General features: G+C 34.7%; 1 long non-coding RNA gene across 1 annotated transcript; it reads left to right on the top strand.

Moving 5' to 3' along the window:
- The first annotated feature begins 52,566 nt into the window (after nt 1–52,566).
- On the top strand, nt 52,567–68,297 carry LOC116550593. The gene is made up of 2 exons (XR_004268499.1): nt 52,567–59,509; nt 67,460–68,297. It is a non-coding gene; the product is annotated as an uncharacterized LOC116550593 (long non-coding RNA).
- The last annotated feature ends 3,792 nt before the right edge of the window (nt 68,298–72,089 follow it).

Here is a 72,089-nt window from a genome sequence, read left to right as displayed (position 1 = left end):
TGAATATTTATATTCAGACATACAGGTTTATGGGATAATAATGAAATTAACCTATTTTTAGAAAATTAATGTGATAGTATCCAAACAGAATTGAGATCTCAGACTCAAACATCTGTGTTTAGGCCTATTTGCCATTGACCTATTACTAAAGTGCTTCTGAAAGATATCTTCACAGAAGGCTGTTTGTCTGGCCTTTCATCCTGCTCCAAAATGGGGGTGCATAGCTCAACTGATGTCTACAAACTGTCATATTGTATGAGCAGAGATTGTTTTTCTTTCTAATAGTATAAGTTGCCATTGTTTAATCTTTTGGTGTGGCTCTGGAAGGGAATATAGTCATTGGTACTCACTCTGGGGAAGAATAAGAACAGTTGGGGGTGGAGGAAGGAGGATGCAGATTGAGGGTCATAAAATAGTGGCAAAAGACAGTGTTCCCTCTCCAGAGGCGAGAGATCTGAGTCCCAGCTGGGAGACATGTATCAGTTTCTGTGCCTGGGAACATCGCGTTTTGGGCACCTATCTTGTGCTCAGTGTAAGTCTAGCATTAAGATAGATGGATTTTTCATACTTAATAGCATCAAAATGGAAACCAATCACATCATTCTGCATAACAAAGAAGCTAAGTTTAAAAATAAAAGTAAAAATCCTGCCTTTGTTAGACTATTTGAGAAGCCCAGGTTTTCACTATGCATGGTTGCTTTAAACCTAACTCCTCAGCAAGATGTGGCTCCATTCTGCTAGGAAGCAGTGTAGCACTATGCAAAGTGGGGTCCATGGGCCAGGCCCTTCTGAGAATGGTTTGATACATGGAAGTACAAAAATAGAAAGTAAGCATTTAGATAATTTCATAGAAAATCAACCTAACATTTGTGTCTTTTGATTCAAATAATAAAATATGAATGTTTTAATGTTTTCACATTTAATTTCTCTAGTTGAACTTTTATTGTAAATTGTAAAACATTAGTCCATGATGTAGAAAAAAAGAATCTGGCTTAGATCACAGAGAAGCACTGGGGCAGCACTTTCAGAGTTTCAGCATAGATCAGTATATGACAAATGTGATCAACGGCAAATTTATTTTCAATCCTTTGAAACATCAAGGCTAGAATGAGTCCCTAAAGAAGTCCAAAAAGTCCCAAAGAAACTTAGATTTTTATTAATAAGCTTTGTTCTCTTCCAATCCTTATTTATGTAAAAATATTCTGAATGTAAAAAGTCATATTCAAACTCTAAGTAGAATGTCAATAGAACTGCATTTATATATGCTAAAATCTTATTTTACTATAAACCTCTCCTTGCTGTTATTGCTTAACTTCTCTAGGGTATTTGTATGTGGTCCTCTTAAAACGTTTACTGGAAAGAAACTTAATAAAAATAAATTTATCAATCCAAGATGTGATTTCTCATAAGAATCTTGAATGTCTGCATTTAGAAATTATATGTTCTTTTATAGAAAAAAAATGAAAGATCTCCTTTTTGAATATATACATTTAGAAATTATATGGTCTTTTATAGGAAAGAAAAGGAAAGATCTCCTTAAAAACTGGGATAAGAAAATGATTTATCTAGTTGTACTGAAAAATAACTTATTTTAGCAACCACTTGTTTATTTTCAAACTCTTACGAGTAAAAATTCATAAAATAGTTGCTCTATATAGCTAGGGGTAAGAGATACGCAAACAAGACTGCTTTTAATCTCGAAAAGCATGCAAAACGAAATTTAAACATAGACATCAAAAGAGAAAAACTGTTCTCCAATTTGTCACCAAGTCATTGCTCCCTATATTAAAACCAGCAATTCACGAAACCCTCACCCAAAGTCATTGTTTGCAGTGCCCTGTAGCAAGCTGGAAATGTCTTTATATGTATTATTAAATTGCCGTTACTGCCATCTAGTGGGAAGAAATACTCCATGTCCTGATGTCAGAGATTGTATATAAAACCCTAAAGGGCTAAGTGTAAAGAGAAAGCCACAGCTTGTGTGAATTACAGAGAGTAAAATGGCAAACTGAAGTCACCATCTCATGAAAAAAGACATAATAGACATCTATTCACCGAATAAATTAAAGAGGTATGTGGGATGAAAAGAAAAGGCGTGGGGAATGCATGCATTCATAAGAATTCATTTTGTGTCTGCCCAAAATTATATATAAAATATTGTTTCTTATTGAACACAGGTTACCTGAACCAGAAAATTTTTATTACATATAGACTTATTTTGTTTTACTTTCTGAATGTAGATTTACTGTTTTGCATGTGCTTACTAAGTCTCAAAAATTAACACAGGTTAGATCAGTTCTTCTTAAAAGGTAAGGTGCATATGAAACACTGTAACATGGGAATCTTGTTAAAATGCAAATTTGGAATCAACAGGCCTAGAGTTAAGGCCTGGGGTCTGCCTTTCTAACAGCTGTTAGGTGATACCATTCTCCTATTAATACTCAGACTATACTTTAGGTAGTTACAGGCTTTGAGTAAGTTATCAAGGGAAGGAGTCCAGAAATGAAGCAGACTCCCCCACTGAGTATATTTCACTGCATGTTATCTTGTTATAATGTAATAGACTATTTCATTCAATGGCCTATAGAGTCAAATTGCCAAATTCATTTCTTGAGTTTGTTGCTTAACTATGTAGGCAACCTTGGACAAAATATTTAACATCTCTATGACATAGATTCATTATCTATAAAATAATGTTATATAACTAAATATACATATATAAATAACTATCTCATGGTTCTTATGGGAAATGAATGCTAAAATCTCAGGATGTACAATATGAAATTGCCTTCTTTATAGATTAAAAATAAACATCCACAATTTTATATTATTAAAACTAAATATGTAGCACCTAGAAAGCAATAAATGTTAGCATCACCAACAATTGTCACTGGGTAAATTTATAGACATATGAATGTACTCACACCCTAATAAATTTCATTCAATGAAGATAATTTTGACATCAAATACACATTATATACTACCAAATATAAACCATGAGGGCATAGAAAAAGACTGGATAAAATTAATATGATAAGCCTGTTCTGGGGAAGATAGGCCATGAAAATATCTATTATGTTCTAAATTATTAGAGCAAACATACTTCATGTATTTAAATTCTTTGTCATTCTTATACTCTAAATATTTTTACATGATTTAAAGCCATATTACATTTCTTAGTTGTATGGTGAATTATAAAATGTGTGATAAATTATATTTATAAAGTTTTGCTTCAAAGTAATGACATTTAGCACTGTGCTTTGATGAAGGGACATTCATTTGGACGAAAAGCAGTTCTGCTTCTTTCGAGTAAATTTCGTCACTTTGTTGCTTAAATGAGTAGATATTTCCTCATTTTGACCCTCAGGTTTTAAACTTTGCTTGAAATGTACTAATTTTTGCTCTTATAAAGTATTGTTGGTGAACTACAGAGAAGCATGTAAAATGCTACAAAGCTATAAAATTTTAAGTAATGGGTTAGAATCAGGTTGTTATTAACTTAAATTGATGCTAATGGTTATGTATACATGCTATCAACTGAGATATAATGTAATTCTTTCTAAAAAGTCCTTTTTCTAAAATTTGAAATCTTTTCAACCTTTTGATGTATATGAAATATTTGTTATAAGCCTGTTTTATGATGAAAGTAATTTTTATTACCATGTAGTTCAGAGACTAAACTTATAAGTTTCAAGACTAGGGGAAGAAAGAATTTAAGCCAGCATAATCAATTCCACATGGACAGCACAGCACACTTAAGGAATAAAATTACTAGACTGTATGTATTGAATGATGAAACTTAAGCTGGTGTTATATAAAGAGATGAAGGAATTGCTGAATTCCTTTTTTTCCTTTTTTTTTTTTTTTTTTTTTTGGGGGGAAGGGTTTTGCTTTGTTGCGCAGGTTGGAGTGCAGTGACACCATCTCAGCTCACTGCAACCTCTGCCTCCTGGGTTCAAGTGATTCTCCTGCCTCAGCCTCCTGTGTAGCTGGGATTACAGGTGCCCACCAGCATGCCTGACTACTTTTTGTTGAATTATCCCTTTTCCAAACATGCAATATTAGCATTCTGTTACAGCAACAAAAACTGGGTATATACACAAAATAATGGAAAGCATGACATTTATACATCTAAGCTCATGTCAACATCATTCGTAATAGGCAAAATATGGATGTTCATTGGAAAAATAAAATATGGTATATACAGATGCTGGAATATTATTCAGCCATAAAAATGAATGATACTCTGATGCATGTTATGGCATAAATAATCCTTGATAACATTATGTAAGTAATATAAGTCAGATGCAGAAAAACATGTATTTTGTGATTTTAATTACATAAGGAATCTAGGATGGTTAAACACATGAAAGCACAAAGTACATCAGTGGCTACCAGGGACTGAGAAGAGGAGGAAATGAAGAGTTAATATTTAATAGGTACAGAGTCTCAGTGTGAGATGATGAAAACGTTCCATAGATGGATGGTGGTGATGGTTGCACAGCAGTGTGAATGCACTTAATGCTACTAAACTTTACACTTAAAATCACTAAAATGATACATTCTACACTGTTGTGCATATTTGTTTTAGTACATAGAGAATAATTTGTTAGACACAAACACTAACAGGCTACTTGTCATCATATGACATAAAGGTGTCTTTTAGGAACCATGCAATTAACAACAACAAAAAATCTCATACCTACACACCTATTTTCAGTCTATTATGATAAGGAATAAGAGTTAACATAATTACCAAAAATAACTTGGAAAGCAAGACAGGAAAGCAACTATTTTCATCACTTTAGGCCAAGTTAATTAGCCCTCAATGCCTGTCTTAGTCTTTTCAGGCTGCTAAAACACCATGAATTGTCTGGTGAGGGCCTACATTCTGGTTCATAGATGGCGTCTTTTCACTGTTCTCACATTGGAGGAAAGGCAGAACCCTGGTTTCCTCAGTTCCTTATAATGGCACCAGCCTTATTCGTGAAGGATTCACCCTTGAAATAATCACCTTAAAAACCCTACCTTCTAATATTCTAATACCATCCCATTGGAAGTTAGGTTTCCACATATGAATTTGGGGGGTGATGGGGTTGGGGGGAGAGGGAAACAGACATTCAGACCATATTGCCTGCCTATCTTCCTATTACAGGTTGTTTAAATTTTAGTAGAGTCTCTTTTGTTTCTGTCCACCAAGGTTTTGCTTGACCAAGGTACGGGCAGATTTTTACCATTAATAGCTCCTTCTAAAATTCACATTTGGCCAGTGCTCTGGACTGAAACTCCTACCATCAGTACTACTTCACATTAAAAACCAAGCGGGTTTGATTTTATTTGGGAACATGTAACTGTATTGCTGTAATAAATGCTACTGAGCAATGGTTTAAGGACCCTGTTTATTGTAGGAAAGTTTATTATATTTTTTTCATACTACTTTATAGGGTTGGAATTTTTTGCAGTATTGGTATATAGACGACATGTCATTTGTTTTAGTTGCTACATGACACATTAAAATTTATTTTTCCCCCAAAGGAAATGGCACCTGTATTCTTTGAAAAACACCTATGTAAATATAAATGAACTAAACTTGCTTTTAGAGTATTCTGTATTCTAGATGGATAATGCCAAAACAAAAACAAAAACATGCATGTATACAGCAAAATTTGTTTTAGGAAACAACTCCAGGCACCAGGAAAAATTAGAAGACTAAGCAAGATGTTTGGTTAACTGAAAATTGAATACATATTGTCTTTAAATTTAGATGACACTGAAAGTATCCATTTAAGTTACTATTGGTTTCAGTATCTGTATAGCTGATGCCAGAAAGAAAGAATAAAAGATCAGCTAGAGATGGACTTTAGGTAAGATTTTTTTTAAGATCTTAAGATATAAAACATATGAGTAAAATTTAGTTTTCCAGATTATTTGTATAAAATACTGCCAGATAATTTGCTGATTATATGGCACTGGGGACAGTAACAAGAGTTAATGAAAATGTTCTAACGCAACAGATTTTTAAACAATATTTTTCTTATACAAATAATAGTTTATTGTAAAAATAGAAAATACAGGTAAGACAGAGGGAAATTATTCATAACTTCTGCTTTTTAATATAAACTATGCACATTTCAGTATATAAACCATACATTTTTCTATGCATATATACATTATTGCATACATGAATTAGTCCATATTGTACAGCCTCTTAAAATTCACACCTTTAACATAAATATTGAAAATAGCTTTTTTGTGTCATAACAGTTTTTGAGAATTTTGAATATTATTTTTACATAGTAGAAATGTCCTTATTGTGGAAAAACAGCTCCTTCCTCTTGATTTTCACAAAAATACATGTTTGGAAATTATAGAAATCAACACTCCAACATAGTGTTGCTCTCCTAGCAACTCCACATAAGCTCCTAGTGTACAGTCTAGGTACTTGTTGGTGTAACGTTTGAGCATGGCTTCTTGTGTTTAAGTCTTAGGGCCTTGAGCACACCCTAGAACAAGTAGGAATAGATGACATTGGGTAAGCTAGAAAGCTGAGACCACCATGGTAAGGTATAGAATGTAGAAGGACTCAGGAGTAGGTCAGACTCGGAAGCCAGTGAATGGGGTCTAGAAAACAGCTCAATGTAGAAAGGATGAACTCGAGCAAAGAGGTTAAAAATTGGAGAAACATGAGTTCTCTGAATGAGCACACATCCATAAACTTTAGGATAACAAAAGACCAGGCTGCAAGAGACTGAAATGGACATGGGTCACAATAATCATGAAATGGATATGGGTCACAATAATCATGAAATGGATATGGGTCACAATAATCAATTAAAAAGTCTTTGACATACATTAATTCCACTAATGTTTATTAAGCATGAGATAGTTTTATACACCATTCCTAGCTTAAAACAGCTTATAACACACACAATGTAGTAACATGATTGTCAAGCAATAAAAGGCAGTATGTAAGTCATGTGGTTCAAGAAGAAGTGCTGTAGGAATTTGTATACTGGATGGTTTGCTTCTGACTTTTGTGAAGTAGAAATTTATAATGATAGTAGCAGCTAATATTGACAAGTATTGTATAGACTATTTTTATGCTCACAACAACACTGAGAGAAATTATTTTCAGGAAGACGGTGCCGATGGTGGTTACAGTCTTGGAGCCAGACTGGGTTTGAATCTTAGCCACTTACTTTTTTTAAAAATCACTTTTTGGCATTTTATTTATCTATTTTTCAGTTTTCTCATCTATAGAAAAGAAATAATGGTAGTATCTTCATTTAGTTATTGTGAATACTAAATCTGTTTATCTATAAAGTACTTATAAATAGCTCTACCAATGTTATTGTTATTAATTTTACTTTTGTGGTAAAGAAATTAAGGTTTGGGTAATTTGGGTGACATACCTAAGTTATGCCGGTAGTAAACGATGGAGCTAGGGGTGAATATACCTCTCTTCTACCTGAACTTGAGTTCTTAATTCAGACACTTTATGTTTCAAACTTTAAGCTTGCCATGAGCGAATTAAAGATAGTTTGGATTTGGATTGTGGGTGACTGGAATCATTAGTGAAATAGGGAAGTGGCTAGGAAAGGTTGTTTTTATTGCTGTTGTTGGATGAAGATGTCTTGAATTGGAACTGGTGAAGAGGCATTCAGGGTGAAATGTGTAGCTGTGAAGTAGAAATCCTGGACCAGAACTCTGTAGAGAGTTGGAATGGAAGTTGAGATTAGGGCAGTATCTATGTAAAGTTAACAGTAAGATTGGCAGGGAGATAATACTTTAAAAAGCAACATGTATAAAAAGGAGGCCTAGGTCCAGAAGTCATAGCATTATTAGCCACGGGGAAGAGAACCTATTAAAGAACTCAGAAGTAAAATTGATAGGGTCGAACCAGAGTCAGTGATAGCCTATTAGCATGGAAAATGATGTCCAAGAACTTCACTAAGAATAGGGTGGAACTCTCAACTATGTGAGTAGACAGGAAATATTTTTCTATTTTTTTTTTAATAATGAAATTGCTTGTAAGGTACAGGCCTCAGGTGTTATGAAGAATATGACTTAGTTTATTCGGGGCACTGAAGGTTCCTGGGGGAGGTACCACTTTTAGAGCACTCAAATATGTCATGGTTTCATTTCATTTTGCTTTCTCTGGGCCTGTGATATATTAAGGCAGCTTTTACTTAGGCATAGATATCATTTTGAATTTGCATCATTTCAAAAGAAAGAGAAGGACTTCTCTCTCTCTCTCTCTGTGTGTGTGTGTGTGTGTGTGTGTGTGTGTGTGTGTGTGTGTGTGTTGTATGTTTCTGACTTTTCTTAGTCAAGTATTTCCAAGGATATTCTACCATTCTTTATTTCCTGTTTTTGTTTATCAAATACACCAGACAATTTGTCTTTCCCAGAAATTTTAATTTTCATTCTCATGTGGAAAGAACTGGGAAATAGAGTTTTCTTTTTGTATTTAAATTGATATTAAAGGTATGGCAGATTCTGTTTGGGGAGCAATTTTATAAAAAATGAAACTGAATTGTGCTCCTAGAAGTTCATAGTGCTGATCAAATGACATTTATATGTTGATCTTTCTTTAAAAATTTGTTACAGAAAATAATAAAGAATATTCTAATAAAATTCTACTTTTAATTAAAGTCTAGAAATAAATCCACTATGATTATTTTGTCAGCTTTAGCTGAGGAATAACATAAAATGAAATAGGATAATTAGCTGGAGCATGGATTTTCTGAAATAGAGGAGAGTAAACTACAGTTTTGGAGAGAAATATCTAAATCTGAAGCATGAAAAGAAGCAGCAAAGTTGTTGGAAGTTCTGTTTGAAGAAACTATTATTTTGTAGCTCTGTGCTGATTTCCCATTTATTTCTCTATAGCTAATACTTAGAAAGATACTTCCTTATTGACATGCATTTTTCTAAAGGCATTAAAAGTTGCTTCCTATTTGTCTGATGGGTTCAGGTTGGTATGTTGGGTCCAGCAGTGCTTGAATTCAGGGGCCCAAAGTTCAAGGCAGACTTTAGGTCTCTAAAATTATCTGTTTGGGTAGTTTGAAATTTTACATTTCAAGTTGTATTTTAAAATGAATTCCTCTTTTGTGTTATTATGACATTTGGTTCTTGGATCATTCAAAATTCTGTCACCATCTTGGTCCTTTATGTCAATTTGTTTTGTTGTAGGTTTTCACAAAACATGGAGCAGCTATGCTGCACAATTGAGATTTTTTCACCTATTCTACATATTTCCTCAGCTTTCATATGATTACATCATTTGTTCAATAGTAGGTCCTTACCAAGATTCTTTACATTTTATGTTGCCTTCACTAGTGTCATATCAATGTGGCTTTAGTATCAGCCAAATTCAGCTCCAGGAATTTGTTGTTGAACACTTAAATTTAGAATCACGTGGTGTATATTTAAAGGAACTCTTACATTCACCTTTTGAGGAAAGATGTCTCTGAAAATTTTAAACAGAGGTGTTTGTCATTGTACTTATATGTTTTGCAATTTATACTATGGCTGAAAATATTAAATGTTGGATGGTTAGGGTACCAGTATTGTCACATCTTTAGATAATTTTTTGGTAAGGTATATACATATATCTTAATACAGTTATGCATCTAAAAATACAGGTTTCACTATATATGTACTTGTATATGTGTGTGTCAGCCTACACACACACACACAGTGAAAACTGTATTTTAGGGGAAATCTTGAGTTCTAAGACAGGCTGCTTTGGTGAAAGGAGCCCCAATTCTGGTCTCAGGCTGAGTGTGAATGTAGGCTACATTCAATTATATCCCTGCTATTTTCCAACTGTAATCACTTTATTAACTCATTTTCCCTGAACCTCAGTTTTCTCAACTAAAAATGGGTGTGCTACATTGTCAGGCTGCTAAAAGTCTCCAATGAGGAAATGCTAGAAAAGCCATTATAGTATTTGGTAGGGTAGAATTGTAACAAATGCCAGCTGCCTCTCTTCTCTCTGCCTTATTCCAAATTATGTAGCACCAGGATGATTTTTAATGCAAATGAATACCAAATGTTAGCTATCATCCAATTCATCCATGATCTTTCAGTTCCTGTTTAGTTCATAGAATCGTAATAGCTTTGACTTGAAAGTGCCTTAAATAGCATTTAGTCTAATCTTTTACCTAAAAGGCATGGAGTCTTCCAGATTACAGTTGAATATTTCCCATACTGAGAACTCTACTTCACAAAGCAACCCCCTTAATTTTTAAACTTGGTCTTAAATGATAGCTTAAAATCATTTCCTATAACTAATCAAAATCTTTTGCATATCTAAAACCATGCCTTAAATATTCACCTATGAAGACTTCCAACAATCTTCTGTTGTGCCTCATGTGATAAATTTTTTAGATCCCTCAATATTCTCCTAATTTTCACTTTTAAAGTAGTATGTTATTTCAGTGAAGTTTTAAGCTAAGTTGTTTTTCCCTGTAAGATACTAGTATTTCTTACTTTCCTAATTCTAACAATGGCATTAACCTTCTCTTGGCCCCACAAGGAAGTAAAGTAGAATGTATCCATGCCAATGTTTCTTATATACATCTATTGAAATAAAAGTACATGACTTGGATATAATATAGTTTGATTAATAAACTGAAAAGAACTTGGAAAGCATCCCCATTCATGCTTTTATAAGTGTATATTATGTACTAGTATGTTAGAAGGCACATTAAACTATTCAATTTATTTCAGCATTTAGCAGTTTGTGAATTTAGCAGCTCCAGACCAAAGCTGTTCAGGGCTCTGACAAGGGGGTTAGGTGGAAGGCTTTTATAGGGTGAATGTGGAAGCAAGGCAAATAAAATATTTGATTGCTTAAAGTGGAGCAGTAGCCTTATTTGGATAATTACAGTGGAAATCCCTAGTTAGAGGTATGACTGACCTGAAATATGACCATTTACACTGAGTGGGGTTTTTATTTGCTTACACAGGAATCAAGGGTGCTGGAGCCACCTCACTCTGCTGGCCTCCCAATTAATTTTTTAACAAGAGAAAATAAAATGAAAGATATTACCTTTGCTAAAGAACAAAATGTCTAGGAAACCAAGAAAAATAACACAATATTATATCCTCTCATATAGTGCTTCTCAAACTACTTGTGGTGAAGAAAATTTTAAAAAGAAATTTAAAAATCTGTACAGACTAATACTTTTGGAAAATACAAAAAAAAATGAATTACTAGAAAAAATATGGGGGGCGTGTGTGTGTGTGTGTGTTTTGAGATGAAGTTTCACTCTTGTTGCCCAGGCTGAAGTGCAATGGTGCAATCTCTGCTCACTGCAACCTCCACCTCCCAGTTATAAGTGATTCTCCACTCTCAGCCTCCCAAGTAGCTCAGATTACAGGCATGTGCCACCATGCCCAGCTAATTTTTTTGTATTTAGTGGAGACAGGGTTTCACCATGTTAGTTAGGCTGATCATGAACTGCTGACCTCAGGTGATCCACCTGCCTTGGCCTCCCAAAGTGCTGGGATTACAGATGTGTGCAATATGCTGTTTAAGATACAAATCTCCGTTTGTTGTTTTAATCCACAAATTTTTTTATTAAGTTTAGAATCTTGAAAAAGCTAAATTCTTAATTTATATACCACTTTGTCCTAGGTAGGTAATGAAGAGTTTGCTGAGAGGCACCATTCTCAGTTCACATTCAGGACAACACTGTATTAGTGCACATAAAAATCAGGCACGACTGAGTCAGAAAGAGGGAACTTCCAGATTCTATAGATATAACAATGAACAGACCAAAGGTCTCAGAGTAGAGAATGACAGATATTAAATGAAGTAAAATATGTAGTGCATTGCATGGTTATAAATTCCATAGAGGAAAAAATAAAGCAGACAAAAAGGATAGAAATAACAAATTGAGGGGTTGCAAGAAAAATTTAAGGCCAATTCTTTTGATCTGTGGTATAACATTTTTTCCTACAAATGAATGTCTAATCACTTCTCTATAATGGTGATTACATTAGGTTAACTCTTGTAGTCTATTTTGTGAATAATAAAATTAGATTTTCTGAAGAGAAAATAGCCTTTTATTCACAATGGTAATTTTTATTTTTAATATGCTAATTTTAATATTTTAAAATCAATATATTTCTGATTTTGACAATTTAATATAGTTCACCTATGGTCATAAAGCAAATTGGGCTATGAATTTTTATTCTTATTGGTTTTACTATAAAAGTCATATTACCCTTGTAAAGAAAATTGGATGGCGTTCCATCTTTTTTTTTTTTTTTTAAATCTTTGAGGTATTTTGTGAAAAATAGAGGTTGTGTGTATTCTTTGAAGAGAATGATGAAATTTGCCTGTAAAGTTGGGTAAATTGATGAGTGTTACTCAATTCACTGTTTCTCTCTTTAATTAATATCAAATCTATAATACCATCTATCTACTGAGGCTTCTATTTTGATGTCTATATTAATTTCTAATATTTCTAATTAAAAAATCAAACTACTCATATTTGCTATCAGCTCTTTTAAAATTGACATTATTATTAAGCATACTTTTTGTCTTTGTTAGGTGGTTACATCAAATAAATTTAACCTAAAGTAAATTAAAGTGACAATTTTGGGGCTGTTGGTTGTCTTTTCTATCTTATACTAGGTCATTTGTTCAGGTTAGGTGTACAAGCTTATTCTGAGTGAAAGGACAAGTTATGGGACTTTTTCTTCTGACTGTCAGAATTTTTGTAGTTGCCTAGCCCAAACTCTCCCCACATCTGATTTGAACCCCCTTCATCCCAGTTGCAGAAGCTGTTGGGTGGCCTGGTTCAGCTTCTGATTAAAAGTTATCTGGATTTAAGCCACGGTCCTTTTATAAAACTAACTCTCCAAATAGCTTCAGCTGTGAATATTCTGTTTTGTTTTGCTTATTTCTCTTGTTCAACCTCTCACTCAACGAGGGGGCTCTACCCTAATCTCTGGTTTCAAGCAAACAGCATGAATTTCTCTAGTCCCCCAACTCATGTGGAAGATATTTTGTTTCCTTCTTTTACCACAGGAGGCTGAAGTTCTGGCCACCTCTGTTCACTGTGGACTTAGCCCTGTAGTTCCACTTGCCAGTTTGCATTTCTCTTCTCATTTTCAGTCAAACAGAATGAAATTTCATCCTGTTCTTAAGCCTGGGTTTGTCATCTGGGTTTTTTGTTTTTTTTTTTAATCTTATACTTTATTTACATTGCCATGTGTTTGAAGTGGAAGTACTATTTTAAATTACGAACATTTTGCCATCTTGACTGGAATTCTCCTTTTGTACAAATGAAATCTATAAATGTTTTCTTTAAAAAGGACTGTTTAATTGGGATCTCCTAAAGTATAGTTTCCCTAAGTAAAAAACTGTATATTTAACAGGATGGTAATTAGGACTTTTCCTGGTGAACTATAATTTTTAGTGAGGCTACAAATCTGAAAACAATGTTATGGGTGTCCACACATTCTAAAGACATTACTAGATCCTCAGATTGGACACTAGAGAAAGTAACCTGGTTGTTTCATCTTGTTTGTTTGTTTTAAAGTTAAAAAGTATGTAATTTATTTTCGAAGTAATCATGAAAAAACCAATGATCATTTCTCAACTATTACAAAAAATTGTGAGAGGGGAGAGGGTTTTAGAAAAAGTTTTTTTTTTTTTTTTGTTGTTGTTGTTGTTGTTGTTGAGACAGTGTGTGACATTGTAGAGTTAGATTTTAAATGGATATGAACAGAATGTAGGAATCAACAGGAAAATGTAAGGAGCTTCACCAAACATAATCTCTACTTCTTTTCAAGTCATTGCCCACAAGAACTCACAAAAGCATCCCATGAGAAGTGGCACCAACACAGGTTACAGCTGCACTAATTAAATAAGATCCTCTCTGTGCCTTAAGCTCTCCATCTGTCTTCTCTAACCATGACCCAGCATATCGAATAGGAAAAAGGAATTCAAGATATGAATGGTGGAAAGCAGTGACTATGCACACCTTTCCCTCTTTCTCTATTATTGCAGTTCCCAAGCCTGTCAGCCCAGCTAGAAGAGATAAAGGTATTAGACTGGTCTGTAAATTTCAATGCCTAAAAATATCCACTAAGCTGTGGATCTTCCCAAGATATTTTCCAGGAACAAAGAATGTGAATTCACTTGAGGAGAAGACAATTGTTGGAAAAAAATGTCTGTTTGTCTATTTTGGACTTTGGCTCCTACCTAAGTCTAGCTTGTTCAATAAACCTATTCACTAAGTTTTATGCTAAACCCTATTTTTGCATTTTCCTTTCCCTTATACTTAATAGTTCAATGTTAAAAATCTTAAAATAAATGAATACTTGATTTGAAATGTTCATGTGTGTACAGACTTTTTGATTGAAGCAAAAAATATTTAATGAAATCAAACCTTCTAGACTTTAAATTGCAATCCAATTCACATGAATACAAATGAGCTTAAAAATAATTTTGCATATGTATAAAAAGCCAAATAAGGGAAATATAAATCAACAGCTATGCTTGTATCTGTTTAATTTTAAGCTTTGATAAAAGAATTACTCTGCTGTGGCTCATTAACACACTACTAAAAAGCAAATCACATTTTTTCTCCATTTTATGTAGCATTTTATTTTGCCTGATTATATGTTCTCATAACATAGGCCTTCATGACTTACATAAATGTGGAAAGAAGTTATTTTTGATAAGTGTTATTGAAAATAAGGAATTGGCTTGGGTAAACTTTCAGAATTGGTAAGAACTTATGTGGAGATCAAATGTATTACCATGTAAATTCATATACCATATATATTTAATTTCATAACTTTGCTGTTGTTGTTTCTTATGAATATAGCCCAATGTATATTTTATTCACATTCTCCAGTTGTCTGATTTCTTCTTCAGATTTTTTTCTTGGGTCTGTCTTTAAGATTTAGATAAATTGAATGTTATTAGTGGTACTGGTCCAATTAGAATGTTTTTATGAACCTTATAAAACATTGTATTGCTAGAGTAAATGTTGATGCAAACCAAACTAAATTTCTCTGCAACCCAAAATAATCTCTAAGTCATAGCGGACTATACAGAATTTAGTCATATTTTGATATTTATAAATAGTAATTATAAATATAATATTTAGAGTCAGTACTAAAATCATATTTAGTAATAAGAATCTACTTGCTTATTTTAAGATTAATCACTGTAGCTCCTATTGTCAAGTATCTACCAACATAAATAAAAATAAACATGAGTTTGAACATGTTAAATGCATAAAGATCATCTGAAAGTACCAGGCTCAGTAAGAAATGATTAAAGACATGAATGAATATATATATTTTATAAAACTTTAATTTCATAATAAGAAAGAACTAGGCATAGATGTATTATTTGGCCTTTATGATGAGTAGTTTATCTTAACATCATTTATACATAGTATGAGGATACTCTGGGATGTTGAACAGTCCTCACGATAAGTAAAAGGAAGGGATTCAAAAGGAAATTGAATAAACATTCTATATTTATCTTTTTATGAGCTCCATAATAAATCACACAAAGCTGTCATCTGGAATACTTATTACTAAAACTTGCACAGTAGCTGTAGATTGACATTAAAAGGGAAAAATAAACATAATCGATTTATTTCCCAAGACACTAAAATATGCTAAATGAAGTAAAAACTGTAATTTTGAAAATTTAAATTGATAGTGAAATGTAAATGAGTTAATTTTATCTTAGTCATCATTATCATCATTGTTATTGAAGAAAAGCAGATTTTATTCACCAGGATTATTTATTTTAGTTTAGATTAAAAGCTGCTTTCTGACATATGAGTTGACTCCTGTATCTACTTTTCTGAGATATTATTGGCTGAAATATATTGATTAAATTTTGTAGTAACTTAATTACAAGATTCTGAGATAGTAAAGCTTTAATGTAGTTTATAATTTTATAATATAAACTGACATTTCTCTAGTGCTCCGCAGTTTTCAAAATGCTTTCACAAGCATTATTGCTTTACATTTATACAATAATTTTTACAGTGGGAAATACTATCTCTCTTTTAGAGATGAAAAAAGTTAGTTTCAGAAAGAATAAATTACTTAGCTACTAGATGGTTGAATCAGAGCTCAGTCATGTCAAGAGAGGTAGTATATAGCAGAAGTTAAGAATCTTCGTATCAAGGTTAAGAGACTTGGAGACAAAAGGTATTCCTTCAAATTCAGACTTTACCCTTGGCTGGTTCTATGCTCTTGGGCAACTTAGAAATCTGATTGGGTCTCAGTTTTTTAAATCTGTTAAATGGGATAGCAATGTTCATTATTGGGTATTGCGGTAAGTAAATGAGTTGACACCTGGAACGTGCTTAGACTATACCTTGTATATTTTTGGTGGATGCGCAGTAAAAATCTATTGATGGTTGTTGATTAGTACCAGTTCAAACTTGAAGTTCCATATTGCAGTTATTTGATTTTTGGTCTGAATTGTTATCTTTAGTGAGAGACATCTAACTTAAAATAGCTTAAGAAAAAAAGGTGGGGATGTGTGATTTATTTGATCACTGATTTGGAAAGTTACTATACTTTCATACATTCAAAGGAAAATCTGAATCTTGGATTAGATGGCACTGAAGATTCAGTTCTTCCCCAATTTATATCTGTCCATTTCTTCTTTCTGTTGTCTCTGCTTCTTCATGGCCTAGCCTCATTCTCTTCTGCCATAGATAAGCTTTGTCCAGAGTGTTCATTTTTCTGGCCCAGGGAAGGGTTCTGACTTTCTGAAAATCAGAAAGAAAACCTGTTAAAACTAAAAACACTTGGTTTTGAACTGAGTTTTGAGATCGGTTTTAAGAACTAAGTCTTAAAACTAAGAACACGTAGTTTGGGAAACTTTTGACATTAAAGCTGCTCTATAAGGTTTTCAGAGGATTATCGTACTGTCATACCACCAGGCAGGCTAGCATCAGGCAGAGATAGCTAGTGTTGCCTGACAGTGATGCTCAGGGGAGAATATTGCTACAGCAACAGACAGAAAGGATGGTGATGGTCTGATTTCAAAAATAGATCAGTGTAAATATGTAGCTACTTAGTCAATAACACATTTACTAGACGTTCTTATGTTTTGCTAAGATGGCAGTAGAAACTTGACTCTGACAGTCACTCAAAATGAAGTTATAAACAACCTAACACTCTAGTTACCTTGTCATTTATCTGTCATCAAGGTGGCATCCATTTATCAACTTTGAGCGAGCATTCATCTTGTTAAAATATTTAAGTCATTCAGTGTTATAATTTTCAAAGCATGGAATTTAAATAAAATACTTGCCTAGCTTCTCAAATACCTCTGACACATTGCAAATAACCAATCTATAGAAAATTCAGGGGAGGTTGAATTAAAGACCTATTGAATTAAAGACTTGTTTTGCAGTAATTAACATTCCACTTTCAAAAAACCCCATATGTGTAACAAAAGAATTATAATAAGTTAACATGTACTTCAGCTTATTCCTCACTGTATAGCTGGTTTAATGCTTAAACATTTCTGCTCTATACTTGGTATGATTTCCTCTTTTTCTTGTGTCATATAAGTTCCACACTTGCTTTCTACATCCAAACTTGAACTCATCACCTGTCCCCAAAACCTGTCTTCCTTTTATTGTGTCTAGCTCAGTAGTTGTGCAAGTTTGAAGCCTGGATAACACCCTTGAACTTTGTCTCAACCCATGAATTCATCTTTAATCAGTCAATTGACTCTAACTCTTAAATAGCTCTTAATTATATCTATTTATGTCTAACATGATGCCTCCATTACACTTAGAATTAACTTTAATTTCTTGACCTGAACTTCTAGGCCTTTTGTGATTGGTTCCTGTTCTGAATCTGAATTCCTTCAAGATGCAATCCAAATAGTGTTAAAATATTGCATAAGTTGTTTATTTAATTTCATAGAAATTTCTAACAAAGAATATCCTCAATATCATGCAGGTAGAAGCATTATAATATACAACTTTATGATTAATCTATAAGGGTTCATGAAATAATTTAGTTAAAATATGCCTATTTTCACATACTTAGATAAATTCATAATGAAGTTTTATGTCACTATGTTGCCTGTTATAAAATAGGTATTTGGTTTCCCCCCAAAAGAATAAGATAATATAATATGTAGCTGTAAAATGAATACACAATTGGGACCTGGTTAGTGTTACTTCTTTTTATGGTCATCCCCATTTATTATAGCTGGCAAACACTGGCATTTGCTTCTGTTTCTTTTAACAGTTAATATTCATTACTACTTTGTAATATAGGACTTTCCAATAAAACGTTTCCAAACAGTAACTATCCTGTAATGCTCATACTTTTTGTTTTCTTGTCATATATACAAGAGCCATCAAGTGCAGTCATTGTAGATACTTTTGACCATTGTAGATGGTCAAAGTGACATTTCAACAATTTAAAATATTCTATTCATTTCCTGAATTAGGGAAGTTAGTAATGTGACCTATGTTTATTAAACACTGGATTCAGTTCTATTTTCTTGTAAAGTTTAGGTATAATCATTAAGACTCACCTTATTCTCCTGAATTTCCCCCAGTCCCTATATAGACTTTTGTTTTATTATCATATATTTTGATTTTTATTTTTGAGCTAGTGTCTTGCTGTCTCACCCAGGCTGGAGTGTAGGGATGCAATCACAATTCATAGCAGGCTTGATTTCCATAGCTCCAGTGATCACTCCACTGCAGCTTGCCGAGTAGCTGAGAATACAGGTGCACACCACCATATCCAGCTAATTTTTATTTTTATTTATTTTTTTTTGTAGACATAGGGTCTCACTATCTTGGTCAGGCTGATCTCAATGTTCTGGGTCTAAGTGATTTTCCTCCCTAGGACTCCCAAAGTGCTGAGATTACAGGTATGGGCCACCATGCCTTCTAGCTGTATGCACTTTTAACTTAAATGTATAAAACATGCATCTCCTCTGAACTTTCTGCTGTTGATTCCTTGGAAAATGAAGGCTGATGATCAAATGCAGTAGTAACATATATATGAATAAAACATAATGTATCTGATGGTGCTATATAGGATCTTGAGAGCACAAGCTTTATCCTAGCTCCAAGTACAGATCATTCATTCTTTACTTTTTTAGCTGTGTTGCTTAGGAACATTATAACTCATCTCTGTTAGCACTTACTTGATATTTTAAAGCTTAAGCTGACTGAGAAGTGGATTGCTAAAAATAATTTAAATTGAATACAACAAAAGATATTTTATTATTTCTGATCTTATGCAACAGATTTTATTTGAGGTAGAAAGAAGTCTGTTGGTAACCAATCAGATCTATTTCAAAATTTATAGTATGAAATATTTAAAAAATAGAAAAAAGAAAACCAGAAAAAAAAATCTTGGATTTCTTTTTCTTTTTTGAGATGGATTTTCAGTTTTGTTGCCCAGGCTGGAGTGCAATGGCGCTATCTCAGCTAACTGCAACCTCTGCCTCCCAGGTTCAAGCAATTCTCCTGACTCACCCTTCCAACTAGCTGGGATTTCTGTGTTAATTACAGGCATGCACCACCACATCTGGCTAACATTTGTATTTTCAGTAGAGACAGGATTTTGCCATGTTGGTTAGGCTGGTCTTGAACTCCTGACCTCAGATGATTCACTCGTCTTGGCCTCCCAAAGTGCTGGAATTACAGGCATGAGCCACTGTGCTGGCCTGTTGTGGGTATTGTTATTAGTGGAACTTTCCTTTCTTCAGAATTTATTGTGATAACTGCTAATTTTTCTCCATGTATCTGGCAAAGATAACCCAAATGCAAGGTGTTAAATTATAAAGTAAAACTTCGCTATTTGAAAGAATTTAAAAACATAGAAAATTAAAGTTACCCATAATTTTATTACCTAGAAAAAAAAGACATTGGATTTCATTCATTGTAGCCCTTTAAAAGTAAATAAGTGCATTTTGTCTTAGTTTGGGCTGCTATAACAAATTAACACATGCACTGGATGGCTTAAACAACAGAGATGTATTTCTCAATATTCTTGAGCCTTGAACTTCTGATATCAAGGTGTCGGCTTAACTAGGTTCTGGTGAGGGCAATCCCCTTGCTGTACACTCTCACGGCAGAGAACAGAGAAAAAAAAAAGCAGGCGCTCTCCTTTTTATAAAAGGACTAATCCCATTCATGAGGGTGTCACTGTCATGATGAAATTACCTTTATAGGCCTCAAATCCTAATACTACATTGGGAATTAGCATTGTCCCACAAAATACGAATTTTGGTGGGATACAAACGTTTGGTCAATAGCATTTTTTTACTGCCCATGCCCCAAATTTATGTTCTTCTCACATGCCAAAGGCATTCCTTCAGTCTTTACAGCCCTGATGTGCCAACCTCTAAAATCTAAAGTCCAAGGTATTTAAAAATCATCTAAATTAGATGTGGCTGAGACTCGATACTATTCATCTAGAAGCAAAAAGGAAAAAATGGGATACATATTAGCCTTTTGATCTTAACATAATTATATGAATTACATGAATCCTGGACATTGTCTAATATTGTTATAATGGCTATATAATTGCATATTTATTGCTCTATCATTTTTCATTTTATAATTCTCTAATTGCTGAATATATTGTTTATTTAGGTTTTTACTATTATAAATAACACTTCAATGAACCCATATGCATATAAAGCCTATAGTTCTACTTTAACTTGGATTCTTAATATCTGTAAGGAAAATTACTATTTCAAAGGTAAAGTTTTAATCCATTTCTTTACTTCTGGAAAACACCAGCGTATGTGGTCAGGAAGGATCAAATTTCTACACTGGTGTAAGTAATAGGACATATTTAGGTTTTCATTTTCATTCATATTTTTTATGTCACATAAAGCAGACCTTAATTATTATGTAGGTATTGTACAAGTAAAATGCATATGTTCTTGGTAGAAAGAGATCTTGAAGCTAAAGTAATTGACCAGAAGTACTGTCTTCTTAATTGGAGCTTGCATGGTTCATTTCAGCTGACTGGTTAAAGTGTTTATAACTGCTTTGAAAGTTTATGTAAGAGATTAGCTTCATTTAATTTGTTCTGGAGTTTCTCAGAGTATCTTCACTACTTCCTTTTGTTTGTTTTTTTGCAAGTTTCTATTGTATCTCTATTGATATGGGTTGGGCTGCTATAACAAATTAACATGCACTGGATGTTATGTGTCCCCAAACAAATCTAGTCGTCACTTGTCTGTGTCCCCAGCCAAATCTCATCTTGAATTGTAACCCCCACATGTCCAGGCAGGGACTTGTAATCCCCATATGTTGAGGGAGGGACGTGATTGGATTATGGAGGTAGTTCCCCCCATGCTGTTCTTGTGAAAGTGAGTGAGTTTTCATGAGATATGATGGTTTTAAAGGGGGTAGTTTTTCCTGTGCTTGTACTTCACTTCTTTTCCCTGCTGCCATGTAAGACATGCCTGCTTTGCCTTCCACCATGATTGTAAGTTTCCTGAGGCCTCCCCATCCATATAGAACTGTGAGTCAATTAAACCTCTTTTCTTTATAAATTACGTCCTGGGCATTTCTTTATAGCAGTGCCAAAACGGACTAATACATCTACTAAATAGAACACTTATGTAAGTAAGTTCAATTAAAAATATAGTAATAGTGTTACAGGTAGATAGGCTTGAATGGGGAAAGAGAGGGTTCTACCCCGACCCCTGCCCACTGGAAATGTCAAGTGATGTTTCTGCAGTTGCTACATTGCCTGCCTAAAAGTGGTAAATTGACAACCAGTGCCAGGAATAGACCATTTTCTGAGGGTCCACACCTGTTAACATTAAAGTGTCAATTAAAGACAGGCCTCAGGGGGACACAACTCTTGGGCATGCGTTTTCAGAGAGAGAAATGATTAAATATTATAACCGGGGTGGGGCCCAGGGGCTCAGCTCCATGCCTGTGTTTGCCAAAGATGTTGTGGGGGACGGGAGCAGAGCTGCGGGGCGTCCCGAAGAGGCCTCGGATAGGATGTTTTTCTCTACGCGCCCAGGTCCTTGGCCTCTCTTGCCCCAGGAATGGGGAAAAGGGCCCTCGAGGCAACGTGAGCTTACCGTTTGAATAAATATCGTGGACTCAAAGAGTTTTGCAAAGAGCGATTTATTAGGCAGGAAGAAAGAGGAGAGAGCGCACTCCCACGCTGCCTTGGAGGGCATCCAAGGGAGGAATCATATAGGTAAGGAGCAGTGGGGTTTTATCCTTGGAGTTATTCCTGCCCCATTCATGTTCTCGTCCAATGAGAGGAGTTCTTTCAAAATTCCTCTGGAGTGATTGATCTTCGACTTTGATATCGGATTGGCTGCCCCGCCCACAATCAGAGCCCCCTCTTCCCAGAGCTTTCCGTGGGTCTTTTGGGAAAAAGAAGCTCACCTGGAATTTCTACCAAGTCTGTGGCACGCGGGAAAGTGAGACAAAGACCTTTAGGTTCCAGGATGGAGACGCGGATGGAGGCAAGGAGCTGGAAAATTTCTGCCTTGGAAACCGCGCCCCTGTGGACTCAGGAAGAGAAGTTTTTTGTTCTGTAACACAGTCCCTCAGAATGATCTTCCAGGTACACTCCACTGGAAAAGGAAGAAAGCCTTAGATGGGCATGCATAGAACTCCCTAAAGGCACTGCACGTGCTCAATTCCCAGGGGTAAGGAGGGCACTGCCGCAAGTCCACCCTAAGGGAAGAATCACTGGAAAGACGGGAACCTGTAAAGTCCCAGGATCAAGGTTGAAGGCTCTCCTTTTTCTCCCTTTGACTTTCAGGCACCCACTTGGATCTCTTACAAGGGTTCTTCCTTTCTTTCCTGTTCTGAAACCTTTTAAATAAACTTCCATTCCTTCTCTGAAACTTGCCTGAGTCTCTTTTTCTGCTTTATGCCCCTCCGTTGAATTCTTTCTTCTTAGCAGGCAAGAATTGGAGTTGCGGAACACTCGCACGGATTCAACATGGTAATCTTGATGTAACGTGGATCTCTTCCACTGATAAAAGTAACTTGGCGAATAGCACATTTGTTTTTAAGGTTTAGATGAGTTTTGATGATGTCACTTAGAGGATAGAACTGATCGATTTTGTGCGTAACAGGATAGATTGTTAAATAACTGTATTTGGAAAGGAGGCAAAAATCCAGAACTTCAACTTCTCGAATTGGTACTATGCGTATTTCCATTTAAAAGTTGATTTGATCACAGACCAGGGATTCCTAACTGTTGGTCAAGAATGGTTAAACTATCAGCTTTTCTAGTGGGTGTCATGATTATTTAACAAAGAAATTAACTTGTCAATGATGTACATTTTATTTAAAAAACCTGGATTCTGGGATTGGAAGAGTAATCTGGTGTGTTTGTGAAGACACAGAAGGGCGGTTATAAGCAGAGCAGAGGAAGCAAAAGGAGTACTAATAGGAAGTTTTGTCAAGCCCGCTGGCTTTAAGGAATTGACTTTTATTCTGAATGAACTAGTATACCCTTAGAAGTTTTGAGCAGAGAAGCCACATCTAATTTCCATTTTAACAGCATTAGTTTAGCTGCTTAGTTGAGAATATGAGGTCGGAAAGCAGGGCAGTTTTAGTAAGATATTCTGGAAATCTACTTTTCAACATGTAAGATGGTGATGTGTTGGCCCAGGTTGTTAGCAGTGCAGGTGTTGAAAAGCAAGATATAAATTTTGGAGATAGAGCGTAAGTTTTTATTAGTGGATGGGGTGGGGTTAGGTATGACTGCAACTTTTTGGCCTGAGTTAACTGGGAATATAGAGTTGCAATCATCTAAGTTGAGGATTGATATGGTTTGGCTGTACCCACATCTAAATATCAACTTGAATTTTATCTCCCAGAATTCCTATGTGTTGTGGGAGGGGCCGAGTGGGAGGTAATTGAATCATGGGAGTGGGTCTTTGCCATGCTATTCTAGTGATAGTAAGTCTCACAAAATCTGATGGGTTTGTCAGGGGTTTCTGCTTTTGCTTCTTCCTCAATTTTCTCTTGCCACTGCCATGTAAGAAGTGCCTTTTGCTTTCTGCCATGATTCTGAGGCCTTTCAGCCATGTGGAACTGTAAGTCTAGTTAAACCTCTTTTTCTTTCCTGTCTTGGGTATGTCTTTGTCAGCAGCATAGAAAGAGACTAATGCAAAGATGAATGCAATAGTGTAGTTTTAAGGTATCATGGAAAATCACAATCCAAAACTGGATATGTTAGGGTATATGGCAATTTTTAGTTGGCATTTACTTGGAGTGTGGAATTTAGGAAAGAAGTCCCTGCTAGAGATATCTACTTGGATTTTGTCAGCTTGTAGAGTACATTGAAAGCTATAAACTGAAGCTATTAGTAATTATCATTGTTAGACTCAAGAAATAGTATGTACATGCATTCACAAAAAATATGTCTTGTTATAGCAATACTGTCTCAGCAAGTAGACAGTTGGAGAAAACAAGTTTAGATTTTCTGCCATCATTATATAGTCCCATAAGCTTATGTGGGTTTATAGTTAAATATTAATGTGAAACAGCTATTAAAAACAATGGTAAGATTTATTAAAATGTTATTATTTAAGCCATTCAAGGTCACCTTGTCCCTTGTATCATCTGTTTCCATTTTAAGGTGTATATAAAATCTAATGATATAATTTTCAACCTTGATTGATTGACTGATTTTAGTTTTGCTTTCCAATGTGCAACACATTCCTATCTGTAGTATCCCTCAGTCCAGGTGAAAGTGTGTGGATAAAGATCTTCCCAACTCACATGTCCAACCTCCTTCCCCACTTCCACTCTAACCTTCACCTCTGTAATAGCTCTTTCTTTACCGAAAATATCACTGGTAAAGTGACTAGTGAAGAGAATCTGGTGGAGAAAACCTTTAGCTTCACAGTGTTTTGACCCTTAAATTTAATCTACATTTATGTGTATCTGGTTAAGAGTGCTTCATGAATTTTTCCTTTTTTATTAGGTGCTATATGTTGAACATTGAATATCAGGACTAGCATATAAGCCTTGTGTTATTTAGTTTGTAGTTGTGACCTGATTTCTTGAGTGCTTTCAAATAGATTGCTTCATTAGATGCTCATAAAAACCATGTGAGGTAGGCAGGATGTGGGAACCCCATTTATATACCTTAAAAAACTGAGGCTTTAAGTGTTTTGGTCGTATTGAAGGTAGAGAGTTTCATGATGAAAATGAGAACTCAAGTATTCTGTACCTAATAAATATATATGTAGGTGTGTGTATAGTGGAAATGTACATGTGCACAATGGTGAATGTATATATATTTCAATATATGCCTATGTGAATGTGTCTCCTCATAACAAGACAGATGGTAATATATATCGTGAAATGTGCCAGAGGAAAAACATATATTTTATCTGTTTATGTAAGAATCTACAAATGTTTGCAATTTGCTTTAAATTAACATTCAATTTAAATTTTCATTGTGTGGTAAAGTTTTAATAGTTTAACTTATATTACTTGAGAATCTTATACCTATTAAGTCATTAAATTCAAAATAACTATTCAGAAGATGCATAATTAATAAAATAACCAAGTTTGACAGGTTATTTTAAAATATTTACAGACCAAGATTTCCAAAGGTGTGTTTAAAAAGTAATAGACATTATCAACTGTTACTGTCAGCAAAGTCAGTCCCTATGGAGTTGCCTAAGAAATGTGAACATTCATTTGAAAGTCATATTTGATAATTCTAGGCTAATATTCAATCTAAATTTAAATTTCATTTACATTAAGTGAAAGCTCAAATTTTTAATTTTGTTTTTAATTCTGTGGTATAACTCTCCTTTTTGGAAACTACCACTTGGCTTGTGAGTTAATCATGAACATTCCCCAACTGACTAACTTTTGAGAGCACTCTTAGTTCTGAGATGGAAAGTAATACAGTAGTACCTTCTTCTAAAGTGTCTTTTTATGAGTGAATTTAATGTCATTGAAGGACAGTAGTTTCTTACATAGTTGAGAGGGGGAATGAAGACAAAGATTGGTGGGGGTTCATAAATTTAATGCTAATGAGACTTCTTATTTAGTTCATGTAAATAAAACAATGTATGAAATTAGTGTTGCGCAGCATATGGAATCCATGGGGAGCATGTATTTATATGTGTTTCAAGGGCACCAGAGTCATTTTGTTTATATATACATAAATTGTAATATAATTTTCCACTACAGATTGCAATGTCTTAAAATATTTCATGTGTCTATTTCCTGATGTGTTTTAATCTTCTCCAAATATTAAATTTGATGATTTGAATTCTACTCAACTTTCAGTTGGACACTACTCTTAAATAATAATAAAATGTTTCATACCTTTTTTTTTTTTTTTTTTTTTCCTTGAGATGGAGCCTTGCTCTGTTTCCCAGGCTGGAGTGTAGTGCAGTGGGACGATCTTGGCTCATTGCTACCTCCACCTTCTAGTTTAGATGAATCTCCATTCTCAGCCTCCCAAGTAGCTGGGATTAAAGACCCATGCCACCACACCTGGCTAATTTTTGTATTTTTAGTAGAGACAGTGTTTCGCCATGTTGGCCATGCTGGTCTAGAACTCCTGACCTCAGGTGATCCACCCACCTCAGCCTTGCAAAGTATTGAGGGATTACAGGCAGGAAAGCGGGGAGCCTATAAAGTCCCAGGATCAACCCACAGCACCCAGCCTGTTTTATACCTATTTTATTTATTATATCTGTATGTGAACTTATGCTGGTTTTATGCCTGACCCTCTATATGCATTCCATAGAAGTTTGCATACACAAGGAGAGAATTAATTTCAATAAACATTGAACATTTTTCTGTAAAAACATCCTCATCTTGTGAGTTCTTATAACACTGGTATTTCAAAAGACACTGGCTCTAGTCAGTTTTAGACATTAGATTTTTAGCTGCTAGGACACCATATTCTTCTCATTCCTATTTTTTTCTATTTCATTGATATTTTACTGTACAGTACATTGATATTTTATCAAATTAAATGGATAAATTAGAGGTTTATCCATCTGGGAAATATAAATTAAACATTAAATTTTGATATCAATATACTAATAGATGTCAATTGGAGGTAAAGATAACACACTTTGAATTGTAGAAAAATGTGATAGTCATTGGTTAATGGAGTGGAGGATTTGAGTTATAATAATAAAAAAAGGATTACTGTCTTTTATTTAGAAGATAGATTCCAGATAAATTGTATACAGAGTACACAATAATTTGTAAAACAGTCATCCTTTAAAAAGAATCAGTGCTCCCTCATTTCCCACAGTGTCATGTAAATGTCATCCCCACTAAGAGTCCTGTAAGTAGTTAACTAAAGTGTACACAATCTATTGTAGAACCTCAAATTTTAAGGAAGCAAGAGATAGTCCCTTGACTCCTCAGCCGTGTGTGTGTGTGTGTGTGTGTGTGTGTGTGTGCACACATAGGTGATAAGTATTAGAGGGGGTAATCTTGCAAAGCCACACCACATCACAATAAAAAAATATACTGCTCTTCTATGCATTTGACGCTAATGGTAGGGTATAGATCCCAGGGAGTTTTGAAAGAACATCTTCATGATTTAAGATGTCAGAAGTTTTCTGGGTAAAGGAAATGTTTCAAATCATCATTCTCTTCCTTTCTCAGTTAAGCTCATCATTCTCTTCCTTTCTCTGTTGAGCTTGTTGAAAGAGTAGTTCCCTGCCTTTCTATAAGATCAGGTAATATAATCAGAGATTCCAGTTCCAACAGGATGATGAAAGTATGTTTATTTGTTTAAAGTGGGATTTATGATGTTTGCATAAATGATTAAACAAGGAAAATTGCATTGCTATTCATTCTTTTTTTTTTTTTTTTTTTTGGAAAAAGCCTCAGACATAGCCTTTCCTTCTAGTTTTTCTTAAACAGGTATGTGCTAGCGCATCTGTATCTACAAAAGTAGATGTAGGAAATTAATAATCCAATTAGCACCAAAAATTAAAGGTGGTAACACATTTGGTCAAATCTAGATTGATTCTAAGTCTCAGAAACTTAAATTTAGGGATTTTAGAAAGAACCGTCAAGTGGCTGAAATAAATGAAGAAAACAGGAAAAGTGCCAATTAGAACACTGGAAGAAACCCAGAATTCAATCATTTAATGAAATGTTTAATATCGCAGAACTTGTTATTGTGATATATTTTACATCAAAGTGCTAGATATATTTGATCATTTCAAATGATCTCTGCCACCATTTTATAAAGTGTTCATGTTTGGAAGACTTGTTTCACCACACTTATTTGTAGGTTCTGTAAAATTTTAATCCAATTTTTAAGATAGCTAGTTTTGAATGAAGTGTTTTTTTCCCAGTTTACTGTATATTTTAATCTAAACCTCATGTAAACTAAGAAATAGACCCACCTCCAAAATAATATATTTAGAAAGCCAGTATATTTAGAATCCAAATATATGTATATTGGACAAAATTTGATATTAATTTACAAACAAATTTGTGAATATGTGAAATATCTAGGTTTTTAGAGTTTCATTTAGAATTTTCATATATTTAGGGGGTGCAGTGTGATATTTCAATGCACGTATACTTTGTATAATGATAAAATCAAAGAAATTAGCATATCCATTATCTATCATTTCTTTGTGGTGTGATAGTACACCAGAAATTATTGTTCCTAACTATAACTTTGTACCCTTTTACCAATCTCTCCCTGTCCCCCCATGCTCTCCCTCTCCAGCCTCTGGTAACCATTATGCTACTTTGTACTTTTCTGACATCAACTATTTTAGATTCCACATATGACTGAGGTCAGGTGGTGGTTGTCTTTCTGTACCTGGATAATTTCATTTAATATAATGTCCTCCAGATTTGTCTATGCTGCTACAAATGACAGGTTTTTATTCTGCTTTATGAATGAATGTATTGCATATGTCTATTTACATATGTATTTTTTCTTATTTATCCATTCATTTATAATTGGGCACTTAGGTTGATTCTATATCTTAGCTTTTGTGAAAAGTGCTGCAATAAACATGGAACTGCAGAATCTCTTTGACATATTGATTTCCTTTCCTTTGAAGATATATGCCCAGTAATGAGATTGCTGAATTATATGGTAGTTTAATTTTAATTTTTTGAGGAATCTCCGTATTGTTTTCCATAATATGGAGTTACATTCTTACCAACGGTATATAACAGTTTCCACTTCTCTGCAGTCTTACCAAATTTGTTATTTTTTGTCTTATTGATAATAGCCATTCTAAGTGGGTTGAGGTAAATATCTCATTGTGGTTTTGATATGCATTTTCCTGATGATTAGTGATGTTGAGATACACACACACACACACACACACACACACACACACACACACACACATATATATATATATATATATATATATATATAATGTTGGCTAATTGCATGTCATCTTTTGGAAAATGTCTGGTCAGTTCTTTTGCCTATTTTTAATAGGATTTTTGTTGTTATTGTTCTTTTTCTGTTTGGTTTGAGTTCCTCATATTTTGGAAATTAGCCCTTGTCAAATACATAGTTTGCAAATACTTTCTCCCATTCTGTAGGTTGCTTCACTCTATTGTTTCCTTAGCTGTGCAGAGGTTTTTTTAGTTTGATGTAATGTCATTTGTCTATTTGTGCTTTTATTGCCTGTGCCTTTGAATCTTATTCAAAAAATTCTTGTCCAGACTAATGTTATGGAGCTTTTCCTCAGTTTTCACCTGGTAGTTTCATATTTGGGATCCTACATTTGTCTTCAATCCATTTTCATTTGACCTTTGTAAATGGTGAAAGATGAGATCTAGTTTCACCCTACATGCATTTGTCTGCATGTGGATGTTTAGTTTCACAGAGCCATTTATTGAAAAGACTGTCCTTTCCCTGATGTATATTTTTTGGTGTCATTGTAAAAAATTAGTTGGCTGTAAATGTATGGATTTATTTCTGGGTTTTCTGTTTTGTCCCATTGTTCTGTGTGTCTGTTTTTATGCCAGTACCATCCTGTTTTGGTTACCATAACTTTGTAGTGTATTTTCAAGTCAGGCAGTATGATGAAATATCCAGGTTTAAAAGGAACTGAAAAGTAGAACACAGGTCATTATGGACTGGGACACTTAGGAAAAAGGGAATGATATGAAATTTTTAAAGACTATCGAATTACAGCTAGACAGCAGGAATAAGTCCTAGGGTTCTATACCACAATAATATGACTATAGTTATCAATAATATGTTATATAATTTTAAATAGCATGAAAGAGGAATGTCCCTAACAAAATGATACATGTTTGAGATGTTGGATATGCTAATTAGCCTGATCTGATCACTATACACTATATATATGTACACATCACTATGTACCTCATAAATATGTACAATTAGGTTATTTGAAAAAATAAAATACAATAATAAAAAATCACATGTAGCCAATAAATATACATAATTATTATGTATTGATTAAAATTTTTTTAAAAAAGGCATTCACTATTTCTAGGTCTTAAAAGATTTTTTTAAATGTTTAATTTTATAGAAAACTCAAAATATTTCTTCAAACAGTTTGAAGTGAGTATTTAATATATAAGTACAAAATATCAGATATATAATTCATGGAACATGAGTTTGAACTTCTAACTTGTCTTTCATGTTCTTGATTCCGTAACAATTACAACAGTTCATAGTATAATATTATAAAAGTGAGTTTTATAGAGGAAGGCAGTTATAATATCTCATTTTAACCTGTTTATTATATACAGCTATCATTTTAATAGAAACTGAAAATAGAAAAGTTTAGATACATAAGTAAAGATGTGTACATATACATGCATACATTTATAAATTGCCTTAAGTGAGAATTTCACATTTTCAAAAAAATGATTGGGTACATAAGAGTTTTGTTTTTACTTTACTGTCAAAGGGGTTGGATCATTATCATCTGGACAATAGGCTAAAATGTAGTAGTTTTTTCTTATAATATCAGAAAAATAAAGGACCTATTTTATTTCATAGATGAATTGAAACACAAAAATATGCTAATATAGTAGCATAATTTTACCATGGGCCTATTACTTTCTGAATTGGAGGATCTAAAGGAAATTGGGCTATCTGATCTATTTACAAATGACTAGGAAGACCGACTGTGGGATGGACAACACTCCTTTATTCCTGTGCTCTGTATAGATTAAAGGAGAATTTTGTCGTTAATAATAATGATTGTGATACTGAGTATTAAATATAAATTGTCACTACTTTACAAATTGCTGCATCTTTGACAAAAAAAAAACCATAATTTTTATCTAGATCGATTTAGTTGAGCTCTTAATCCTGATCATTTTGCTTATTATTGATAATTTGAAAATAAGTTCAAATTCATTGAAATTATACCTTGATTTCAAGTATGAATAGTTTAATAGTGTTCCAATAAAAAGAACTATTAAATTATTGAGGCATTCTTGATCCCCTTAGAGCTGATTATAGAAGGGTTAGGAATGACTTATTACTAAGTCATTAGAGTAAATCTGACATTGAAACCTAACATAACATAGTACAACTTTGAGCAAATCAAGACTCCACTGAATGTCCTCAGTTATAAAATGATAGTGTTGAACTTTACAATCACTGATTGAGCCCCATTTTAGCTCTTTCATAATTATTTTGGGAAATAGTGATTTTCATTTTGTTAAAATCACTATTGGCATATATAACATAGAATTTAGAATATCTTCCACAATAGCTCTCACATTAATTCGAAGAAGGCATTGAACATGCAGATAAAATATAATTCAAAGTCTGTGTTAAACCTTGAGACTCAAAGCTTCTATGTCCCAAATGCGTAGGGTCCATGACTCATGGATTGTCAAATTCAGAATCAGAGTAATGTTTTCAACAACTAGTAGCTGCAGAACTATTCCCTGTGGTCTCTGGATGGAGGAGGCAATCAAACAGATGGGTCCTAATAGCCGTCTAAGAGATGAATCAAGGAACCTCATCAGCAAGGCTGATGGTTGCCTTTACATTATCCTTGTGGTGAACAGAACCCTTGGGTCTGACTGGCAGCTTCTTCTTTACCTCCCTTCACTTCAAGGTTTTCTAGCATACAATTCCCAAAAGCCCTGAATGTACTCTTCAGCAGAGGGAAGGCGGTAGAAGTCTTTGCAAGCTTCATACAGAAAAATACAAGAGATGTGATGCCATTAACTGCCCTATCTAAAGCATTTGGAATTTAGTGAAACTCTCAAACACAAAACTGAAAAGCCATTTGAAAAAAATCTTACATACTTGTAGATAAGCTTTTCTAAGACATACAAATTCAAATCTTTCAAGGAGAAAATTTAGTGAAGTGAGATCCATTGGTAGTTTGAGTTCAAAATCAGTGAGCAAATGGAAATCGTTGCAGCATCTCATTTCCCTAGTGGACATTAGACCACTCAAAATGTGTCACATAATTTACAGCCCCTTGGTAGTAATTGAATATACACATTGAGAGTGCACTGGCAGAACACTTAAGAAAGATTGAGTGCAGGAGGACCAGCTTACGTTATTTTTGGCTCTACTCTGCTTTTTGCTTTTAATGTTTTTTTTTTTTCCTTGAGATTAATTTCAATTTGGTTGTTCCATCCTATTCAAACAAATGCTTTGAGAAAAGAGATGAACTGCAGCATCAAATAAATTTTGATATTTAGTTTCAGAGACATCAGGTGTTGTAATAAGACAGAAGGACAAAGTAAAATCTGCTTTTTGCCATAAATGATTTTAAGCTGTAAAAATAGTAGAATTGAGAGGTATATTAGCAATATGACTTTTGAACTATTTCCTTAATGTAGGGTGAGATTTTCAAGATTTATTTTAATATTTAACATTTTTGGTAATATTTAGGAAAACAAAGAATTTTGTAGTTAAAAGTGTGAAACATTAAAATTATCTGTCTTGTAATATTAATTATTCTAAATCTCTGTATTTTGTGTATATGTTACAAGACACTTTTAATTCCTAGACACGTATTTTATCAAGCTTCATTCTTAAAATGGTATGCTTTGCTTGCCAGTCAACATGGAATCTCCCTAGGTAGTAACCTTTAATATTTAAGAGAATACACTTCAAAATAGTAGAGATTTCAACTTGATTATAAGCGTTCCAAATATTCTGAACATGCAATAGGAAAATGGGTCCTGACAGAAACTGTCATTTGAAAATTTCCTTCCTTTTTTTCTTCCTTCTCTTCTTTCTCCTCCTCCTTTTTCCTGGGAGTGAGTATGTGGTATCCATTATATACCTGCACCCAACATAAGAAAATGAAGGTCCCTGGTACAATATGTGTGTATGTGTTTGTATATGTGTGTGCACATATACACACACACACGTGTATGTATATATATGTATACACATGTGTATATATATGTGTATATATAGACCCACACATAAATTAAACACATATTAAATATAAATTATATATTAAATATATAAGATATGCATTAATCTTTACAATCTGTTACACCCTTCCTTTGAGTTCTCACATTAATTGGCTACTAACATTTACTTTAATATATTGCTTTTTATTGAGGCAAAAAGAGTGAAAAAAAGTAATTAATCATAAACTACTTATAAGGTTAGTATTTTCCCATGCTAAGGATAAATGAGAACATATGCAAGCAAGTTAATAGCAATAAAAATTTATGTGAATATTCACAAGAAAAAACTTCTCTCTTCTAAGATGGTTTGTCAGGCTTTCAACTTGTTAAGAAAACTATATGCCTAAAGAAAATTTTTTAAGACACAATATTCCTTTTTCTGCTATTTAATATGTAAATAATCACACATTAACAAATAATTTTTTACCTTTGCAGATAAAAAGATGAAAATAGACTCCTAGATATCCAAAGCCATCTTATATTCATATGCCATATATAAACATGTAAATATAGATATTTATGTATTTATCTATTAACTTTACCTTACCTACTTCCAATTTACTTTTGTTTTCTCCTGATAGCCCGTTTATCTTTAAAATTTTAATCACTTTTCCTTCTAAATTAGTCTGTTTTTCCCCCTTTCCTCAAGTTTATTTGTTAACCTGTCACCAAACCAAAAACTTTGTTTCATATGTGACACATCATCAATTTGAATCTTTTATATGTATTACTTTGCTTTCCACAACAAATTGATGTTTATAAGGTCGGTGGAAGTCATTGTTCATGACCTTCATCAATTAGTATTAAGAGCATCTTGATGCATGCTGCATGTAATTCATGCTAGTTAAAAACAGTTCATTTTAGGAAAAAAGTAGAAAATTTCTCAGAAAAAAATAGTATCATCCTTTTTTAAACAAAGCTAAATCTTCTTTTTAATCCTGTTAATTTTCCCTTGGTGAGAAATGGCATCACACATTACAGCCTTTAATGGCTTAAATAAACATGTATAATGCACAGTATAAATTTGAAAAGTAGTCAAAATCCTCTCTATCCCCCATCTTTGAAAAAACTGGGCTGCCTCATTTTCAGAGATTTGCTGTAAAAATCAAAGATGGCATAGATTTTTACACTATGTTAATATTTCTTTCTCTGTTTCCTGTTACTTATATCAGAATGATTGGCTCTTTTCATAAAGCAGTGACTGAAGGCCAAAAGGGAACATACAAATTCTAAATATAAAACTCCCCAAAGAGGAATAATGATGTTCAGCTACAATAAAAATAAATTATAGAATCAAAATGAGAAAAGTTCTAGTCTTTTTTTGCACAATAATACAATGTCTAAAGGCTAATGTCAATGATGTCAACTTTGTTGAACAGAAAATACTGAACTGACAGTTGACTCTATTTCTGTCAAATTCTACTTTTATGTTATGTCACTCTCTGATTACTCAGACCTTTCTCTGTCCTATGAAATTGGGTGACTCTCAGAAAGGAACCAGGACATTCTGTCACTTCATACCAAACACATTAAAATGAAAGCCATGAACAGGCTTCCCAACATTTTGTAGGGTAACAAAATAAAAGAAAAAAACAAAAATGCTTTTATTAACTTGAATTGAATATGTTCACAAATCTCAAATGCACAAACGAACATTTTTATAACAGGTTTATTCTAGTAAGTCAAATCATTCCTCATACAGATATCTCCATGCTTTATGAATAATAGAATGAGGTGAAAATACAAAGTAGGGTTCATGAAGGTGAAGCTGAATGTAATGAGAAAATCAAAAACTGAAAAAATGTGAAACACAGTAGTAGAAAGACATTACTATGGCAACCTCTGATCCTTACTAAGAAGTTAGCGACCATTGAGATCTTTCTGATAACCTGATCGCTTTTGTTTTCTCATTCACCTGGACAATAAATACCTAATGAGTAGATATCTCTTTTGATTATAGTGACTGACTACCTAGTCATGGTTCCATGCTCTCAGGGAGATTGCAGTCTTATATGGTAAGTGCATTTTCAAAATAACAGAAGAAATTTACCTCAGGGCTAAAATTATTTTTTAGCTATTATTGCTTTTATAATTCATTCTAAGTAAAGGGGACAAGCTTATTATCATATAATGTGATTTGTATTAAGATTGCTGAAAGCAGAGGGGCTGATTTAATTCAAAGAACTGTGGGAGAGAATGCCTCACTCTCAACTTAGTGACATGACTTATTTTTTTTCATTACATTTAAATACAGATTTTTTTTTTCTTATGTTGGTATTCAGAAATAGTCTGAAGCACAGACAGTGCATTATTCAGGTTTAATTTGGGCATGGTTGAACTGCAGGGAGTGACTATCAATTACAGTGGTATTTTAACATTTGTGTAAAGAATTACATGCCAATATATTCTAAAATTTAAAATTTCATGAAGAAACTGGTTAAATAAGTGTTCCATATACTTACTCACCCTGATTTTTTTGACACCTGAATGTGTGGGAAGTTGGCAAGTGAACATGTACTTGTCAATGCATCATCATTGACCTCCTCTAATTCATATTGCTGCTCATTGGCAGTTTCTTTTGGTTGCTGAAATTTTTTTTTCACTGAGTCCTATGAGAAACTGTTAGGAGGCTAGAGACATGATGTATTTGGTCTTCTACCCACTGTCCCATGTTTTCCATTCCTATCAATGTAAGTGATCTGTCCTGAGAGCACCGTCATTCATTAAGCAAAATGCAGATCCCTGGGACTGCAAGTAAAGGACACTCAGGCTAATTGAGGTGAAATATATGATTATGGACAGAGACTTCTTTGGAATTTTAGAGAATATTTTGGATTCCCAAATGGTTACCTTTAAGACACTGTGAGTAGCATATATATATGTGATCTTGTGTGTCTGTACATGGAGGTAACATAAAATGCATTTCATCCCAGAAAAACTGGGATAATGATAAGTAAGAAAACTAAAAGCTAAGTAAATACTTTCAATAATAAACTTCTAATATTTCAAGCACTGTAATTGATTAACTTTATCTTCAACAGCAACCCTGTATTAGGTAATAGCATCACCATTCTGTTGATGAGGAAACTGAGACACAGCAGGATTGAGTTACATGTGCAAGGATAAATAGGCAGTGATGGAAGAGCCAGAGTTTGAATAATCTAACTCCAAAGTTTGAATCACCATTCCAGGCTGCCTCTCAGCCAGCTGAACCTCATGAAATTCAGGACTATAATAAGTGGTCAAATGACCTAAGACAAAACTGTTTAAATGGCTATTTAATATTTGATTGACAATGAAAAATAATTTTAATGCATAAAGTCTTGTTGAATACAACTGCAATATTACAGATAGTAAATAAAATAAAAATAATTATGTTTAAGAAAGCAGATTATGCCAGGATTATGTACGGTGGCTCACGCCTGTAGTCCCAGCACTTTGGAAGGCCAAGGCAGGCGAATCACTTGATCAGGAGTTCGAGACTAGCTTGGGCAACATGGTGAAACCCCGTCTCTACTAAAAATACAAAATTAGCTGGGCGTGGTGGTATGCACCTGTAATCTCAGCTACCAGAAAGGCTGAGGCAGGAGAATCTCTTGAACCCAGGAGGGGAGGGCAGAGGTTGCAGTGAGCCAAGATTGTGCCACTGCACTCCAACCTGGGCAATAGAGTGAGACTCTGTCTCAAATTAAAAATAAAATTCAGCAACAAAAGAAGGAACTAGCTGGGTAAAGTTTAACAGAGAAGGAAAAGTTCAAGATACTAAAACCTTGTCAGATAAACAATTTTCTGTCTCAAGAACAAATTATACTAGTGCACAGGAAGGAAAGAAAGAATAAAAAGATACTAAATTGGCTACAGTCAGAGACCTGAAAGTAAAATGCCAAAGCCACAAAGAGTGGAATTCAAGCCAGAGCCCTAAAGAAAAAATAGCGTGATGAGAGAGAGCCAGCAGAAAGCAAAATGAAAAAGATGCAGCTCTTGTCATAGCACATACATGCACCAACACAATACAAAACAAAATGTAAACAACTGTAAAAAATGTAGCTGTAAAAATTACTTGGCTGTACAGTCTCAATTGTTTACTCCCTGATTTAGAAATTATCATATTTGCAAAAAGTTTAAATTAAAATGTACTTTTACTCAGCAAAACTTTTGGCAACATTAAAAAAAAAAAAAAAAAAAAAACCTGCCTGGCTTGGTGGCTCATGGCTGTAAACCCAGTACTTTGGCGGCTGGATCACCTGAGGTCAGGAGTTTGAGACCAGCCTGGTCAGCCTGGTGAAATCTCTGTCTCTACTAAAAATACAAAAATTAGCCAGGCTTGGTGGTGGGTGCCTATAATTACAACTACTCAGGAGGCTGAGGCTGGAGAATCCCTTGAACCTGGGGGCCGAGGTTGCAGTTAGCCGAGATCATGCCATTTCACTCTGGCTTTGGTGAAAGAGTGAAACTGTTTCCAAAAAAAAAAAACAAGGTAAGGAGTACAACATTTAAGAAGAAAATTTCTGTAAACATTTTAAGAACTCTATTTAAGAACTAACAGTTGATATGCAAATTGCAATTTAGAGATCCTGAATGAAATAATTAACAAACTCGAATTCGTTACGCTGAAGTTAAGTGATATGCTTAAGGCAAACCTCAGATATACTGAAGAGGGCAACTCTATGTTTAAGTCTTTTCATTAAATCAGACAGTACCTAATCAATGAATATGTGTAACATTGCTCTATAGGCCTGATGACATGCTTCCTGGTTTTTCTAAGATGCTAAACATTTTATTCTGATCTTACACGTTAACAATTGAACAGCAAGATGGGCTGTCTATAATTCAAATTTAATTGTCTTTAAATCCTAATCTCTAAGTAGTCTGTTAAATAGAATGTCATTGATTAAATGATCTACAGTTAAATCAATGACATAAAATCAATATCAGAATTTAAGGTTTTAACCAGGAGTTCTCTAATAAGTCTATGTCAAATATGATTCTAAACAAATGCTCTCTGCATACTTTTAAGTTATCTCAAAATCTTGAATTTGAAATCTTTAAACATTTACAGGTTCTAGGCATGAGAATTTTCCTAAGGTATGGGGGAGGGAGAACAGGAACCTGGGTAAGTAAATAAGATGATGCTCCAGGTTTGTTTCTCCTCAGCTAACATTTATCTCTTTGGCATGATGAAGGGCAGATCAACATTGATTGTAAAAACAAACATGATTAGCACTAACACAGCATATGTTAACGCTGCTGCAGCCTAATGATGAATGAGCTGTAAGCGATGCCAACACCTGTTCTTGATGATGATGCCTGACACCCAACCCCAGTGGAGTAATGAGCGCTAAGACACAGCGGTGCACATCTCACCAATTTCAGTGGTTTGTGGAGGCGTTCTGGTAGCATTCTCACTTTCTGTCTATCTCTTCTCTGATTACTTCTGTATTCGTTCATTCACTCATTCCTAACTTCAGAGTTGGCTTTAAGCTATAGATATCCAGATGTAAGGCCTACATGAGACATAGTAGGTTATCCAAGTCCTAAGCAACTGGCGAATATGTTTTCATACCAGACTAATTCTTTCTAGAACACCATTGTTAAGTTAGCCTACTCGGCTCTGATGTTGATTGAGATTATCAAGCATTTCAACTCGATTGGCTCTAAGTTTGGCAACGCCTTAAGAGAGTTTGATAATCTCAAAAGACCTGAACTTGTGTGATGGTGTGTTTTACATTTAGCACATAAAATATTGAACAAAAGTATGAATATTATGTAAGGTGACAAATTACAAACAATAGAGTTCTGACATTATTTTTTAGTCTTGTTTCAGCAAGGAATAAATGATATTCCTATCTGCCACTTCTATGTCATTTAATGTTCTTTGTTATTTTATATATGGTTCCAATGTCCTATATGGTGTTTCTATTAACATGACTATATAATGTGAATTACTTCTATTCTAAATTTTATTTCTCGTTACCTTCTTCCTTATTGCTTTAAAGCTTTGTTGATAAAAATTTTCTCTCCTGTTCTGAATATAATTCCTTCACCTGTGTTTAGATCAACCCTGCCTGGGAGGACTTGTGTACATGTTATTTCTTTCCATTTTAAAGTTTTTACACTTACTTTACAACTGACACCTTTGCTCTATTTCCAAAATTGTTCAGAGTCTTCCATTCTTAAAGAACATTGTGTTTATAATTCTCGCTCTTACTTTTAGATGTTCTTCTTCTCATTGACAATTTCTCAAACAAATGGCTAAATTCATTGCTCATGTGTCCTCACATTTTTTTTCTTTTTAACTCATTGATAATATTAAAGGAATGTCAGTATTTCAGATTATTAAAAATTTACTCTTGCAAAATTTATGACCATGGACTTTTACTATATTTCCTTATAATTTTGCTTAATATATATCTTAATGATCAAATAATAATTTATAAAAGTTAAGACAATATTTGTTTTATTTTTCAATAATTGTTTTATTTTTATTAAAGACCTATGAAGTAGCTAATCAAAGTGTAGGCTCTGGAGCTAGATTCTGTAAATTGAATATCTTATATTGCTATATACTAGCTGAATGATCATGGGGAAGTTTCTTAACCCTTCTGTTGTAGATTGTCTCATTTGTAAAATGGCAAATAATAGGCCAGACATGGGTGGCTCACACCTGTAATCCCAGATTTGGGGAAGCTGAGATGGGCGGATCATATGAGGTCAGAAATTTGAGACCAGTGTAGGCAATATGGTGAAAGCCTGTCTCTACTAAAAAAAACTGCAAAAAATAGCCAGGCTTGGTGGCAGGCACTTTTGTAATCCCAGCTACTCTGGAAGCTGAGACAGGAGAATCGCTTGAACCTGTGGGGCAGAGGTTGCATTGAAGAGAGATCGTGCCACCGCACTCCAGCCGGGGTAACAGAGCAAGACTACATCTCAAAAAAGAAAAAAAAAAAAAAGGCAAATAACATATAGTTCATAGAGACGTTATAAGGAAAAATAAGTCAATATATGTAAAGAGTGTTATACGGAGAGTAATACACAGTACATGTCCTATGTTTTCACTAATGTTGTTATTTAGCTCTTGTTATTATTGCCACCTCTGTAATCCTTGAAAGTAGCACTGTGCCTGATATATATTAATTTTTGACCAGTATTTACGGAGGAATGACTGAAATGAATTAATGAATCCTGCATTTAACACAACTGATTATTATACATTTTTAGAACATTCATCTCTTTTGACTTCCACACTAATAATATATTACTGGTTAAAACATAATCTTTGCAAAACAAAATTTCATTTCTAACTCTTCTATGTTAGTCAGTAGAAAAACTACTCTGCAAGTCACATCCAGGGGAAGGGGGAGATATTTAAAAATGGCTGGAGATAAAGTTACTACGACAATGGCCTCCTCTTTCATTTTTATAACATTGAAAAGCATTCTCCCCATGGCAGTGAAAGTAATCATTTAAAAATATAAGTCAAAGCAGCCTTCTCACTTTGCTTAAACCCTCCTGTAGCTTTCTATTGTAGTAAGAAGATAATCCAAATTCCATCCATCCTACCCAATCAGGCCCTACTTACGCTGGCCCTGCCTGTTACTCTGGACCTATTTGAAACCGTATGTTTTAGGGGGCATGCTACACAAAATCACAGTGGCCTCTGTGATTTGAAGAAGCCAAACTTCATTTCTGCCCTTGACACTTGCTATTCTTGCCTGTAATGCTTTTTCCTTGGATTTGGACTTGGTTGACATCTTCTTGTCATGTATTCTGTTGAAATGTACTTTCCTCAAAGTCCTTGTGATCTGCCACCTCCCCATTCTATTATACATTGGTCCTGCGTGATTTTCTTTATATCACTGTCTGACATCATTTCAATGTGTTTATTTGCTTCTTATCTGTCTTTCTCACTAGAATGCAAATTCCATGATGACAGAAGCCATGAGTGTCTGATTTGTTATTTTGGCCCACTGCCTATTACATTATATATTATGATTAATTATCTGTTAATTAATAAGTTAGACTAGAGGCAACACCCATATCACAGAGTCGTCTTTGTCATGTTGTAGAAATGGAATTGTATTCCGGAAGTAACAGAAGCCATCAGAGATGGAAAGTTGAGGCTGGGCGCGGTGGCTCACACCTGTAATCCCAGCACTTGGGGAAGCCAAGGCAGGCAAATCACGAGGTCAGGAGTTCGAGACCAGTCTGATCCACATGGTGAAACCCTGTCTCTACTAAAAAGTACAAAAATTAGCTGGGCGTGATGATACATACCTGTAATCTCAGCTACTCAGGAGGCTGGGGCTGGAGAATTGCTTGAAACCAGGAGGCGGAGGTTGCAGTCAGCCAAGATCACACCACTGCACTCCAGCCTGGGCGACAGAGCGAGACTCCATCTCAAAAAAAAAAAAAAAAAAAAAAAGGGAAATTGAAGATTGGCTTATGTCTTTATGAAAACTTTTCAGGGGAAGACGTGAGTTGAAGAACTCAAGAAGGGAGAGGTACATTCTAGGGACAGGTCTTGGAATGACAGGATGGTCAAAGATATCATAAGAGGTGATGTGTGTTCTGGACATGATAAATGAGTAGCTGAATCCATTGCATAACTTTCCTTTAAGCTAGTAGTGGTAGAAAAATTGAAATGGCAGAAAGGAGTCAGTGTAGGCTATTCTTTCTAGGCAAAGTAATTTGGAATTGTCCTCCAACAAGCATTTGTTTTTTTGAAAAGTTCTACAACTGAAGATTGACATAATGAAAATCATAAGAAAAATTATGGATGTCCTTAAAGTCCTAGCATTTCTTTAGAGCCCAGCTTAAGAATCCTGCCCTTCATATAGCCCTCCCTGATAAGAGTGATTCAAGCATATTCCTATAGGCAGCCTAGTTCAACTCTTTCATTTTATATGAACTCAGATTCAAGGATGTGATGGCATCCCCAAGATCACAGATGATTAATCTAGAGTTAAGAGCTGTAACATATATGTTCAGAGTATAATATTTTTAAACAAAATACCCCAAATATGTCAGCATTCAAATTAAAACGCACACACTACACACATACACATAAACTCTTATGTCCCATTGAATATTTCTCACTAAAACATATAGCAAGTTTCCAAACTGCTTCACTGGTGATTTTGAATCATACCAAGAACTAGGTGTCATCTCAGTGAAAAACCCAATGATCATCTTATTCATAATGGAGATATTAGGGGTACTAGCTACGATCCAGGCATGTCTGTCAAACTAAAGTGTCTTTTCTCTTTAAATATCTTTGTAAGGAATAATAAATAGTTCTCCCAATAACAAATAGTGGCCATGGAAAGTTTTAGGGACCACCCACACTATGTAAATAAATATTGTAAAACTAGCATCAGTGTTTGTTTTTGTAATTTTAAAAATTTTATTGGAACATCTGTGGAATATAAAGTAACAAAAGACTCAAAACATTTTCCATTTTAATTAAGGGAGAAAAAAGGATACACAAAACCTTTACAAGCAAAGGGGATGTGTATATAATTATGTGTAACTGAATTTCTTGACAATGAATATCTACTTGTTCTCTAAAAATCAGTGTCTAGTATAAATTTATACCATCTACAATATTTACACTGTTTCTAAGTTCAAATTCTTACATAAAAGAGATAAATGGATTAAAGATGTTCCCAAATCCCTTAAGCTTCAAAACTAATGAGAAATATGAATTATTTGAAATCCTTTTCTTTCTAGTGGTATTTGTATGAAAGATTTTTAAAAACAACTTTTTGTTTTCCTGGTTTATACTTTTTTATCAATTTGTTATTTGGTCTTTCATTTTTATTATTTCTAAAGGGCATATGCTTATGAATTCAAATTTAATTGGGGCTTCAGAATGTCTTTGCTATATTAACACAGTAGTTGTAGATGTGATAGTATGTAAAGGCTGACGTTCTTTTGAAAAGGTTTAAAATTCTTCCACAAAAAATTGCTTTGGAGGAGAAAAAGATTGTGCAAGTTTTAATAGCATGAAGATAATATCTTTTCTTTCTAATGTTTCTTCCTTTCTTCAATTCCCATATGTAGGTAAGTAGAAAAACAAACAATAGAACCAAGCACACGTTTTAAATTTTCTAAGTGTGTTAGATCTTTCATCTTATTTGGCCTTTACACAAGGAATACTGCAGAACTCTGTCTGCAAGAACCTGAAAATTCTTCCATGTGACATGGTGACCTCCCAGGAAAAGCACACCTAGGAGACCCTGAATAACTTTTGCTTTTGTCTATTTTTTTTTTTTTTTTTTTTGAGTCGGAGTTTTGCTCTTGTTACCCAGACTGGAGTGCAATGGCGCAATCTCGGCTCACCGCAACCTCCGCCTCCTGGGTTCAGGCAATTCTCCTGCCTCAGCCTCCTGAGTAGCTGGGATTACAGGCACGCACCACCATGCCCAGCTAATTTTTTAGTTTTAGTAGAGACAGGGTTTCACCATGTTGACCAGGATGGTCTCGATCTCTTGACCTCGTGATCCACCCGCCTCGGCCTCCCAAAGTGCTGGGATTACAGGCGTGAGCCACCGCGCCCGGCCGCTTTTGTCTATTTTTATTTGTGATTTCTAAGTAACATGTAATTTAAACAAAGGGACTATTCACATTAAATGAGAAAAACACTTGAAAAGCCCTTGTGTAGAAGGAGAAGAATTAGAGCAGTATCTTGTTGCATTTGGGATCTGGTCTGGCCAGCCTGTCCACCGAAGGTTGTGCAATCTTGGGCACATCTCAGAACCTCTAGAAGCCTGTGTTTTTCCCTCTAACTTTGCTCTCTCAGAGAGCTGCTTGGAATGGTAAATGGCTGTGACATCAGATTGAGCTAAGGCAGTCTACCAGGTGGGTCTTTGTAAATCCTGACACTTTTAACCATTTCATCAGACTCCAATTTTGTAAGACAGATGACTGTATAGAAAATAATGAAGGTAGGGATTGTATCTTCCTTTTTCTAGGATGTGTCTAACAGGGCAGATACTTAGACATTTCTCAAGGGAACTCACAAGTGAACAAACGCAATAGGAGTAAAAATGTCAAGTTAACAGATATAAAATCCTGGGCTTAAAATGTCAGTGAGGGTTCAATACCCTACTGTGGCTTGAAGGTACTTTACTGCTATCTCACGTGCCCATATTCCAGTAGCCGAGAGGCTAAGAGATTTCCACCTTCTGAGTTTGGCAGTGGCAAGAAAGATCCGCTGGGAAAAATGATAGTCAAGAAGAACTTCCTTCAGGAGCCATTGTGGCGGAGCTATTCATCTGCCTATTAAATATCTGTGGGAAAAGAGCAACTACTTTGGTCAGTCAGGACAAAGGTCAATCAGGTATAAAGCTCTCCTCTGTCTGAAAAATATTGTGTTTTTCTGTGTTCATGAAGAGAGTTTCCATCTAATGGGTAATACTCACTGCCAAATATAGTTTAAAATATACTAATTCACAGGACACCTGACAATTCCCAATTGACAAGACAATTCACAAGACAGAGATTCAACTGTTTTTTTGTGGCCCAGGTGAGTGCGTCAAATTATATGAGCACACAAATCTGCTTCTTTGATAGTGATTTGCTTCCTGGCCCTTCCCTGGAAGTAGAATGTCATGCAGCCTCCTGGAATTTGTTCTTTGTTCTCCATTTGTTCAGCTTCACTTGTAACTTGAGACAGTGAACATCATCCATAAACTTCAATATTTGTGACTGACTAGTCCCCCCAACTTGCTTGTCAGTTGTATTGATTTTAGACTCCAGGCAGCCAAACCAGTGATATCTTAAGCCACATCTTCAGCCCTTACTATGCTAATATAACATCAGATAAAACTGAGGTCTGAGGACTTGGGGTTTATCATCTCTAAGATACACATGAGGCTTGAACCTGTAGAAGATGCTACATTCACCCCTTGCAAGTTTCATTGGCAATGGCACATAGTACACTAGGTATTTCTAAATTGTACCCAGCTTAGGTTGTATGTACTGCTGCTCAATGCTGCAGTCTAAAATAAATCTGTTTTCTTCTTTTTCCAACTACATTTAACTATTTGGAAGTTAAACTCATCCTTCACAGGTCATTCCAAACGCTTCTGGAAGAACAAAATTCTTCTCCCAAATAACAGCATATATCCATAGTACCAGATTCAACAACCCTTTATGGCTGGCATCACCATCATTCACCTTTTATACATGAGGCAGGGGAGACTCAGGAAGTTTAGAAGTCTGTAGTACATTTTTCTGATAACCAATATTTGCTATGGAAAATTATTAGGGGCCACACAGTCCGCGTGACCAAATATTGCAAAACAAGTAACAAAGTTTATATTCACAATTTATATTTTTTATTGGAATATCTGTGGAAAATACAGTAACAAAAGATTAAAAATAGAACCTAGCAGAGCAAAAACCAGACCTTCTTTCTCGCCTCTAGAGAACATTCCAGAGTGTCTAAAGAATGTCCCTGTCTTCTCACTGTCCCTGGACAACCTTTCCCTGATAACTGACCCACTTGCCCTCATTTTCAAAAAGCTAACTGTCAGCCAAGGGAAAAAAATCTTTCAGTATAATTTTCTACACTGACCACCTGTCTTTTTCCATATTTAGACATAATTTGTGCTGCTAAATAAGGTTGCCCCCTAGCCATACAGACTAAACTCTGAATTTCAAACAGATACTTTGTTTATAACTGCCTTAAGTCATTAGTTCTCAGGATGAGAAAACTGGTTATTTTTAGTACAAAAAAATTTGGTAAGCAGACCAGAGAGAATGTTTCCTCTTTATTTCACGCCCATGGGCGAAACCTCAGGATGCTGCCATTTGGATGGCACTGCCATCCTGTCGGAGCCTTCACCAGATGTGCTTTCGGGGCTCCCCCAGATGAAGACAGGCACTCCACCACTCTAACCACGGCCCGCAGATGGTGGCCTGCCAGCACCACATCTGAGCTCCCAGGATTTAAAGGACTCAACTACGTTCCATTCTTGCCCTTTTGTGGGTTTCTTCACCACCTCTGAGAAAGCCACAGTATCCAGAAGAAGGAAGCAGTCCAGCATCAACAGTCAGAACCCTCTACAGCCTCTCTCACCATCTCCCCTCCACTCTACCCCTCAATCTGTGGGTCAAGAATACAGAATGAAAGAAAAAAAAATCTTCCACTAGACCAAACCCTGTCTATGCTTTTGGCTTTCTACATGCTGTTAAATTTTTGCAGAAAATGTTCCCTTATCTTATTCCCCCTCTTTTTACTCTGTGTTAGTACTTATTTAAGTGTCTTTTCAGGTGGGGATCCAACATACATACTTCCATATTTGAGTGTATATGTATGTGTACACACATAAACGCACAGATACGTATACAAATACATCAATGTGTATGTATGTATATGTACACATATACACACGTGTATATACATACACATATACTCAAATATAAAAGTATATAGACATTGATTTTGTGAGGATAACAGCTATTTTTAGACACGTATTTTGAAGGCTGACTTCTGATTAATGTCATTCTTTGTCCAGTGACAAAAGAACAGTCTGCCCATTTAGTTCAGTTTCATTCCAGAATGTTGATTGTGAGAATCATACTATTCTGACTTCACTCTGGTAATGTGAAAGTTTAACAGTAACTCTGCTATATTGATTGTGTTACTTTATTTATTTATTTTTTTTAACACCTGAGAGCTAGAACTGGAAGGTTTAAATGGCTAAGAGACAACAGAGAGAGGATGTGATAACCATTTCTAGGTGCATGACTATTTAATCGCCAATTAGGGAGACTGTGTAATATGAACAGGGAACCAGGAAGTATGCCTATAAACAATAAGGCACATTAGTTAGAAGTAAAGTCTGGGTTTTCTACCTACTAGGAAGAGGTAAGGAAATAAAAGGCCCTTAATATGTTTGTTCTACATAATTCAGATGTAGTTTAAAACATTTACAATTAGTGTGAAAACAAAGAATATTATCCTTAAAAATTCTGAAGGAGAAACAATAAATGCATAAATCTTTTCTAAGCAAAAAATTAGAAAAATTTGAATACTGTACAGTGATTAGGCTTGAGAAATGCTAAGATGATTGAAATCCTGTTCTCACCCTGAGAGAGTGCACATGCTGGTTTTGGGGGTAAAAAAAGTAATGAGTAAATAATTACAATCCAGACGTATGACCCAAATTCTTGAAAATATTGAACAAGAGCCATTAACTCTCTTGGGAAGGTTATAGGATATTTTCCAGAAGAGAGTTATATTTAACCTTCCTGAAAGTATGTATGTCAACAGAGGAGGAGTGAGGGCAGCTCCCTGCAGAAGACATTCCTCCCTCTACAGACTATAGCATTCGAAGTGTCTCCTGAAAAGACCCTTTTCTTGCATGTGCCACTCAGAGTAGCGATTTTTGCTCCATCTGTCAACTCCTGATTGCTACTAATTTCAAATACTTTTCCTGGAATTTTGTGGTTCTCTTAGTGATTACTTCCATATTTTCTCTTTTCTGTCCCATTTCTGCTTTGTGTAGCAAGTACCAGTACAAGTAATAGCTTGCTTTATAGCAATTTATTTTCAAAACCCCCTGTCAGAGACTTTAATAGTTATGTATCTGTCTTCTATCTTTGTATACTTGGCTTCTAGTCATTTTCAAGATAATTGCATTGATCAAGTTATTGAGCTCTGTGTATTGAAGAGAACATGTACTTTAACACCAATCCAATTTATAAAAGCTGCTTTTGGTGGGATTGTGTGATGCAGACCACAAAGGCATGCTTTTGTTGAGGTATTGTTGAATCAGACACTCTGGTGAACATATATATCTCTCTCCAAGGAAAAGAGTGGTTCTACCAGCATCTATAACAGGAATTCCTTCATGTATGATATTTATGAAACATTTAGCCAGGAGCCACTAAAAAACAAAGCAAAACAAGCATTATTTTCCTTTTCTATGTATCAGGTTGGTGCAAAAGTAATTGTGGTTTGTTTCACCGGCTTGTTTCTGTGTCCCCAATAGGTCCTCTTGCTATACCCAATGCCAGTTCTTGTTCCTCGGTGATATCCAGCTCAACGAGGAGAAGGCACAGTTATACATGTTTTACATGTGAGAACATAATACAAAACCCAGATGAATTATACAAAACCTAGTCAATTATACCATGTGTATTGTACAAAGTAATGAGATGAGAACCTTGATGAATTAAAAATACTGTTTTAAACAAAGATTTAAACTTAAATCTGATATTTTATTCTATCATTATTAAACAGTCCTGCTTTTGGAGAAATGACTATTGATTAAGTATTTGAATTACCTTCTAGTTTCTAAGCGGAAATCTGTATCAGTTCAGGGGACACGGCTACCCTTTGTGGTTAGGTTTTCTACTTCACAATAGTGCTCATTAATATATTAAGGACCCTTCTCTTTAAAAAGAACAATTATGACAAGATGGGGCATTTAAAGTAGAGTGCACTGTGGTGTTTCATGCCTGATCACTGCCTTGTTTTTGACAAGAGATATTAAAAGAAATAAATGCCAGGTGGTCTCATGAGGTTATGGTGATTTAAGCCTTTGAAACTTGGGCATCCAGTATAACAAAAAGGCTGGTTGCTTTGATGTTGCAACATGAGGAAATCTGTTCTTTTATTGTTTGCAAATGCTAGAATTCTTTCGTATTGAAATGATCCCTTTGTATATATACTACAAGTTAAAATTTAATCTGTTTTGAGGATGATACCATTGAACAATATGGACATGACAAAAATCTGAAAGGTCCTTTTTGTATTTTTCTCCCTAAATCAAAACCTTGGCTGCATCAATTTAAATTGTTTGGTTGTGGGAGAGTTATTAATAACAATGTGTACTCATACTTTGCTCATAAAGTGGCTTTTAAGATAAATTTATAAGATATATTTACCAAATATATTTGTTTTTAGGAATAGTGTTTCACCAAAGGTTTTAATTTCAGTTATTGGAAATACATAGAATATAGATGATATTATTATTGATCTTTGTTAAGAATAAACTCTATAAAATGGCTCTTAAATGATTAAAGTATACATTGTAAATTGGTAACTGGTAATAGTGTAAAGTAAAAACAAATTGTAGGTAATTTTCAAAGGTTAGTCTGTGAATTAGTACTTAGCTGCTAGAACTTTATACAAATAATGCAATTTCAATTTTTTAAGTAAAGAACTCCTTTTCTATTAGAAAAGAAGACATGTCAAGTGACACGTAATTTGTTTCTTAAAAACTGTTCCCTCAAATATGGGTAAAGCATATAGCAAAGAAAACTCTCACTTGTGTTCTAACCAATATTTGTTACATAGCTAAAAGTTGATTTTATTGAATTTTAAAATGTGAGATTATGAGTGCTTCCTTTCTGATTGGAAGAAAAACAGGACTTTGTATTATCAAAATAAGTTTCTCTGAAATGTATTTTACCTAGATTTAGAACAGATATTTATAGGGCATGTCGATTTCTTATTCTCTCTGGAATATGAATGTATGATCTAAAATTTGAAATCACCCTTTTTAACTTAGTCTCCTCCCCCAGGATACTCTTGCTCCTGTTTATGACAGAGGTAGTTTCCAAGTGATTGTCTATTCTGAAAGATTTCTATGAAATTATTCTGGATTTTTTTTCATTTACTTGCATGCAGTATGTTTCTCAGAAAGGCTTTTTAGATGCACTAACATTTTTGATGTTTGACTTTGATTTTTTATACTGAAACTTGGTTGAAATAAGATCTACTAAACATATGTAATCAATTAAAAGACATACCATGTTCACAGATTGAAAGATCATACATTAATCTATTATTAATGCAATCTCACTAATTATCCAAATGTGATGTTTTAATGAAACTTAATAAACTGCTGGCAAAATTTTTAAAATACATGCATATAAATATACATATGTGATGTAAGTGTATGTATATTCATATAAAATATATGTATATATATTTAATTTCATTGTGTTAAATTATATGAGTAGATATTACATTTTTAAAAGTGGCTCAAAACTTAATATAGCTCCATTCATTCTATTAGCCTTTAAAATTGCATTCCTTAATTAAAATGGGAGCATTTTAAACATGCCAATAAAAATGTTGACCATCTTAAAATCTTTAAATGCCTGAATACTTGGAATTTCTTGCTTGAAAAACTAACATTCAAGATGGTTTACATATTTTAAATAGTCACAATTCTTCTCAAATCAGTCATGACTTAACTGCAGCTTTCATATTAATTTCTGTTTTATGTTTTGATATGCAGTTTTTGCTACTGATAAATGTCCTTCCCATTTTAGTCTGATTTCTCTCTTTGACTTTCAGACTACTGTGGCCCTGAACAATATTTAGATTATTCTCCAAAACTTTTGGCTAAGGAGATAATTTTGAAACTGAGCTTAATTCCTTCAGGTTTTGAATTTAATTAGTGGAGCACTGTTTTTGAGTGAAAGGCAGGTGTTTTATGACTTTCATGGTGCTATTCCAAATATAAGTATATTAAATATCAATATTTCAAGAAGTTGTATGTTGTGCTGTTTGAGGACTTCACAAATTGTCTTTCAGAAAAAAGTAGCATGTGTCTGGTAATGGTTTTATTTCACTCATTGGAAACTGCATCATATTTCATGTATTTTAATCACTGCAAGGATTGTTACTCCCAGCAAAAAATCAGAGTGTTCTTAGGATTCTACTATAATCCCGTATTTAAACTGTGCTACAGACCTCCCCAGTGTGACTCACTGGCTTTTTGGAAGTCCAAGCCTAAGCATGGAAGCTACTCAAGAGATGAGTAGCTTTCTTTATTTACAAATAAAGAAATTCTATGATCATACAGAAATTTAGCTAACATACATTATAGACTTACATATAACAAAATTTAAAAATAATCCAAATGTTTGACAATAGTTTAAGTAAATTTCATATTGTGCAATAATTAATGACACTGAATATCATTTTCCTAATTTTGACATTTCATATATAAAAAGTTTTGAATGCCTTTGCAAATTGCTTTCAAGATAGTGCATTTGGTTTCATAGTTGTATGGGTCCTTTCTTTGTAAAATGTGATTTTTCCTTCAACTTTTCAATTAGAAATTCCCATGATACCCTAAATGTCATATTATTGCCGAGTAAGGGCTGGATGTGCTATCTCTTTTGCTTGTTACCTTGGTGTCATTCTATAGAGCTCATTGACTTGAAGGTTACAGAGAACTACTTCTATATCTATAGATACTAGATTAGATATCATAAATGAGTCAATCAACCAATCAATCAACACATATATAATCAGGGTTGGCCGAGCATTTACTCCTGAGTTAGATGCTGTAGGGCCACTGTTGTACGTAATCTTGCCTTCCAGAAACTTACAACCAAGTTGAAAACACAAGAGCCGTAAAATAAAATAATAGCAAATGAATATAAAATCTGGATAAAGAATATAATAACTAGATGACCAATTTGAGTGTGCTTCTTGGGACTTATTAAGAAAAAAATTTGGAAAAAAAAGATGAGCCTGTGTTTTAAAATTTAGAGAGGTATACATATAACAGACTGCTAATATTTCTTTCAATATCCATTTTGTTTTACTATTTTTTAAGGTGTGTTGTTTTTATATGTTACATGAATATCCACTCATCATAATGTATTTTTATAACATTTTATTGATTGCCCAATATTAATTTTATTGGCTATTCATTTTAGTGATTGCCCAACACCGACATCTGCCTATATCAGCATTTAATAATTTCTGTTGAGCTTTTAAAGGGTTTGGGGTATGTAATTATTTAACAAAGTGCACCAAATAGCAGAATTACCTGTATACATAAAAGAAATCTTTTATAATGATGGTGATTTAGTCATTCAATGATTATTGAGCATCTGTTTAAGCCATGGACTCTCCTAGGTGCTGGTGATGTAGAACCGAAAGAAAAAGACAAAACTCCTTATCTTTGTGGAGACTACATTTTAGTTCAGTATTAGGTAACAAGTAGGTAAAGTATACAGTATGTTGATAATGATTAATAATTAAGAGATGCTGGGTACAGTGCCTCACGCCTGTCATCCCAGCAGTTTGGGAGGCTGAGGTGGTGGATTGCTTAGGCCAAGGAATTTGAGACCTGGGCAACATGGTGAAACCTTGTCTGTACCAACAATAAAACACAAAAATTAACCAGGAATGGTGTCACACACTTCTAATCCCAGCTACTTGGGTGCATGAGGTGGGAGGATCCATTTGAGCCCAGAAGGTTAATAACAATTGTAGGTAGGGTAGTTGGTGAGAACTTCCCTGAAGAAATAATCCTTGAATAAAAAGTTGGAAGACTTGAAGCTAATATAGCCTACACCTGGGGGAAGAACCTTCCAGGCAGGACAACTGAAGGCTGTTTTCTTCACTGCAGGTGGCTGCCACATAAGGCTAGCACTTCCTTTTCCAGGGAGGGAGTATTGAACAAGATGCAAACACTTAATTGCTTAGAGGAGAAAGAAGGACCAACTTTGCTTTAGCAAACCTATTATTTTTGTACTCTAAATAATATTTAAGCATTGCAATATTTTCAAATCAAGTATTATTCTGATCATCAATCTTTACTGAAAACTTTGTATACATACTGTGACAATCTTTCTTCCTCATGAGTTTGCTGAATATTGTGGAGAGTGAGATTTACAAAAATCGTGAGAAAAAATATTGTAATAGCAACTTAGAGATAGTTGGACTGAAGTTAGATACATTCTTACTAGTAGTAAGAGCAATAAAATCCAGCATTTTCTCCAAGATTCACATTTCTAAAACATGTCACTTCTGGACAAGAGGTGACTACCCCAATTAAGTAATTTATTTGTGTGGGGGGACCTAATTCTAGAACTCTATAAGAAAACAAGGTGCTTTTGGATGCTGATAAATCCCCCACACAAGAAGTTATGTTAAAACATACATTATTCTTTTGAAGAGTATATGATGTCTTCCCCATGACTGGGAATTCTGATCATCCACTTGAGAAAGGATAATCTCACTGTTTGTCAATTGAGGGATGGCTGTAAACTGAAAATTACTATGTAAGTAGCCTGATAAAAGTACCAAGAAAACTTTAAACACTTCCATGATTAAGAAATAAGATAAATATGATGGTAGATATGATAAATATCTTTAATCTCAATCCCTACTACAATCACAAAATTTACCTTCTCAGAGAAACAATCGGATGACATTGTATTGACATTTTCAAATTAGGTTTGACATATTAAAGTTTTTGTTTGGTATCATTCTTTCTGCTGCCCCAGATTCTAGTGTTAGACATTTATATGTCTCTTACTTCTCAAGCCATAGAACCATAACATGATTGGCATAGATATCCTTTTTTTTTTTTTTTTTAGCTCCTAATATCTGAAATTGTGAACCAATTCCAAAGTGTTGACATTACATAATTATTTTTCATGGATGTACATGTTGTGGCTGGCGTTATAAGACAAACCTGCAATATAGATAAATATCTTCAAACTGCTGCTCCAATTCTTATGCCTTTTTTTGAAACTTATCTAGTGATTTGCTTTTCCTATTGCAGTGTTTCATTATCATCTAAGTGATCATTTCAAGTGATTTAATTATAAGATGAATAAAATTCAGGCTTCTGGTTGACTAACTAGCTTTTGTTCCCTGAAGAAATTGGCAGAAAAGGACATATCTGTTCGTGATTTGTTTTCCTCTCACCAATTTCTGCTTTGAGACATTTTCTCAAGTAGAGAAAATTTTCCCACAGACGGCATTAATTGGAAATGTTGTAATAACAAGTATGCAGAAATCTAGTTGTTTAGGAGAAATTTTCTCTTTCTTCATGAACATTTGGATAAGCTGTCCCATCAAATGTCCGATATATTTAAAATGAGGCCAAACAGAGATGCATTTGGTTCACACTTTTCCAAAGTATGTGTTCTAGAACACTTTTATCACTAGATTTCTGCTGGGTTTCTGTGACAATGCATCTTATCTTCTTCTTCATTAAATACCTTATTTCTCATTAATTGTTTCAAGGTTTCAATATCTTCTACAGTAAAGAAATCTGATTAACCTTGCTTAACCCAATGTTTACCAAAGGTATTGACTGACAGACTACTTTTTACATCAGACCAATTAACATATTCTGAGACTAGTGTTTCAGGAAGCAAATTGCTGCTAAAATATCTTCGCAATTACTGCTAGAATGAAATCCATATCCAGTTAACAGTGTTTTTCAGTGTTTTGGAACCTTAGTAGACAATTTGATACTGGTTTAGAGTCTCGAATTATTGACGTTTTAAGAAGTCTGCAGGTGAATTATAATTGGCTACATACAAAACAATGCACTTAGAGCATTATTTTAAGTTCCAGCACTTGGAAATTTGCCAGCAATACTTTGGAAATGGCAACTAAAGCGTGCATTTCATATATTAGGTTCTATGGAACTTTGCTGAATTTGGAGACAGAAATGCATTAAGCAGCATTTAGTAAAACTGGTTTTAAATGTGGGAGGAGTTAGTGTTTACTTGCAACACATAATTTGATGGGAGCCCTAAGGCTCTTTAAACCCCAAAGTGTTTTCCTCACATGCTATCGTTCAAGGAAATTCCAATTTTGGAGCTCTTCCACCTCTCATTCGAATTAGATAATGAAAACAACCCTGTCATTTTCTATCCTATGCCTGTGCTTAGGTTTTTTCTCTTCCTAAAATGTCCTTCTCCTTTATGTCTCAATCATTGCCCTTCATAATTCTTTAATAGTTTCAAATGACCCTTCGCCCCGACACCCTTCCTCATTCTCTCCATGGTGACAGCCGTGTGTCCAGGCTTCTGCTGAGGTAATCCAAAGGTTTCCTATTTCCTCTATTTCTAAACAGGACTTCGCTTGCCTCTTTGTCATAACAGATTCTATGAAATACTGTTACTGGGAAACATGTATCATATTCCAGCAGTATTTTCATAATCACAGACAGTGTTTTGTTTATGATAACTAGTGTCTTTCACAGAGTAGAAATGCAAAATCATATGGCATGGAAACTTAAAATTTGGCCTTGACCATCACTTTTACATTAGGACAGTCACATGAAAATGCAGGTTGAAAATCACATTCTGAGGTTTTTTGTTTTGTTTTTCCTAAGATACACACTGACTACTTCACATGTAAACAAAGAATTTCTTTCTTGAGGATCCCAGCATTATTGGTAAGTTTTCTTGTTGTTGCTTGGATCTGGCCATTTTTCAACTGGTTGAAATTTTTAAAAAGCAACATGACACCTAAAATTACATTGTTAAATTCAGCTCTCTTATATTCTTTCCAGATAATTGTTTCTTCATTTTATTCGTAGTTAGAAATATTTAAAAGAAACTTTTAAATAATTTCAGACTTATTAAAAATTTTCAAAAGTAGTACAGAAATTCCTTGACAGTTTGTAAGCAGTGTCTTAAATGTTAACGTCTTGCATAATCAGGGAACAGTTATTGAAAACAAAAGATTAATACTGAACCCATTCTATTAACTAATTCATAGACCTATTTGAGTTTCCTTAGTTGTCTCCCTGAGGATACAGTCTAGGATTCAGTCTAGGATACAATCCAGAATCCGACATTGCAGGTAGCTGTCAGGCACTTTGCCTCCAATCTGACATTTCTTCAGTCTTTCTTTGTGCATCAAGAATTTGACACTTATCAAGAGCACTATCCAGTTATTTTGTAGAACATCAATTTCAGGTTGTCTGCGATGTAAGCAGTCATTGTGGCCTTTGAAAAATAGTTTCATAGTCTTAGGAATATTTCTGAAGATTATTTGGGTGGAAAACATTTGTTTCCCGAATGCTTTGTTGACTTACATCATTACTTTCAAAGTGAGAAAAATGCATGTTTTAGAGTCTACAAGAAAGGCAGAAATATCTTATTTTTCCTTTCATGATTATTTGTCCTATAATAGTCTTTGGAAACATTTATGATGAGATTGAGTTTCAGAGCTTTGTAAGCCTCTGTTCACATGAGTATACGTCTTTTGTCAAAAAATATTTTTAAAATGCGAAGTTATTTTCATTAGCATTCTCCAGAGAGACAAAATCAATAAGATACATATGTAGATAGATATATGAGAGGTGATTTGTTAGGGGAATTGGCTCATGTGATTATGGAGGCTGAGAAGTCCTGACACAGGCCATCTGCAAGCTGGAGATCCTGGGATGCCTGTAGCATGGCTCAGTACAAGTATTCAAGCTTCAGAACCAGCGAAGTCGAGGGTAAAACTCTCAGTCTGAGACTGAGGTCCTGAGAACCTGGGGAGCCTCTGGTGCAAATATCAGGGTCCAAATGCTGGACAGCCTGGAACTTTTGGTGTCTGAGTGTTACAGGAAAGGGGTACCGATCCAGATCCCTAGAGTAGGTTCTTGGATCTTGTGCAAGAAAAAACTCAGGGCAAGTCCACAGTGCAAAGCAAAAGCAAGTTTATTAATAAAGTAGTGAAAGTACAGCTACTCCATAGACGGAATAGGGTGTTCCCGAAAGTAAGAGAAGAAACACATCCACACTAGGTACAATACTTGTTTACGTACAGGATAAAAAAAGATTATGAGGAGATGTGCTCTGCTGCAAAAGTTTGTGATAAAGGATTACTTTTCTTAATTAGTATATTTTGCAAGAATCAATATTGTGATCTTGAAAGCAAAATTAGGAATGCTTCTTTTCTCAAGGTAATAGAATATCAGGACACTTCTAAGTCTGGGTCTGTTTAGTAAACATTATCAATCTGTTCCCTTGCCCGTAAACATCTAGAGGCTAGGAATACCTACGTTTCTGGGAATGCAACCCAGCCAGTCCCAGCCTCATTTTCCTATCCCTCACTGAGAATGGAGTCGCTGTAGTTTGAAACCCTCCAACACTAGGGCAGAAGAAATGTGTTATATCTCCAGGAGAGAGAGGGAATGAGAATTTACCTTTCTTCTGCCTTTTACAACCACATTGAGGGTGAATCTTCTCCACCCAACCCACCAACTCACACAGTAATCTCCTCAGGAAACACCCTACCAGACACACCCAGAACTAATGCTTTACTGGCTCCCCAGGTAGTCTTTAATCCAATAAAGTTGACACCTAAAATTAATCATCACAGTCTTTTATTTTAAACCACACACATTACACATTTTCATTCTTAGTAACTACGAGTTAGGTAGTATTAGACAACTTGAGATGTTGAAATTTAATTGTTTCAAGTTATCCATTAATTATCCTGGTTGGAAAATCAGGCTTGATTGATGTACCTCTTTAATGAATAGCACAGATAAATCACATTAAAATACGATACTTTTAAAGTGATGTGTTAATTCTTTGACACACTTGCCTGCTGCCTTCCATTTTCCAATGTACCTTTCTCTCTGGAAAAAACAGACCCTGCTTTTTCACAAACTTCCTTACTCATTCTGACCAATTCCTGCACTGATCAATTTTGTAATCAATTTGCAATCTGATTTCTTTGCCTGCCACTTCATGAAACGGCTTGCTTCCTCAAAAAGTGCAAATAATCTTCTAAGCTAAATCTGCTACTTAATATGTGTCATTGACAATGCTGGTCACTTTTATTTTTCAGTGAAACTCTTACCCTCTTGTAACATCTGAAATACTCTCTCTTGGCTCCTCTACTGCTCTCTGAACATATCTTTTATTCTCATCTTCTGCTGCTTGTCTTTTCAAATATAGGCATTCCACAGGTTTATTCTCTAACCACACCGTGCATATGTTCTGGGCCATCTCAAATGCTCCCAAAGCTTCAGTTATTACCTTTATGCAACTTACTCAATCTATACCTTAAATTTAGATATTCATCCTGAACTTTTTGTTCTGAATTTCCTATAGGTACTACAGATTCAATTAGGCACTAAACTGAGATTATTAATTTCCCTTATAAACATCGATTTATTTCTCCTACTTTCCTTGATTTGGGCTGAAGTTAAATTCAGTGTTTAGGTTCTCCCATCCTACTTGTCTCCTGCTTCCTAACCCACATTATTTTAATCTGGATTACTGTATTCTCTCTCTCTCACTTTATGTTTGAACGTGATAATTTTTCATTTAGGTACAGCTTAAATTCTTTCTCAGTGATACCTACCCTGTTCAATTTAGAAAGAACGAAAGAACTATCATGTAATTAACTTCATTGGATCATGTTTTCTCATTAGTTGTGGTTATTAGTTTATCATTATCTGTATTGTTTTCCTCATTGGACCATAAGTGTCTCAAGTAATGCTTGTGGAACTTGTAAGCCAGCCATTACCTTCTTTGTGTAATTTGTGAATTGTGCTGAAATGATTTACCCCTGGTTTGTTGTTGTTGTTGTTATTGTGTTGTATTGTGCTTTGTGATTCAGCCCTGCAAACTCCACCATGCTCTTCCCATGATAATGTTACACTGTAACATAGATCATTGGCATTCCAAAAAACCCATCCATCCATGTATTGATTTATTTGCAAAATATGGGCAAGTAAGCTAGAAATAAATCATTAATTTCCTCTCAGTCTCTCAGAGCAATATATTGGGCAGTTACTTGAGTGAGATTTTTTTTTTTAATCAAACCAAATATGCTGAGCCAGGAATAACATCAAATGTGTTTGTGATGTACTGTTGCTCTCATTAGTCAACTGCAGATCAAACAGGTATCTGTTCTAACACTTTGATTTTGAAACTTAATGCTGTGTTTGTTTAATTTACTTAATTAGGACCTCTTAACACCTCAGTTGCTTAAAACAACAACACAAACAACAGTAACACCCAGCTATTAGCCCAGCTGATGAAAGAATAAATGCAAATTTAACACTTTTTAACAGTGAATACACACATTTTGATGCCTTGACAACATTCAATAAAAATCAAGTGTGCTAAGAGATAATCTACTAAGTTGCTGATCGTTTTTGGACCCGCATCTCCTAATAAATACTGAAAATAGCTAGAAGATATTGATCATTATTTAAGGGAAATATTTGCATGTATATGCATAAATGCAATCTTTTATAATCTAAAAATACTTTTCAGGAGCTCTTTCTGAGATGAGGAGAACTCTTAATGTCAAGATTTGAACAAGAAGAGAATGGAATACACATATAGTAAGTAACTTGCAAAATAAACCAATGTGATGAAGTTTCTAGTGTTCCATTGGGTAGTTATCACTTGTAAGTTGCATGCATTAAAAAATGCATACTTATGGTACTGTTATAAGCAGTTCTGAAATATTAACACAGTTGATCAAAATTGTTCTATCCTAAAAGATTATTTTGATAAATTTGATGTAAAAGATACTTGGCTATCACTCCTGGCAGGTGATTTTACTCTAATTTTTAATTAGGGAAAATTAAGATTGCTTATATTGTTAGACTATATGTATTTGTGATCCTACAACCATGGATTTTCTTAAGATGACATTTAGGATTATAATACTGGCTTTAATAACAAGCTAAGAATTTACAGTGTCTTAAAGTGTGGCTATTACTTGAGGTTATTCAGACTATTCAACACACATATGCAACTGTTAAATAAATATATCCTGATATTTACAGGGCTTTTTATTTGTTTACAATAATAAGTTAGTTTAATGTAGTTTATAATAACCTTTAATGCGCTGGGTCATTTTCTGTTCTTGCTGTGTTTACTACAGTCAGTATATTAGGAATATATTTATTAGATACATCTCCTTTTTACTTCTTGTGCTGTTATACAGGGCCTCCCAGAGAATGAGTAGTAAGACAGTTGAAAGAGCAAAAGAAAAATAAGAGCAGAGAGTTCCAGAATCATTTCTGGTGCATGAATATAGACACACTGTTAGCTGTGTCCTCCACCTCTCCCACCACCAACCCACCCCATGTTTACAGTGTTATGCAGGCACAAAGTACCTTTTTATCTGTAGAAGTCAGATTTCAAAAGCCATTTATAGGTCTTACTTTATTTAATGAGAAACATTCTTCTACACTAGAAGCCCTTAAATTTGGATCGAGAGTAAGTTTTACACAAAATAATCATCACTCTGAAATTACATGCAATACATGGTGTATATATTTTTTTCTGTAGAGACCGTCAATGGGTTATTAATTTTTCAATGATAGTGATGACAGAAAAAGTTGTCTAAGATGATTTTACAAAATTTAGAATAGATGTGATTAAAATGATTTTATGAAGATTTTGAAAGAATTGTGTTTATATTTTATTATCATGAATACTCCAGATACTGTTGACTGTAAAATTTGCGCCCTTATAACTAATTTTAATGATTTTTTAGAGGAATAAAAATATTTCAAAAGAGTTTGGTTCCCACTTTCCCTTTTGTCATTCTCTGAAACCTAAAACAAATACATATAGTTATTCTCCCAAATAAAAGAAGAATAAAATTTTATTCATGTTTGTTCTGCAGTCATTTTACAAACTCCTAAAATAGGCTTTTAGTTAATCAATCTATGGCTAAATTTACTTTTTTAGAAGATACCTATTATTTTACAAGTATTCCCATTATATTCGCCTTATTATCTGAATATTGATCTCTATTACCTCCAGGTTATTCTGTTTTTTGTTTGTTTGCTTGCTTGCTTGCTTTTTATCACAATTAATAAATAGAAAAACTAGTTCTGACCCAATCATAATTTTTCTTCACTTACCTCGAAATTATTTGCTTTGTCCCCTACATGATATCCCTCTGCCTGCTAATGCTAAGGCATTGCCTCCAACCTCTGTTTATACTCAAAGTTACTTATTCTTTGGTATTACAACAGCATATTTTATTTGCATCAAACTCTATTAACAAAGATTCTCCAGCCCCTGTCTATACCAACTGATCACCAATTTTATCATTTTTATTAGATATGCTAGTTATAAAGAAAAAATTCTAGATATTTTGACAATTTCTTTGGTGGAGAAAAAGAGGAGAGTAAGGATATAGGAGAAAACAAATTCAGATTCTCATACTATACTCTCACAACATAGAACACTTCTATGACCAAATGTGTGTGGATTTTTCACCCCCACACACACTAAGCAATTATCCAAAATTAAGTCTGCAGTGGACACCAGCTGGGTATCCTCTAATTCTATTTAATTCTGACTCTATCAACTTCAAGGTAGTTTCTGATCCCACAGGTTGAGGGCTCAGTCCTCTTACTGCCCTCACACTCCACTTCAGATACCAGTCAGAAGTAATAGAACCCATATTTCTGACCAACTCTCTATAAATCAGGGTTCCCACAATCTTCTCTCTTTTTTTTTTTTTTTTTTTTTTTTTTTTTGAGATGTAATTTTGCTCGTCACCCAGGCTGGAGTGCAATAGGGCAATCTCGGCTGACTGCAACCTCCACCTCCCGGGTTCAAGTGATTCTCCTGCCTCAGCTTCCCAAGTAGCTGGGATTACAGTTGTATGCTGCCACACCCCACTAATTTTTGTATTTTCAGTAGAGACGGGGTTTCACCATGTTGACCAGGCTAGTCTTGAACTCCTGACCTTAGGCGATTCACCCGCCTTGGCCTCTCAAAGTACTGGGGTTACAGGTAGGAGCCACCGCACCTGGCTGATCTTCTCTTGAGTTTGATTAATTTGCTACAGCAGCTCAGAGAAGTCAAGGAAACGCTTATGTTTACTAGTTTATTATAAAGGATATTACAAAGGATACATATCAGCGATCAGGCAGATGGAAGAGATGCATAGGGAAAGGCATATAAGAACAGGTACAATCTGGGTGTGGCCACGCCTGTAATTCCAGCTACTTGGGAGGCTGAGGCATCAAAACTGCTTGAACCTGGGAGCCGGAGATTGCTGTAAGCCGAGATCACACTACTGCACTCCAACTTGGAGTGAGACTTTATTTCAAAACACAAACAAAAAAACAAGTACAGAGCTTCCATGCCCTCTTTGGGTTTGTCATCTCCTAGGAACCTCCGCTTGTTCAGCTCTCTGGAAGCTCTGAACCCAGTCCTTTTAGGTTTTCATGTTTCATGGAAGTCTCTTTATCATCATGATTGATTAAATTATCTGCCATTAGTAATCAACTTAACCTCTCGCCTCTTTTCCCTCCCCCCAAACCTGGAGGGGCGGGCAAATAGCTCAAACCCTCTAATAATGCATTGATTTATCCTGTGACCAGCCCCCTCACCATTTTATTATCATACTAGGTACTCTTATGACAATAGAGATTCCAAAAGTTGTAAGAGCTATGTATCGGGAAACAAGGTGAAGACCAAATATATATACAAGTGACCATTGAACAATTCAGGGAGTAGGGGTGGCACAGCAAAAAACCCACTTAGAAATTTTGACTCCCCAAAAACTTAATAGCCTACTGTTGACTGGAAGCCTTACTGATAACATAAGCAGTCAATTAACATGTATTTTATACGTTATATGCATTATATACTATATTCTCACAATAATCTAGAGAAAAATGTTATTAAGAAAACTATAAAGGAGAAAAAATATATCTACTATTTATTAAGTGGAAGAGGATCATCATAAAGCTCTTCATCTTCCTCATCTTCACATTGAGTAGGCTGAGGAGGGGAAGGAAGAAAGGGAGTTGCCTCTCCTGTCTAAGGCGACAGAGATAGATGAGTTGGAGGAGGTGGAAAGGGAGGCAGGAGAGGCAGGTACACCTGAGTTACAAAAATACATCCTAACTTATATCTAATTACTGTTTAACTTCTCTAAAAATGTTTCTATGTGGTAACAATTCTTCCACCATTTTGTTTGATTTTTGTGCCCATATCACAAAAGAGTTTGTCATAAAATAAGTCAACAGGAGTCTAGAATAATGGAAACCCCTCTGCTAAATTGTCTAATGCCTCTTTGATTTCTGGCATTACTTCTTCTGCATCTTCTTTCTCGTTGCCTGGTACTGGTTTAAATCTGCTTTCATTAATTCCTCTTGTGTACTGTCTATTATCTCCAAGACTCTCCAAGATTCATATCTTGAATCCCCCTCCAGCACATCATTTTTTTCCGTATCCATTATCCTTTTCATGATTTCTTTGACTCTGTTGTAAATCCTGTAAGGTCATATATAACATCTGGACACAGTTTTTCCAGTAGGAATTTATTGTTTCAGGTTCCATGGCTTTCACAACTTTTTCTATAACAACAATGGCATCTTCAATGGTGTAATTCTTCCAGACTTTCATTATGTGGCACTGGGGTCCTCTTCCATAGCACTGACAAAGCTTTCCATGCATTATCATGCATATTGAGCTTTAAAAGTTCTTATGACCCCCTTTTCTAGAGGCTGAAATAGAGATGTTATGTTTGGGGGCAGGTAGGCCACTTCTGTACCATCAGTGTTAAACTCATAGGGTTCTGGGTGGCTGGTGGCATTGCCGTATGTCATAAGAACTTTAAGGCAGTTTACTGGAAAGGTACTTTCTGTTCAGGGTCAGTGCAGTCATGGAACCAATCCAGAAAAAGTGAAAGAGTTCTTGTCGTCCAGGTGTTCTTGTTGTACAACCAAAAGACCGGCAGCTGGTGTTTCTCTTTCACCTTAAAGGCTTGGGGATTAGCAGCTTTATGGACAAGGGCAGTCCTAATCATAAGCCAGACTGCATTGCACAAAGCAGTCGAGTTAGCCTATGCCTTCCTGCCTTAAATTCTGGTGCTTGCTTGCCTCTCTTCCTTACTAAAAAAATGTCCTTTGTGACATTTTTTTCCCCACTGACAATTGGGCACTTTTGTCTGCATTAAAGATCAGTTCAGGCAGAAAACCTTTCTCCTCAATGATTTTCTTAATGGTGTCCGGGAACACATTTGCTGCTTCTTGGTCAGCAGAAGCTGCTGCTGCTTCTGTTATCTTTACTTACTTTTTTTTTTTTTCTTGAGATGGACTCTGTCACCCAGACTGGAGGGCAGTGGTATGATCTCGGCTCACTGCAACCCCTTTCTCCTGGGTTCAAGTGATTCTCCTGCCTCAGTCTCCTGAATAGCTGGGACTACAGGTAAACACCACCACACCTGGCTAATTTTTCTGTTTTTAGTAGAGACATGGTTTCACCATGTTGGCCAGGCTAGTCTTGACCTCCTGACCTAAGGTGATCTGCTGCTTCAGCCTATTACTTTGGGATTCATTGTAATCCCAAAGTGTTGGGATTACAGCTGTAAGCCACCTCACCCAGCCTTCTTCTGCTATGTTGACAATTTCAAGCAACACTTCATTCTAAAATTACCAAACCATCCTTTGCTGGCATCAAATTTTCTAGTTTTACCTCCTTCACCTTGCTTTTGTTTTAAGTTTTCAAATAATGATTTCATTTTTTCTCAAATCATATTGGAGTCTATAGGTATGTCTGTCTCACAGCAATCTTAAAACCACATAAAAGGTGCACATTCTATACGATAGAAAAACATTTTGTGGAAAGGGCTGGTGATACTGCAGCTATAGCTTCATGAATTTCTAATTTTGCAATGGTTGTTAAATTGGATTCATTTATCTTGAAATTCTGGGCAACTGCAGCTGCAGACCTCAAATCTATGATATGTGTCAAACAATTCAACTTTTTCTTGTAATGTCGTAACTTCTCTCTATTCCTTGGGAGCACTTTCAGTAACACTAATGGCACTTCTTATGGGTCCATGCTGTTATTCAAGGTTTATAATATTGCACTAAACATGAAAAATACATAAAAACTGCAAGAGATCACTGTTTACTATGTTACACATTTTACTGGATAAATGAACTGATCACTTGAAGATGATTAGCTTCATGTGGCAGTGGTGCTTTAAACGCACACTTGATACTTTCAACATGAATTGGCAACAAAAGATGGCTATAAAAGTATTAAAATAGTACAGCATATATGACTTAATTTTATGCAGTTATTTAACACTGTATTTTTGTTTGTTTACATTTCTCGACTGCAAATGCCTTTGTGTTTGTGTTTGTACAGTTCAGTAAATTTTAATGTTTTATTATAGATTTGTATATATTCTATAGTACTAAATGATAAAATACAGCAGTATTTCCATATTTTTATGCATTTAATGACATATCTAACCTTTTCTTAAATATTTCGACATTTCTATACTACATTGTGAGTTTTTTCAAATTGTCACACATTTCAAAAACAATTCTAATATATTTATTGAAAAAAAAAACCCTGCATAACAGCCTTCACAGTTCAAGGCTGTGTTATTCAAGGTTTAGTTGTATATGTTATTAAAAATCACAATATCACGAGGAGCTTATGCGGCTTTCTGACAAGCCCAAGAATGCTTCTCGTGCTAGCCCATGTCTTTATTTGATAGTAAATATGTTCCTCACCTAAAAGATGTCTGAAGCCCATTAGCTTTACTCGTGGTGCCAGAACTATATTTTGTAATATTTTTTCTTCTCTCAGTGAATTTCTTTTCCAGAAAAAAGAGTTGAAATTTAATAAGGTCAACATAGAAGGCCAAAAGTTGTCCTGAGCTATGGGGTTATTTCTTAACCAGATGCTTGTCTCTCCTCCCAGCTGCAACATTTCTCTGTACTGAATTTCTTCAGTGCCAAGGGGGATAAGCGGAAAGAGATGAAAATATAGCTGCTGTTGCAGGGATGACCCCATTCACTCTGACTCCTTCAGCAAGTTTCATTTTTCCTTAGAATTCTCAGGGGAATGCTTTGCCTAACCACCTACCCCGACATCTAGGATTTACTTTTAAGATGGTCAGTTAATATTTCTGGAACATAAACTTTTGGCCAGAGTAACTGGAAATTTAAGTTTATTAAACTTTTACATACTTAACTATGGCCTACAGGGTATTTCAAACTCTGCCATTTGGCTTTAGATATGCTTTTTTGCCCCCACCCCCAAATGTACAGCAGTATGAAATGTATGAGAAGTAATTGGATAAAGTAACTTTTTAAAGTCCTCAGTATCTTATTTCTGACAGATAATAGAGGACAAATATAAAATATTCCCATGATTAAACACACCATATACAGCTTGAATTTTTAGCATATTAAATAGGAGTGATAATGAGGAAGAACTTAGGTCCCTAATTACATGAAGGTTTATACACACACACACAAGTGTGTCTCACACACACACACACACACGCACACATCATATTAAGTATGTAAGTAAATCAAGTAAATAAATCAACATAATATATGCAGTAAGATTTCCTTTCTTACAAGACCAACTATATCAAGCAAATTAAAGTCACGTTTATGGAATATGATTTAATCTGTTTTACAAGTGAGGGCCAGGTGTGGTGGCTCACACCTGTAATCCTAACTCTTTGGGAGGCAGAGGCAGGAGGATAGCTTGAGCCCAGGAGTTCAGGACAAGCCTGGGAAATATAGTGATACCACTGTCTTAAATAAACAAACAAATAAATAAATAAATTTTTAAAAAATAAAAATAGGCTGGGCACAGTTGCCCATGCCTGTAATCCTAACACTTTGGGAGGCTGAGACGAGCAGATCACTTGAGGTCAGGAGTTCAATACCAGCCTGGCCAATAGGGTGAAACCCTGTCTCTAATCACTTGAACTCGGGAGCTGGAGGTTGCAGTTAGCCAACATTGCACCACTGCACTCCAGCCTGGTCGACACATATATACATACATGCATACATACATACATAATAAAAAATAAAAACTACAAAAAAAAAACCCAGTACAAGGGATTATGTATTTGTTCATATAATGTATACTTCCTGAAAACATACTTAGTTTAGTAGTTATATCAGGGGAACAGAATACCATCATTATGGAAAGGAAGGCATCTTTATCTTATGGTTTGTATGCTTCTGTATGACTAGATATTTTAAACTTCAAGAAGGTGTTACCTTTGCAAACAGTCTGCTATGATGTTTATGGAACAAGTGTTCAAATATTTTCTTTGCATAGCTTGCTACTTGGTGGTATTCGGCATAGCAATATCTTTTGCTATGCCAAAGTATTCAATGTAAATAAATGAAATAATACTATACTATATTATTAGGCTATATTATGGGATTACATAAAGGTTTTTTTCCAATAAGAACTTCTTATATTTTTCTCTTCCTATTTCACAGTGATTAGGTTGACTGATTTTCTCTTTCACCTGCTGTTAGGATTTGTGGGGACATTACTTCCTGTGTGCCTTACCTAGTCAGTTGAGTTCACTATTTTGCCACCAGGACTGTCATTCACAAGCCTGGCAAAGGCTGGCTGTGAAGTCTGTACCTCTACTCTCGCCTACTCCTTAGATGAAATGACCTGAAAGTAACACTACTTCTTATTGATCCTCCTGGCTAGCATACCCCATTCACCTTCTTCCAGGTTTATCCAAGATACCCTAAGAATGCTTGCTGTGCAAGGCAATCTTTTAACATTGGTCTAACTCCTATTCTCTGATTGCACACCTTCTGCAAGAGACTGAGCTTGAGAAAGTATCAATACTCATTTATAACTTACTTTTTTTAAGGAACCATGCATACATATATATTCCTGGAGGAGTAAACAGTATGTATATTTTTATAGACTCATGCAGTGGGTTTTAAATACAATTTGTTGTGTAATTTTTGTCAAATTTCTTAGCTTCTCCAAATCTTAGTTTCCAAATATGTTGAAAGGAAGTATATAAAAATTACCAATTTATAATTTCATTTTGATGATTAAATGTATTATTGTACCCAAAGCACTTAGAAGAGCACCTGGCACATAAAAACATGAAATAGACCATTTTGATTATTTCGTAGAAAGATATAAGTCATGGTATTATTTATTATTAATTAATATGTTGAAGGAATAATTAGTAAAAATGAATATATGATATCCATTGATGTGCTTTCCATTGATGTCCTGATGTAAATAGCAGTAATTACTTACAAAAGATAGCTAACATTTCTGGGAAAGATATTCTAATCAATAGTTGCTATTTGTGGCAGGTTAAGCATTTGAATTTAAAAAGCAGTAGCTCATTGTGATACTTCCAAATGCACTGTTCACAATTTAAGTTGGTGACAGATTATTACAAGCAAGAGAAAGGATAATCCTAAATCTTACTCAAATTTTTTTCTCATTACAGATTTTTAAAAGTGACTAGTAAAGGAGAATTTTGAGAGTCTAGAAAAACTGAAGGGAAAGAAGAAAGGAGGGAGGGAAGGACAGAAGAAAGGAAAGAAGGAAGGAAAGAAGGGAGGAAGGGAGAGAGGGAGGTAAAGAAAGGAAAGAAAAGAAAAAGAATAAAACAGAGTACAAAAGAAAGAGAAAGAAAAGGAAGGAGGAAGTAGGAAGGAAGGAAAGAGAAAGGAAGAAAGAAAAGAAGTAATGGAAGAAATTTGAGTATTAACAGAGGACAGGTTTCCGGTTCAATGTATCTCCTTTGTATATTCTACAAATTAGATTGTCAAATATTCAGCTTCTCTCAAAAATTTACTCTATTAGCCAGTTACAACTTACTTTGAATTAATTTAATCAGATTATCAGATCAGGATTTTGCTTAGTGACTGCCAAAATCAGCCAGCCTGAGGAAATTGGAGTTCTGATTGAAAAGTGGAGCTGACAGGAAATTTGGTTTGAAAGCATAGAGCTCTTGCTGGAGGAGGAGGGAATGGGGGTGTTTAGTGAGTTAGTAGAGCCTGGGATAGCAGAGGGAAGCATGAAGCAGGAGGGTACTGGCAAAGATTAAAAGATTAAAAGAATTTACCAAGAGGTGGGACATTTCCAAGACAAACAGCATACTCTGCACTTTGGCTACAGTCCCTCATGGCAGTGCACATTTTGGATATATTCTCTCGTTACATTTAATAGCGGTGATATTTGTGAGATTAGAGGTATGGAATTCTTCAAGAGCACTATTGGAAGTTGTGGGTTTATCCCAGCATTTCTGTTCAGTTTTATATCATACTAGTTTTCCTTGTAAACCAAAATTCATGATAGTTTAGACCTTTGCTCCAAAAGGCTAATGTAATAATTAGGTTTTTAAACGGACTTAAGATTTTAACTCTAAAGCCTCATCGACGTTCCAGTTTTATGATTCACATGGGACTTGTAAAGGATAGACTCCACACTTCAGAACTGCAATGGGCTTTTTTTTTCCCCCACTATTGATTATTTCAGACTTCTTCTGAAGGTTATAAATTTACAATTTAATATGTTTTATGGTGTGAGGAATGATGAAAATGGGATTCAGTTGGCCCTCAGTGTTTTTTCTTGAGCGACCTACTCCGCATTTTAATACACGTTGTCACTGTCTTCATGCTTTAACCAAAAAGTTAATTTGAGTTGTTCTTTTCTTTCAGTCAGGTACTTTTTGATGACATAATTGTATTTCATGTTTCTTGTCTCAATATTCGCAAAGTGTTCAGGTGTCTTGGGATCTCTTCTGACTCATTATGCCTGGAGAATGATTGGCTGTTAAACACAGTAGGGGAAGATTAGAAGGAAAAAACAGATTTGGGGTTTATGAATGGAGATGGGTGCCTGTGGACGTTTAGAAATGAGGTCAGGGCACGATACTGGTGTATGCGCTGAAGATTTGTAGATCATCAAACAACCTATATGTAAGAGTCAATGAGATTTAAAGAAAAGAAAATCAGATATAAGAGAAAAAGAAAGAAGAAAGGCAGGAGAAATGATGTCATGGAAATGAAGGGAGTAGTTTTACTACTTTAATGCATATGAGCCAAAAATTGCTTTTTGGATATTACTTCCATACTTGAGAAAATATTTCTGTAGTATACCCATGAAGTGTTTACATTAATCATTTTTTCTAATTAAAACATTTTGCTAGTTTATCTTTTAATTAACTTTTAGTATAATTTTATATTTACAAAAGCATTGAAAAGATAATAGAGAGCTCCCAACCCCCAGTTTCTCATTACGTTAGTATGATATTTGTCACAATTAATGAAACATAATTGACACATGGTAACAAACCAAAGTCTATACCTTATTTAAATTTCCTCAGTTTTTCCCCAACAACCTTTTTCTGTGCCAGGATGACATACAGGGATACCACATTCCATTTAGTAGTTATATCTCCTTAGTCTATTGTTGGTTGTGACAGTTTCTCGGACATTTCTTGCTTCTAATGACCTTTATAATTTTGAGGCTTACTGGTCACTTTTACTGGTCACTTGTTCTGTATAACATCCCTCAACTGGAATTTATCTCATGCTTAGACTGCATTCATGCATTTTGGGAGGAAGACCACAAAGATAAATTGCAATTATCATCACCTATTATCAAAGGTGAATACTATCAAAATAACTTATCATTATTGATGCTGACATTTATCAGCTGGCTTGTGGAGGTGTTAACCAGATTTGCCCACTGCAAAGCTGTTCATTTTCTTTCTCTCTCTTTCAACATCATGCTTTTTGGAAAGAGGTCACTATACTCAGCACCCACTTAACAAACGAGTGAAAAATTATGTTCTATCTCTTTAAGAAAATATATATGTATGTATGTGTGTGTGTGTGTGTATATATATATATACACACACGTATATATATATGTGTGTGTGTATATATATATACACATATGTGTGTGTGTGTGTGTGTGTGTGTGTGTGTGTGTGTGTGTGTGTATTTATTGAGCCAGATGTGGTGGCTCATGCCTATAATCCCAGCACTTTGGGAGGCTGAGGCAGGTGGATCACTTGAGGTCAGGAGTTCAAGACCAGCCTGACCAACATGGTGAAACCCTGTCTCTACTAAAAATACAAACATCAGCCAACCTGGTGACACATGCCTGTAATCCTAGCTACTTGAAAGGCTGAGGCAGGAGAATTGCTTGAACCTGGTAGGCAGAGGTTGCAGTAGGCTGAGATTGCACCATGACACTCCAGCCTGGACAAGGAAAGTGAAACTTCATCTCAAAAAAAAATAATAATAATACACACACACACACACACACACACACACACACACACACACATACATACATACATATATATGAAACACATATACACACATCCATATATAATTTCCTGCATAGAGTATCTGTTTGTTCTCTATATGTTTATTGCTTATTTGATCATTTACTTACATCAGTGTAGACTCATGGATATTTATTTTGTGGTTGGGCTATGACTCAATACTGCTTTATTTTGTTGTTTAAATTGTTTAAACTTTAGTCAATGGAACTTCTTTCAGCTATCATTTATATGCCTGTTTCTATAGCCCACTATTGTTTATTTTATTTTTTAGCACTTACTTTCTTTTTGGCACTATGCTTCAGGCCCATCTTATATATTTCTTGTCAACTCCTAGAATCAAGCATTTCTCTAAGGAGTCCTAGTGTCTTTGATCAGAGAATGATATTAGAAACTAACATCTGGTTTCTAGGTATGCTCATTTCCACTGTGCTGGCATTACTTCTAGACCCTCTCAGCTGACAGAACAAAACCATAGATTTATTTGATCTTCTTTAATTTTTATATTAGTGTTTTGTACTTTTGCACATATACATGCCATATATATTCTGTTATATTTATACCTAAGTACAAAATGTTTAGATGCTACTATAAATAATATTTTTTTTTAATTTCAAAGTTCAAGTGTTTATTTCTGGTAAAAGGGAAAGCATTGGACTGTGTCCTAAAATCTTGCCATATCTACTTTTCTTTTTGTAATTTCTTTTGGATTTTCTATATAGACATATCATGTGTGATAGTTACATATATTCCTTTCCAAAATTTATGTCTTATTTCTTTTTCTTGTCTTATTTCACCAGCTAGGACTGCCAGTATGATGA

Source organism: Sapajus apella, unplaced genomic scaffold (assembly GCF_009761245.1).
Source record: "Sapajus apella isolate SASKATOON/1434 unplaced genomic scaffold, GSC_monkey_1.0 scaffold8, whole genome shotgun sequence".
NCBI lineage: Eukaryota > Metazoa > Chordata > Mammalia > Primates > Cebidae > Sapajus > Sapajus apella.
Note: the sequence above shows the minus strand (reverse complement) of the source record. Positions and strands in the feature narration are given on the sequence as shown.